Source organism: Cicer arietinum, chromosome 4 (assembly GCF_000331145.2).
Source record: "Cicer arietinum cultivar CDC Frontier isolate Library 1 chromosome 4, Cicar.CDCFrontier_v2.0, whole genome shotgun sequence".
NCBI lineage: Eukaryota > Viridiplantae > Streptophyta > Magnoliopsida > Fabales > Fabaceae > Cicer > Cicer arietinum.
The window spans coordinates 11,958,380-12,018,474 of NC_021163.2; the positions used below are offsets into that span (position 1 = coordinate 11,958,380).

The following is a 60,095-nucleotide window of genomic DNA, read 5'->3' on the forward strand; positions in this document are numbered from 1 at the left end:
TTATAAAATAATTTGATAATAATATAAATTATAAATTATTATCAAATTGTAAAATAATTTATAAATTATAAATTTATTATAAAAAATTTTATAATTTATAAAATAACTTATAAAATAATTTGATAATAATATAAATTATTATCAAATTATAAAATAATTTATAAATTATAATTTTATTATAAATAATTATAAAATAATTTTATAATTTATAAATTTATTATAAAATAATATTATTATTGAGAGGAGGATTGAGAAGGAAATTACATTGAGAACATGATTGAGAGGAGAGAAAAGATGAGAGGTCCACATCAGCTTTTTGGCTAGGTGGATGAAATAGAATGAGGTGGCATTCGGGAGTGAGGTGACATTCGGGGGTCTGTTTTAAATATATATAATAGATAATAGATATTTATGAGTGATTAGATGGTTTTTTTACATTGAATTTAATGACTAATAATATAAATTATTAACATTGGTAAATGAGTAATGATATTATAAAATAATTTATAAATTTATTAAAAAAATAACTTATAAAATAATTTGATAATAATATAAATTATAAATTATTATCAAATTATAAAATAATTTATAAATTATAAATTTATTATAAATAATTTTATAATTTTTAAAATAACTTATAAAATAATTTGATAATAATATATAAAATAATTTGATAATAATATAAATTATTATCAAATTATAAAATAATTTATAAATTATAATTTTATTATAAATAATTGTAAAATAATTTTATAATTTATAAATTTATTATAAAATAATATTATTATTGAGAGGAGGATTGAAGGAGATTAGACATTGAGAACATGATTGAGAGGGGAGAAAGGATGAGAGGTCCACATCAGCTTTTTGGCTGATGTGAGAAATATTTGTATAGGTGGATGAAATAAAATGAGGTGGCATTCGGGAGTGAGGTGACATTCGGGGGTCTGTTTTAAATATATATAATAAATAATGAATTCTTAAATTCCATTTTTGTATACGAGCATATGCTATATAATGTTCAATATCAATTCGAATACAATACTTAGTAATATAGGATGACCCAACTAGTTATACCATCAACAACTTTAACCATATTTTATCTAAATAACTATAAAATAAATTATTTATTTTCTACTCATAAATTGCTCAAATAAAATATATAAAATAAAATGTGAGAATTTAAAGATAATAATTTAGCAACTCAAATTATCAATAAAACTTATCTTCAAATATATAATGTTAATTAATATTGTATATATAAGATCAAAGTTACTTAAATAACATTCATAATGAAAATTTGAATATTAAATTATATCCAACAAAAATAGAATGATAGTTTAAAATAATTAGATTAGTACAAAGATATTGAGAAGAAGAAAATTATTATTGTAATATAACATTCAAGAGAATTCCTATCATTCATATCGTAGAGAATAATACGGGTAACCTGTTACGAAATTAACTAAATAAAAACAAAATATAGAACAAAATAGATGAAGAAAAAAAATAAAGAATATAATCATTATATTCAATCTTATTGAGTGTACTTTACAATGTCATGTTAGTCTTATCTATAAGACACAAAACTCTACAAGACATAAATTTTGTAACTTATAAGTACATAAGTACATGAATGACTACATTAACATAAGGAAAGTCACTAGCAATTAGTATAGCCTACAAACAAATAATAAATCATCCCCTAATAAATGTCATAGATATTAAGAAATGTAGAAGGGCAAAGGGAATGGACATCCACTAATATAAATATTCAAAACAAAATGTAAATAATTTGGTTGAATTTGTATACAAGTGTTTTAATTATTTTAGTTGATGTTTTGTTTTTTTATCATTCATTTTTTTTTAATTTTATTAAATTTAATTAAGGGAAGAATTAAAATCACATGACTAATATTAATTTAATTCATTTGTCAAGCTTTTAAGCATGATTTGATTGTGAGTAAAAAAGCATGATTTTGTTTTATTTTTTATTTTTTTTATAAAAAAATAAGATATTTTTAAAAAACAGGACCCAAAAAAGGACCCAAGTGTTCTTGTTTCCACCTACCAGTTTTAACTCCATATTGCTTCTTCATTTTCCTTATCAATTTTTGTAAGTGTGTTTGATTTCACAACAACTAAAATTAATTTTACATAAATTGATTTTAATTAAAAGAAATAAAAAACTTTAAAATTCATTAAACACTTATAAAATTATTTTAATTTATCTTCCCCAATAGCATTAACGAGGATATGTCAGATCCAAAAACAATAGAATTCGTCAAAGCAAATACCCGTCATTTTACTACTTGACCAATCAATTGTAGTTAACTCTTTCCTTATTTTTAGAATAAGAACTAAATGAAAAATAAATAAACATAACTAATGTAACCACTGTCTACAGTGGGTGCATCACTTTTATTTATGCAAGAGAGAGAGTCCCAAAACTAATACTTAACTCTTTCACATTATATCCAAGTATTATATCACTGTGACAACATAAAAATTTCTCTACATATACTTCAATGAAACAATTGATTGCTGCAGAGAAAGTTAACAAATAGTGAATGCTACTATGAAAATGCACTCTGCCACATAGAAAGGCTTTTAGTGCCTTAATTAGAGGGACATAGTGTCATTAATATTTGGTATACATGTGTCTGGACAAGAACCATATGTGCTATAGTTTCTACTTATGTGACTTCTATGTGGCTAAGAAATTGCAGCTAGAGAAGATTTCATAGGGATTATGGGTATGTAGAAGTTTCTTGTAATGGGTTGCTATATCTCATATACTCTTTATTTATATTCTTTTTATCTTTGTCATTAAGAAAACTATATCCTTAAATGAATTCATGGATATAAACCATGGATAAGTAAAATGATAGAAGTCTATGAAGGGCTAAACATTATTGAATCCTTCAAAAACCATTATTAGCAAACATATATACTTATAAAAGACCCAAAAATAAAAAACTATGCAACTTTGATAACAATTCAATATCACTTTATGGTTCAAAATTTCATATCAGTCAATATATATTATTATCACTAAAAAAAAGTTACATTTAGATGCTACAAGTCTTGAACTGAACATTATCAATAGCCAATTTATCACTTGGATAAGCACATTCGAATTTATCCTTCTGTGGCAACAAAGCACATGGTTGAGGTGTCACATCACTACTTGTAACACCAGAAACATCAGTGCAATTCCATGGAAGTTTCTTCTTATTTGCAGCCATTTCAATATTCGTATTAGAAATGCAAATTCCAGTATAAGGGTCATTACTAATGCCTTCAAGTTTACCAGCAAATGTCACATTCTTAGCAACAATATCACTGTAATTAATATTAGTAACATTAGGCAATGCTTTTGGATCAAAACCTTCATCAGCATGCTGACCATATGCACCTGTCATCCAAAACACATATTTCATAGTATTCAAGTTCATTCCTTTGACAAAAATGTCTCTCACAAATCCTCCTCTGCCTACTGCAGATTTGATTCTAACAGCTGATTCTGTTGAGATTGCTGTAATGTCTTCAGCTCTAACATCTTGAATTCCACCAGACATTTCACTTCCTAATGCAATTGTAGCACTGTCAGGGGATATACATGTTAGTCTTCTAATGATTACGTGTTGTGTTGGCATTCCAACTTTAATACCATACTCATCCCAACCACTTTTAATTGCAATACAATCATCACCAGAAACTATGAAATTGTCTTCAATCTTAACATTTGAGCATGAATCTGTTAACAAAGAAACAAAAAAAGTGGTTAGTAATTTAGTATGTGTATTTGATAATTTTTATTACTTAATACTGAATATATACATAATTATTTCACCGGTTAAGCTGGTGAAATTATTATGCTATAATGGATGAATAGATACATTACCTGGGTCAATTCCATCTGTGTTTGGGGAAGTAACTGGTGCAAGAATGGTAAGACCTTGTATAATTATGTTACTGAAAATAAAAAAATTAATTAGAAGAATGAAAGAATGCATTATTATGCATAAAGACTAATAATGGACTAAGGTTGAGCAAATTAAAAATAGTGTGTATTTTTCAAACCTGCTGTAAATTGGATGGACAAACCAAGATGGAGAATTGATCAAAGTGAGATTTGAGATTTGAATTTGATCAGAATACATGATTTCAATCATGTATGGTCTGGTGAGCTTCATTTTATCTTTTTTAAACTTGCTCCACCAATAAGATCCTTGTCCATCAATAGTCCCATTGTTACCTAATAATCAAGTTACAATATGTTAAATTCAAAAAAAAAAAAAAAAGTACTTTGTCATTTGTAATATAAACATAGGAATCTTTAATAATAGCATATAGATATTTCTTAATCAAATGATTACCAGTAATTATAACATCAGTGAGATGAGTTCCAAAAATGAGACTGCTAAACCTTCCACCAGGTGCATCTCTTCCTCTTCCATAAGATGGTAGAACTGGAAGTTGAGGCCATTCTGATTCATCCTGTATCATATAAATGATCCTTTAGTATATTATTAATTATTAAAACTTATCAAATATTAAAAATTTCAGTGCAAAAAAGGACTGAAACAAAAAAATGCTAAATAATACCTGAGATCCAAGAATGACAGCACCCTTTTGGAGAAAAAGAGTGAAATGACTTGTGAGATTGAAACTACCAGTAAGCCATTTTCCAGGTGGAACAATAAGTTGTGCACCACCATCATTTGCATATTGGCTAAGTTTGTTTATTGCATCATTAAATGCCTTTGTGTTAGAGGTTTTTCCATCACCAACAGCACCAAAATCTGTCAAAACTGCACTGTGTTTTCTACAATTGATAGCAAGATAATCTAAGTTTTCTATTTTAGAACTCACTAGTCTACTTTCTGCTATTGATCCCAATATCAGAACTAAAGAGATCAACCCAATAACCTGCACAAAAAATAACAATAGAGCGATGTTATTCGTCGAGAAAGAAAATAAACATCAACTTATATATTGCCTCTGATCAAAAAAAGAGGAAATAATAATATTGTATGTGTAAAGTTATTTTACACTGAAATTCAATCAAAACTTGTCAACCCATTAAACAATTATGTAATTTCATTTTTTGATATTTTATTTGATGGGTTAGCAAATTACGATTACACGTCAGAGGAAAAAATAACTTTATATTAACGACATGACATCATAGAAATCATTGTGAATGTGACAAAGAACATGTAAATAAACATTACACAAACAAAATTTTGGTTATAAAAATGATCAAAAGAGAAGGGTAAAAATAAGTGCAAACAACTAAGAACAAAGAAAATTACATAGGAATTTCCAAATCTTGGACTCATCATCGTGTTCTGTTTTTCTACTTTCAGTGTGTTGTGGAGAAGAGATGGGCATATAGTAGATATATATAGAGGATTATGACTGCTAATATGCATATTAAAATTGTGATTAATGGTTATTATTTTATGAATGTGATTCTTAATTTTTCTGAGTTAAATTTGATTGATTGACAAAAATAAATAAATTTAAGATTATTTAAAAAATAATAATGATAAGAAAGGGAAAAAAGTTATGGTCGATTGATAATTGTCCCACCAGTACCCCTCTCGATTTGAACTCAATATATTCAAAATAAATAATTGAAAGGACTTTTAAGTATATTAATAATTATTTAGATATCCATATGAAAAGATGAGAAAAGATTTAAAAATTAAATGTTAAGATTCTTAGTAAATTACGAAAGAAGAAAAAAAATTAAGATCAATTAAATATTATTGAAATTTTTCTAGTTTAAGTGGGTTAAATGGTGGTAAAAGGAAAACAAAATCAATATTTGAAAATATGTATGAAAATATATTTTACATGATCTTTTCTTTTTTGGAATATGGAGGGCCTAACCTAAAGAAAGAAAACTACATAAAAACTACATGTTTTTATATTTACGACATAAAAGAATGGTTGTCAAATCAAAAATTTCCAACGTTCAAAGAATATATCTTCTGCCGAAATATATATGAACATATTTATTATTATTTCTATTATTATATTATCGTTGTTATTATTATTCATCAAAATAATTATTTTTACAAGAAATTAATACTATATCGGCCTTTCCCCTTACTATACAGTAGTACTCGTACTTTATAGAGTTGCTATACCATAAAGAGTCAAAAATAAGTCTAAGAAAACAAGAGTTAAACTATTTTGACAAGTAAATATTTAAAAAAATTACTAAGAGTAAATTATTCAGTCCCCAATCAAGGTGGATTTTGGTTTTATAATTTGATAACTTTTTTAAATTAAAACTAGATTTAATTTTGGATTTTCAACTTTTAATTTCAAATTCTGAAATTTAATTATGAGTTTGATTTCAATTTTTTATTTTATTTGAATTAAATTACTCTCTTTATATTGTCTTATTTTTAATTATCTAAATATAAAAATATACTAACATATACAAATAATTAATAAATATTATTAAAATTATAATTATTTTAAATAATTTAAATCTTATAAACTGATAATTTATTTAATTATAATATTTTTATTAATAATGGTTGAAAGTAGTAATTGTGTAAATGATTAATGCACTGGTGATCAGTTATCTAAAATAGTTGTAAAAGTCAAAAAATATGGTCGGACATTTGAAGAGGGTGGTTCAAGTGTGATTGTAGACGGAGTGGTGGTCGAGTGCGGCAGCAATGGTTGAAGATAATGATAGTAATTGGAGATGGTGATGATTGTGGTGGTCGAGTGGTGGTGGACAATGATTAGAAAAGATAGTCCGTGGTTATAGTAGTGCTTACTAGTAGATATATGTAAATTTTAAAATAAAAATAATAAATGTTATTTATTTGTTTTGAGTCGGAGAAAAAAAAATTGTTTTAAAATTAAGTGAAAATATCAAATCAATTTCATTATACCATAAAACTAACAAGCACCGTGAACATGCCAAAAAGCCAATAAATTATGTTATATTTGATGAAATTACTGTCTTTTAGGTATGCTCCTTTTGTCTCACTAATAAAGATAATATTCTTGCGCTGCACGAATTTGTTTCAATTATGTATTAATAATAAGAGTTCTTCATCAAATAAATTATATTTATTTTAATGAAATGACAAATGTCATATATATCCAAAAAACTTATATAATAAAATACTCTAAATTTTAAATAAATTTTAAAGAAATATATTAAATATTTTTAGCATTTTGAGTAAATACTCTTTCACTAAAAAATTTCAATTTTTTTTACAATAATATGCATTTAACATTTTTTATAGTTTATATTTATAAAAAAAGAGGATATGTTAAATAGATAAATGAAATATTGTAACCGATCAATAAAATTTATTTTACAAAGAATCATAATCATTAAAAAAAATTATGTTGATGTAATTTATAAATAGCAAAAAAAAAAAACAAATTAAAACTTCAATATATCACTCATAATATTATTTTAAAATGGCAACTGAAGTTACAAAAATTAGTTTGCTATGTCAAATGACGTATTACAAACTAAATAAAAACATTTATTAAAAAAAATTAAATAACATCTTCATATATAATATACTATAAATTAGTTAGGGGTTTAAGAATTTGAATATGGTCAGAATTCATATATGAACTTTGTTATGCACACAATATTAGCATTGTCATCTTTAAAAATATATTTGTATTTATGTAATATTTTTAGCTAAACAAAATAAAAACAAAAATTTAAGAGGACAAGAACCTAACTCAGAAAGAAAAAAAAGCATAAAAGAATAAATTAAGCCAACTTCGAAACCCTTAAATAGCATTGTACAACTGAATTTTCCTTTTCATGTACATATTCTTTTAATTTTACCTTCAAAAACACTTAAGTAAAAGATTCTTTACTATAAAATCATTTTATTAATATTTAATAGTTGTCTTAATCTCCTTTTCATCAATATATTTCTCAACTTTTGTTTCTATAATATCTTTATCTTTTAAAAAAGTTTACAATATCTTCAAATTATAAACAATCCTAAAATATATAAAATCCTCCTTGACAATAGAGTTTGGATACGCTGTTAACTACAGTATCTCTTGGAGGTAATTTTTTTTTTCCATATAAAAAATGATTTGATGATGTTTAATATTATTTTCTTCTTACATTAGCTACATATCCCTACATTCGGTGGACCTTTTACGGAGCGGCCAGAGGCCACGACATCTTATTAAAATAATAGTGATAATTACAAAAATATCCCTCAAATCTTTGTGGTTTTGAGAAACTAACTTTTTCAATTTTTCCTATCGGTCTCCCTTTCTTTAAATAATAAAGATAGATTATTAAAATAATAATAATAATAATAATAATAATTACAAAAATATTCCTCAAACCTTTATAGTTTTGAGAAGCTAACGTTACCCTTTTCAATTTATCCTCTCCGTATCCCTCCCTCTCTCTCCCTTTTATCCTATCAGTTCTATGTTCATATTGCTATATTGCTCTTTGCAGCTTCGTCTCTTCACTGACTCTCCCTATCAAAGTAGTTTTTTGGTAAGTAATCAACTGAAATTTATTGTTATTCTAAATCTCACATTTAAAATTTATTTTCAAAATATTGGCATATATTTTAAAACAACCATGAAACAAAAGTTAACCAATTAAAAAAACTTCAATACACAAGACAAAGAAAATACAATTAACTTTATTATGTATATAATTCATATTTGAAACAAAAGCTCCCCGCACGTAACTTCATTATTGTTGTTGTATATTATTTTTCTTTTATAATATAAGTTGTTTGTCTTTAATTTGAGTTTGACATATTTGTATAATTTTTTTATATCATGTTTGATTCTTATTTATTTTATAGCATAATTTATTATTAACGTTATGTAATTTATGTAGTAAACTCTACTAAATGAAAACATATTTAGTTGTTTACTAAATGTGTAATTGAAAAATATCCCCTAAATAGAGACAAGCGTCCAAGACGATTTCAGGCATCTTGGTTCAAAATGTTCCCTTCATGGCTAGAGTACTCTCCGACTAATTGTCAATGCCGGAAAGAGTTGTCCTATTCTTAAACAAATTGGAGAAAGTCATTGTTTGTTTCACAATAATGCAATGAAAGCATGTCAAGACTTGTGCAATCAATCTATGTACACCATAAACGGCTTTAATGTGCAGAGTGTCGATCTCATCAGCAAAAATAGACTTAGCCTCAAAAGCTCTATTGATTCAATTCGTTGACTCACATTTCAAGCTTGTGCTTTTCGTGGCCACGACGAATCACTAGGATCAAAAAATAGAGGTAACTTTCTTGAAATGATCAAACTCTTAGCATCATACAATGATGAACTTGTAAAAGTAGTGCTAGAGAATGCTCCATATAACTCAAAGCATACCTCTCCTAAAATTCAAAAGGAAATTTTGCATATCATGTCTAGTAAAGTGAAAAGCTATATTCGAGAGAGATTGGGGATTCTAAATTTTGCATAATTGTTGATGAATCACGTGATGAATCTCTAAGGGGGCAAATGGCTATTATTTTGAGGTTTGTGGATAAAAATGGATTGATACAAGAACGTTTTTTTGGTCTTGTGCATGTTAAAGACACTATGACGATCACTCTTAAAAAAGCCATTTGTGATGTTCTTTCTCGGTATGGTCTTGATATTTTAAATATTCGTGGACAAGGGTACGATGGTGCTAGTAATATGAGAGGGAGTTGAATAGATTACAAGCATTATTTCTCAAAGATTGTCCTTATGCTTGTTATATACATTATTTTGCACATAGATTACAACTTGTTTTGGTTATTGCTTATAGAGAAGTTTTTCCTATTCATGATTTCTTTTCACACTTAACTTTTATTATCAATGTTGTGTGTTTCTCTAGTAAACGACATGATGAATTGCAAAGTGTCATATTATAGGAGATTTCAACTTTGTTAGAGATTGGTGAACTTGAAAGTGGTAGTGGACAAAATCAGATTTGCAATTTGAAACGAGTCGGCGATACTCATTGGAGCTAACATTTTTCTTCTGTTTGTAGTATGATAAATTTGTATAATCCAACTTGTGCAGTTCTTCAAGATATTAGAAGAAATCGAACAAATTATTCTACATGTAGTAATGCTAATGCTGTTCATAAGCTTATGAAATCATTTGAGTTTATATTGATTTTGCACACGATGAAAGAGATTATAGGAATTACATATCATCTTTGTCAAGCTTTACAACATAAATCTCAAGATATACTTAATGCAATGTAATTAGTCAACAATACAAAAATATTAATTCAAAAGTTGAGAGATGGTGATTGGGATGATTTATTGAAAAATGTGATATTATTTTGTGAGCAGCATGATATTGATTCCCCCGATTGTAATGCTATTTATATAGTGGGTCAACAATATAGAGTGAATCTCTTTTGTGTTACAATTGATCAACAATTGCAAGAATTGAATCATAGATTTTGTGCGTAAACAATGGAGCTTTTGAGTCTAAGCAATAGTTTGGTTCCTAAAGATATTTACAAAGCATTTGATATGGATAATATATGTACTCTTGTAAATAAATTTTATCCTGTGGATTTTAATTATCAAGATAAAATTAATTTGAGATTTCAATTGAAACACTTTTTTCTTGATGTTGTTAGTCATCCAGATTTAAATAACTTGTCAACTATGTCTGAATTATATGAAGCTCTAAAAAAAACAGGAAAGGCGGATACATATTATTTGATTGATCGATTAATTCGTCTTATTTTAATTCTTCTGGTTTCTACAGCTACTACAGAAAGATCATTTTCAGCAATGAAGATTATCAAGATAAGACTGCGTAGCAAGATGGAGGATGAATTTCTTGCTGACAATATGATGTTTTATATTGAAAAAGAAATAGCTGAAACCTTTAGTTCTAATTCAATTATCGATGATTTCAAGGCTTTAGGAGAACGAATGACAAAACTTTAATTCAATGTAAATGTCTCTTTTCATATAATATATTTGTATTGTGTATTGATGTTATGTTGAATCTTTGATAAAACTATATAACTTTTATGAATTTCAATTATAATCTTTTATGTTATCTAAGCTAGATCCGACCACCTCTTTAATTGCAATTTTAGAGGTTTTAGGAGATGAAGACTACGTAAAGAAGTATTTTATCGATATATTTTGGTCTGCTAATTTGAAGCTGTGGCTACGTTACAGGACTGCAGTAAATACTTTCATCTGTCTGTATGGAAACTCTTTGCCAAGGCAAATTCTTGGACCCGCCTGAGATTATATATAAGCTATTTTATAAGTTATTTATATAATAAAAGATAAAATTAAATTAAATTATTTTTATATAAATTATAAACTATTTTTATAAACTATTTTGGTAAACTTATAAAAGTAAATAGAAAATAATTTATAAATAAATTGTAAGTTCTAGATTACTCATTCTAAAAAGAAAAGAAAAATTGAATATTCTAGATTACTGAAATTGCATAAACAATACTGTAGAATGTTCCATACCTGAAAGGATGTAAACTTAAAAGGGATGGAGGGATGTTGAAAGGGATGGGGTGGGTGAAGTTTTAATTAAATATTCATAACAAAATATAAGTAATTTGGTTGAATTAGTATACAACTATTTTAATTATTTTGAGTTGATGTTTTGTTTTTTTATCATTCATTTTTTTTAATTGTATTTAATTTAATTAAGGGAACGATTAAAATCACATGACTAATATTAATCTAATTCATTTGTCAAACTTTCAAACAGATTGTGAGTAAAAAGAATGCATGGTTTTATTCCTTTTAGAAAATAAGTTAGTTTTTAAAAAGAAGAATCCAAATAAAGACCCAATTCTCCTTGTTTTCACGTTCCACTTTTGACTCAAAATCGTTTTTTCATTTCCCAAATCAATTTTTGTATGTATTTAGTTTTAAAGCGACTAAAATTAATTTTTAATAAATTAATTTTAATTAAAAAATAAAAAAAAATTAAAATTTATCGAACACTTACAAAATTAATAGTTTAGATTTGAGCCGAAATCTTTGTGTAAATTAATTATAATAAATTTATCATTCTTTTAAGATAAATAAAAAATAAATAAACTTAACTAATGTAACCACTGTCCTAAAATGAATTCATAGAATATATACCATGGATAAGCAAAATGACAATTAACATCCTTGTAAAAGAAACAAAAGTAAAAAATCCCAACCTTTGATAACAATTTTTTATCCTTATAAAAAAACATAAATGTCCATCACTATAAAATAAAATAAAATTACATTTAGAAGAGGTTACTACTTTTGAAGTTACAGGTCTTGAATTGAACATTATCAATAGCCAATTTATCACTTGGATAAGCACATTCAAATTTACCTTTCTGTGGCAACAAAGCACAAGGTTGAGGTGTCACATCACTACTTGTAACACCAGAAACATCAGTGCAATTCCATGGAAGTTTCTTCTTCTTTGCAGCCATTTCAATATTCGTATTAGAAATGCAAATTCCAGTATAAGGGTCATTACTAATTCCTTCAAGTTGAGCAGCATATGTCACTTTCTTAGCAATAATATTACTGTAATTAATATTAGTAACATTAGGCAATGCTTTTGGATCAAAACCTTCATCAGCGTGTGAACTATATGAACCTGTCATCCAAAACACATATTTCATAGTGTTCAAGTTCATTCCTTTGACAAAAATGTCTCTCACAAATCCTCCTCTGCCTACTGCTGATTTGATTCTAACAGCTGATTCTGTTGAGATTGCTGTAATGTCTTCAGCTCTAACATCTTGAATTCCACCAGACATTTCACTTCCTAATGCAATTGTAGCACTGTCAGGGGATATACATGTTAGTCTTCTAATGATTACGTGTTGTGTTGGCATTCCAACTTTTATACCATACTCATCCCAACCACTTTTTATTGCAATACAATCATCACCAGAAACTATGAAATTGTCTTCAATCTTAACATTTGAACATGAATCTGTTAACCAAAAAACAAAACAAAAAAGTGGTTAGTAATTTAGTCCTTGTATTTGATAGTTTTAATTACTTAATAATGGATATATACATAATAATTTCACTGGCTTTTTTAAACTGGTGATATTATTATGCATATAATGGATGAATAAATACATTACCTGGGTTAATTCCATCTGTGTTTGGAGAAGTAACTGGTGCAAGAATGGTAAGACCTTGTACAATTATGTTACTGAAAATAAAAAAATTAATTAGAAGAATAAAATAATGTATTATTATGCATAAGGAATAATAATAATGGACTAAGGTTGAGAAAATTGAAAATGGTGTATTTTTATCAAACCTGCTGTAAATTGGATGAACAAACCAAGATGGAGAATTGATCAAAGTGAGATTTGAGATTTGGATTTGATCAGAGTACATGATTTCAATCATGTATGGTCTGGTGAGCTTCATTTGCTTCTTTTTAAACTTGCCCCACCAATAAGATCCTTGTCCATCAATAGTCCCATTGTTACCTAATAATCAAATTACAATATGTCAAATTCCAAAAAAAAAATTTACTTTGTCATTTTTAATATAAACATAACAATCTTTAATAATAGCCTATAGATGTTAATTAATTAAATGATTACCAGTAATTATAACATCAGTGAGATGAGTTCCAAAAATGAGACTGCTAAACCTTCCACCAGGTGCATCTCTTCCTCTTCCATAAGATGGTAGAACTGGAAGTTGAGGCCATTCTGATTCATCCTGTATCATATAAATGATCCTTTAGTATAACCAGTAAGCCATTTTCCAGGTGGAACAATAAGTTGTGCACCACCATCATTTGCATATTGGCTAAGTTTGCTTATTGCAGCATTAAATGCCTTTGTGTTAGAGGTTTTTCCATCACCAACAGCACCAAAATCTGTTAGAACTGCACTGTGTTTTCTGCAATTAATAGCAGGGTAATCAAAGCTCTCTATTTTAGAACTCACTACTCTGCTTTCTGCTACTGACCCTAATATCAGAACTATAGAGATCACACTAATAACCTGCACAAAAATTAATAATAGAGCAATATTATTTGTTGTGAAAAGAAAATGAACACAAACTTATATATTATCAGGCATAAAAAAATTAAGAAATAATAATATTGTCTGCGCAAAATTATTTTACACTGACATTCAATCCAAATTTATTAACCTATCAAACAATTATGTTATTTCATTTTTCAATTTTTTATTTGATGGACTAGCAGATTATTATTAGACCTCAGATGAAAAAATAACTATAATGACAAACATATCAACATAGAAACCATTGTGAGTGTGACAAAAAACATGTAAATGAACATTACACAAACAAAATTTTGGTTATAAAACTGATCAAAACAAAGGGGTGAATATAAGTGTAGACATCTAAGAACAATGAAAATTACATAGGAATTTCCAAATCTTGGACTCAGCATCGTGTTCCTTTTAATTTGTTGTGGAGAAGAGATGGGTATACAGTAGATATATATAGAGGGAATTATGACTGCTAATATGCATATTAAAATGATTAACAATTATGAGTGATTAACGGTTATTATTTAGTCAAAGTTTATTATTTTATGGATGTGATTTTGAGTTGAGTTAAATTTGATTCATTGATTAAAATAAAAAAGTTTAAAATTATTTTTTTTTAAATGAGAAAGGAAAAAAATTTATGGTCAATTTATAAATGTCCTCCCATAGATTTGAATTTAATATCTTGAACATAAATATTTCAAAGGACTTTTAAGTATCTTAATAATTATTTAGATGTCATATGGAAAGATGAGAAAATATTTAAATATTAAATGTAAAGATTTTTAATAAATTGGGAAAGAAGAAAAAAAATTAAGACTAATTAAGAATGTTTGAAATTTTTCACATGTGTGTTTAATGGTGGTCAAAAAAAAAATCATCATTCAAAAATATATATATGAAAATATATTTACATAATTTTTTTTTTAAGGAGGGCCTAACCTAAAGAAAGAAAACTACATGATTTTATGAATTTTGCAAACTTACTTTATATAATAAATTGACTATTGTCAATCATTCATTGAATTGTTGTTATTGTATATATATGCATGACCAATCAATTATTATTCTATTCATTTTACCAACTTCTAATTTTAAAAGCGTTAAATTCTATTTTATATTGGAAATTCAAAACATAAAAAAGTGCTTTGCCATTTTTAATATAAACATAACAATCTTTAATAATAGTCTATAGATATTACTTAATTAAATGATTACCAGTAATTATAACATCAGTGAGATGAGTTCCAAAAATGAGACTGCTAAACCTTTCATTAGGTGCATATTTTCCTCCTCCATAAGATGGTAGAATTGGAAGTTTAGGCCATTCTGATTCAACCTATATCATAAAGTGTATTATTAATTATTTAAATGTATAAATGCTACAAAATTAAAGCTTATCAAATATTAAAAATTTCAGTGCAAAAAAGGACTGAAACAAAAAAATGCTAAATAATACCTGAGATCCAAGAATGACAGCACCCTTTTGGAGAAAAAGAGTGAAATGACTTGTGAGATTGAAACTACCAGTAAGCCATTTTCCAGGTGGAACAATAAGTTGTGCACCACCATCATTTGCATATTGGCTAAGTTTGTTTATTGCATCATTAAATGCCTTTGTGTTAGAGGTTTTTCCATCACCAACAGCACCAAAATCTGTCAAAACTGCACTGTGTTTTCTGCAATTGATAGCAGGATAATCAAAGTTCTCTATTTTAGAATTCACTACTCTGCTTTCTGCTATTGATCCTAATACTAGAACTAAAGAGATCACACTCATAACCTGCACAAAAATTAATAATAGAGCGGTGTTATTTGTCGCAAAAGAAAATGAGCACAAACTTAAATATTGTCACACATCAAACCGTTATAAAAAGAGAAAATTTTGTAAATGACTAGGAACATGTAAACAACTAAGAACATGTAAATGAATGTTACACAAACAAAATTTTGGTTATAAAATGATCAAAACAAAGAGGTAAAAATAAGTGTAAACAACTAAGAACAAAGAAGATTACATAGGAATTTCCAAATCTTGGACTCGGCATCGTGTTATGATGATACATTGCAATGTTTTTCGACTTTCAATTTGTTGTGGAAAAGAGAAGGGCATATATATATATATAAGATTATGAATGTTAATATGCATAATATGCATATTAAAGTCACTATTTGGTGTTTGCTAATGTCGATAAATTAGCTTATTATTAAATTAGTTTATAAGTTTGTTGGATTAAATGAGATGTGTTTGAAGAACAAATTTTTTTTTATCGATTTATAATTTATTTTAAGACTATTTCAAATAGCATTTTAGTTTATTATTTTTTATATTTTCTTCTATTTATAATTTTTTTTCTTTATTATTTTGTTTCAGTAATACAAAATAACAAGAGCACTCACCGACCACTTTCTCACTCACATGTTCATCTAACTTCCTTTACTTATATCTTCACCTCATAAAAATAGAAGTAGAGACTCAATTTCTTTAATTTATTGTTAAAATAATTTTAGAAAATGAACTTTCATATTATTCATGTTATAAGAAATATACCAAACACAAATTGATCAAGGTATATCTTGTCATATTTATTATTATTTCATCATCTTTTAATTTTTTATATCAAATTGTAAACAGTAAATGAATTGCATTGTTTTTACTATTACTATTTATACTTGTGAAGTTTGCTAAATTTTTAGAAAATTTTTCAAATTTATGTTTTTATCGCAATAAAAAAGATAAATGATGTACCCAAAAAAATAAATTGCATGATTTTAGTTTTTTTTTTTTCCAAAGCTTTGTATGTCTTTTGTTTCTACCACAAAATTTAGAAATGAGATAAATATAATTATGTTATTTCATATTGTAACAAGTTAAATTTATCAAATATTTTAATTTCAATTAATTAGTTTTTCAGCTATAATTCATCAGTTATCGCCTAATTTTTCAGCTATTAGACAACTTTTCAGCTATCAACTAACTTAAAACATAATTTTATCACGCGGAGCTAAAATCTTGATTAATAGTTATGATTTGGTCAACGGTTATTATTTTACAAATTTGATTCTTAGTTTTCCGAGTTAAATTTGATTCGTTGACAACAAAAAAATCAATTTAGAATTATTTTAAAAAAAGAAGAAAAAAAATTATAATCAATTTATAATTATTTGAACTCAATATTTTGAAAATAAATATTTCAAAGGACTTTTAAGTATCATAATAATTATTTAAATGCCCATATGAAAATATTTAAAAATTAAATGTCAAGATTTTTAGTAAATTACGAAAAAAGAAAAAATAATTAAAATTAATTAAGAATGTTTGAAAATTTTCATGTTTTAAGAGTCTGTTAAATGGTGGTCAAAGGAAAACAAAATCAACATTTAATAATATATATATATATATATATATATATATATATGAAAATATATTTTACATCAATTTTTTTTTTTTTGGAATAAGAAGGGCCTAACCTAAATAAAGAAAAATACATAAAAACTACATGTTTTTATATTTAAGGCATAAAATAATGGTTTTCAAATAAAAAAAAAAAAATCAACATTCAAAGATATATAAACATATTTTTTCCCATAAAATATATAAACATATTTATTATTAAAATTTAATTTATATATAATGTCAATATAAAAAAAATTTATGTTATTAATAAATTACCATTGTTAAATAATTAATTATATTTAATATTTATTATAATTATTTATAAAGTCAATATTAAAGTTAGTTGAATATGTAAAAAAATTACATTAATAATATATGAAAATTAAACTATTATTAGTATTATTACTATATTATCATTGTTACTATTATTTATCAAAATACATTTTTTAAGGAAATTAATACTGTAATGGGTCTTCCCCCTTACTTTTTTTTAACTAAAGCCTTCGTACTCGTACCAAAAAGACTCAAAATTAAGTCCAAGAAAAAAGAGTCAAACTGTTTTGACAGGTCATTGTTAAAAAAAAAATTAAAAAATATCTAATCTTAAATATAAAATAATTAAAGTTAAATCACAAAACTTAATATACTCAATCTAAAATTTTAAATTAAATATATTTATTTTTATTGATATAAATGTATTTTGGAAAGAAATATTTAAAACGAAAAAATTTGATATAAAATTTAAACTTTTTAAAATAAATTTGTGTTTTTAAAAAATTTAAAATTTCTTTTGAAATTCAAATTGAATTTAATCGGATAAGAATTATTATTTTTTGTGTTTGTATAAAATAAAAGTATAAATATAAAGTGTAGGATAATTTTTTTTTCATAAAGTTGTCTAAATTATACTTTTTTTTACGTCTTCGATTATCTTTGATTTGACTATTCCTATAAATAAAAAATAACTTTAATGTGATTGTTTTATTTTGTAGATGTTTTTGAAATAATTTTTATATTTAAATATTTTTAATTTTAATTTTTATATTATAAAAAAAATTAGTAATATTTATAAATAATATATTGAGAAATAAAATAATAGATTAAAATAATACTTATGTTTAAGAACAATTTTTTCTTATGTATCGATTTGTTTTGTGAGATATTTTCATATCATCCACAACTTTTTACTTATATGTTTTAAATGATCGTAAATGACCGGTGCAATACACAGTTTAATATTTACTGTTAAATTTTTTTTATTGTTAAAAAATATTATTTAAAAACATATTTATTATGTTAAAATCAAATATTAATAAATTAGTAAATTAATAAATAAAAAACATATTGATTATGTTAAAATCAAATATGAGTTGCAACACTTGATTTGAATAAACTTGTGACTTCTATGATTTATTTTGATATTTCTACACTTTTTGTTGAAAAATTAAAACTCAAAATTAAAATAAATTAGATTGAACTTGATTTGATTTGAAATAAAATTATTAAAAAATAAAATCAATTTAATATAATTTCAATTTACAAACCAATTTGTCAAAAATAAATAAAGACAAGATAAGTTTAATCTGATTTAATTAGCAACCAATCTATCAAATCAAATATGTAACTAACAAATAGGGGTGGAAATAGGTCAGGTCAGGCCAGACCAGGTTTTGAAAGGCCTGAGTCTCTGGTCTACGATTTATTTTTTAGGCCTAAGATTGGCATACGGCCTATCATAGGCTTTTTTTTCGGCATGGTCTGACCTTTCTAAAAGTCTGGTCTGGCCTCGAAGCCTATTTAAAAACCTATTTAAAATAATTTTTTAAAAATATGAAACAAACATCATTTAAACTCTAAAAAATAATTTTTTGTGTCAAATAATAGATTTTTTTTTTCTTAAACAAACACACTCATTATTACCTTTTAAACAAATATGGAAGACTACTGAGTTATTCTAATTGAACAACTACCAAATATAAAATGACTACCAAATATAGAATGCTTCCGAATATGAAACAACTACTGAATATGAAATACTTACTGAGTAATTGCTTAATTGATAGAATTTAAAATAGAAAATAATATTATTAATATAATAATAATAATAAATAATAAAATATATATAGGTCGGTATGTCAAACTTAATAGTTTTTTTTTAAGTTGTTTGATCTATTTAAATAAATAGACTTTAAAAATGACATAAGTCTAACCTTTTTATTAAATAGGTCAGATCAGACTAGACCATAAGTAAGTCAGACCATTGGCCCGTGAGTGACGACCTAACCTATTATTACCATCCCTCCTAACAAATGATTCATATCTCATGATTTAAGAAGTTTTAGTTAAATATAAATCAATCAAGAGATCTCTAGTTCAAGCTATAACCGAAAAAATCATTTATTTGACGGAACTCTAACTATTGTGTTTGTGGTGCATTTATATCAATTTTAATACAAAATTATTGCATTTAATTAAAGATTAAAATCAATGTTCGGTTTGATTTGTAATACTCCTTTAAAAAAATTGTCCCGATCCAAGTATTTGTAATTTTAATTATTTTAATTCTCAGTTTATTCAAATCATATAGTGATAAATATTGATATTAGAAAGTTACAACAAATTAATAAATTTTATGTAAAATATAACATTTTATATACTAAAAAAATATTACAGAATAATAATGATTATGTTTAAAACAAATAAAATAGTAAAATAAATAGACTAAATTAAATCAATAAATACTGTTGATTGAAAAAAAAAATAATAGATTAATTGCAATATTTTATAATAATAAAAAATTAATAAATATTAAAATTTATTTCAATTTTAAAAATCAATATATAAAATCCAAAATTTAATTGGAACTTTAAAAAAAAATATCTAAAGATATCCAATCAAGTTTAATTTTACACTATTTTTAATTTTTTAAAATTTATATTTTAATCGATTTAGATTTAAACACTACAAATTCGTTATGAGGAGGTTAAAAAAAAATATCCAATGTATTTATTGTTTTGACTAAATATCCAATCCAATGCATTAATAATTCTACCAAAAAAAAATCAATTACATAAATAGAAACATCTGATATTTTCCATATTAGCCACATAGTACGTCATCAATTAATAATTATAAAAAAAAAATCCGAACCGTCCCCATACCCATTCGCAAATCGCAAAAAATATGCCCGATCACTCGGGTAGGGCGAGCCCCACGGAAACCATTAGGTGGGTCCCACTTTGAACCAAATTGGGGCCACGTGCCCGTTCGACCCAAACAAAAGCAAAAAAAGTCAGATTTTTTAAATTTTTCTAGAACGTCCTTTTATCATTCAAGCCACACGTGTCCCAACACTATTCGAGAATGACACCGTTGTTGTTTGTTTTCCTCTCTCATGTTATCGGTTACTTCTTCTTCTATCTCATTTTTCTTTTCTCTCTCTCTTTCTCTCTCTCTCTCTCTCTCTCTCTTTCTCAGTTTTCACTTTCTTTTTCTACCCAACTACGTTTTCTCTAGATCCAACTACTTTCGTTACCAGCAATCACTTCTTTCGTTTATTTTGCTTTCAATCTTAGGTCATTAAACCACCACTCTCATAGGTTTTGCTCCCCCTTTCTCTCTCTATGCCATTCCCTCAGGTTTGATTTTATTTTTCCCTTCTTTTTTTTTTCCTTCTTCATTAATATGTGATGGATTTTTTTATTTTCGTGATTTGTTTTTGTGTTTCCTTTGATTGAATTTTGGATTTGGTTTTAATTCTGTATTGGAGTGATTGATTTTGGGAAATTCATAGTTTTTATATTTTTGGTCGATTAGATCTTGTGATTTTTGTATATTGGAGTGCATGGATTTTACTCGAATTGAGTTTATTGAATTTTTTACGAAAAATTCGGTGGATCTGGTTAGGGTTATGATATTTTTTGTTCATTTTAGGGTTTCTTTTGTTGCAATTAGGATTTGACGGATGGATTATGTTCTTTTGTGTATATTGTAAAAACATGAAATCAATCTCACTAAATATAATTAGATCAAGTTTGGTGTGTATTCTGTCCAGGCAATGATAATTCATCGTGTTTATACATTATAGAAGTAATTGAAGGGCTTGGTTTTCAAGTGATCGTCGTTCACTTTTTGCCCTTGTTGTTCGTTCCAGGATGGTTAATTTTTTAATTAATCCGTCAATACTTAGAAGTTAGTGCTAATGTACTATGATACTGTCTCAGATGTAATGTATGTTTTGGTTAAATCAGTGTTGATGTGATGTGGGCATCACTCTCTGTTTCTCATGTTGATCAATTATTAATTTGATTTATGAAGTTTTAACAATGATTAATTTCCAGGTTTATATGGCCTTTTCCCCTGTATTTCTCATTCAATAAAGGAAGAGTGTCTGCTTGTTTTTGAATAATTTATGTAGCCTAATACAAAATGTATAATGTGTCTTTTTGCCTTACACTTTCCGCTTATGAGGCATTGACACAGACATGACAATGACTAGTAGATACTGTAATAATTGAAGAAAACTGAAGTGATTGAATGTAATCACTTGTATCGGTGTCATAACGGTGTTAGACATGAAACTTGTTGGACACTGGACAAGCCTTCATTCCAAGGTGTTGGTGCTACATGGCTTTCCTCTCTGCCTTTACTTTTAATTCCTCAACCTTTCCTTAAAAAGTTACGTTGCACACTTGTTTTGAGAATTTGATGTATTGTTTTTGCATGTTATCAACATCATCCAGTCATGCTAGTGCCCATTATTTGTCACAATTTCTGTGTAACATTTGTAATCCTCAGTATCGTCTATTCTCCTGACTGTCTTTATATATATGGATACTTAAATATCATGAGTTGGATACTATAATGGAAGTTTGTGCATTTACATGATATCTACTTGTAAATGAATCATGCCTTTTTATGTTTGTGAGCACTTTCAGTTTTTGACGACTTTGCTGTATTTTTCCTTAAACTGCAGTTGGGAAGGGTGTACTGGAGTCGGAGTGTGATTTCTCGGTGCAGATTTATTAACAATACTGTAGACCTGTTGGCCTTTTCGGGATGGGCAAGTTCAAGGGTTGCGGGAAGTTAAGAAGAATGGGGCCAAGCGACGGATCTAAGAGTGCTTATGAATTTTCTTTGATGTTGTCTCCTGTCGTTTCTTTTTGGGACTGCATTGTTCGTAAAATGAGGTACTCCTACAGACCTGAGTGGGTGTAGTAGTCGGAACTTTTTCGTTAGTACTAGTCTTTATACTTCAACTAATTAGAATTCATTAGCTTAATAATAGTTTAGGGAAAAAAGGAAGAAAAAAAATTATAGATAAATGTATACAACTCTAAAGAAGATCTCTTGAAGAATAGGGGTTCAAAACAATCATTTTTAAGTATTTATGTCAGTAGTAAGTTCTATGGATAACATGGCGTGTAATAAAGGGCAACATGTGAGAAAAGCAAAGAAGAAACAGGTGAAAGATGAGTTGGATCGTCTGAAACAAGCTGAAAAGAAAAAGAGACGCTTGGAAAAAGCTCTAGCTACTTCTGCTGCCATCATATCTGAACTGGAAAAAAAGAAACAGAAAAAGAAAGAAGAACAACAACGACTTGATGAAGAGGGTGCTGCAATTGCGGAAGCTGTCGCTCTGCATGTTCTACTCGATGAAGACTCAGATGATTCATATAAGGTTGAGTGTAAGACCTGGGATTATAATCATAATCTTGATTTCTTCATGGATGGTAAAAGAGCTTGTTTTCCGAATCTAGATGGTGGCACATGGTCCGTCACTGCTGAAAATGGCAAGTGGTCTATCTCGTCCGGGCCTTACAAAAACAACATGCACGGACCGCTTTACGAAGAAGCAGAGTGGGATCCTACAAGATTCTCCGTTGATCTTATAGCAGCACAAGCAGTTAGATCACTCCATATTGCAGAGAATGCAGATGATGACAGGATTATCTTCTAACGGAATGCTTAATTGTCAGATTAATCATGGTGTCTTTGCTGGTGACTTCAGTCTTTTGTTATTTCATTGGAGGTCTGTCATCTGTATATAACAATATGATATTATATACCGTGATTCGGGAGTGATGTGCTTGTCAAACTCATTCTGCTTCAGCTGTGATTGAACATGTTGTGGTGGTGTCACTGTTTTGTTGTGATTTTCGTTACTTGTATGTGGGGCTGCTAATTTTCTATGTGGAGTGACTTTCATACTTCTGAGTATTGTAGAGATCTATACTTTTTTGAGCTGATTATTAATGGCAATAATATAATTGCAGACCTCGTGGTTGTTATACTTGCACTGTTGAATCGTGTATTCCATCTTATATATTGGTGGTTTAACGATCTTGTGATGATGTTAGTATTTAAACAGTTTTGGAACTTTTTTGTCATTTACTAACGTAGTTTGTCATTTCTTGGTAACTATAGCAGTACAAAAGTATGGATGGATAACACATACAATTTCAATTATAAACATGGTGCCTTTGAATGGCTTGACAAGCACCAATGCTAACGAGTAGGAATCCTTCTTTTATATAATCTTAACCCAATGGGAACCCTTCTTATATATGAAATGAACAAAACTAAAAAGAAAAGGAAGATCGATAACGAAAAGGAATATATTCATGGCCATTTGATTAAGATCATTTAATTTAGATTTGATTAAGATCTTGATTGAACGGCTAGATACAATCACAATACCACATACTTTTGTGGTAATATGATGATGGATGTTTTTTCAAGCAAATGTCTCTAATTTTTTTGCAAATGGAGTTCATGATGTCACGCTTCAAGACTTTCGAAATTATGGTGCTTAGCAAAGTAATCCGCATTAGCTAATAGCTTACGTCATTAAAGGCATCCTAAATTCTGAGTTTTGCTGTTTTTGTAATAAAGTGTGATTAGAGAATTTTCTTGCACTTGCTGGCATTTGCCATTTGTAAGCCATTTGTAAACCATTTGCTCACTTTTTCTTTGTCTACTATCTATTTTTTTAACTCATGTGTCTATCACTCTTCTTTAAATGAAGTATAAATAAATAAAAAAGAAATAGAGATTATCTTAAATCAAGAGATATACTGCACTAAGTATATCTTATAAAGTTTTTTTAAAACAATCAATGTTGATATATTTAATAATTTGTTAGTATTATATACTAATTTATATACTAAAGGTAGAGATCCAACCCTTGAGCTCATTGTCACTCCACCCCAACCACCAAGCACTTTACATTAATTATTATATAAATAATTATTATAAATTTTTATATAACAATTACTTTTTTGCTTAAAATGATATTGTAATATCTAATCATTTAGCTAAATTACCAATTGTTAAGATCAATTTGTTTACAACAAGTATTATCCAATGATATATACGTGCTCTGATACTGTTAAATGCAAACCACCAAATTCCATTACCATGGGATTTGACTCCAATCTGCTTAAAATCAAGTCAGATTATGAAAAAACATTACAACCACATTTTCTGTGAACAGTTACAAACAAGGTGCCGTTCAAAAAAAAATGAGATGAACAAGAAATCATAACTATACACTTTTTTATAAACAATGAATAACATGTAAAAAATTGAATTAAGTTTCTGACATAAATCTACATGCATACCTATGCTAATGCTAGTTTCTACTACTATATACTATCATTCAATTACCACGTGAAGATGTAAACTTTGTTATATATGTTGTTGAGGCACAACCTCACTATGATTCTCAGTTTCTGAACTACTAGAAGTAGATGGTTTCACACCATTAGTAACAAGATTTTTCAACCAAGCAACTTGAACTATGGGAGATTCTTCTCTATTTGAATCATCCATATCAGTTTTAACATTATTTGTAACACAAAAGAGGAATCGGTATGCTGCTTTGCTTGCTGATACCATTTCTGTTTTGGCTTGTCGAAACTGCAGTAGTAACCAATTTTTGATTATTATCAACATAACCAATAAGAAAAAGATTAAAATTTTGAAGTTTTTTTTAAAGAAAAAGAGAATCACCCTTGATGCTGTATTCCCAGCCACTTCCATAGCAATATCACCAACATTAGCAAACCTGTTAACCCAACCTGTCATGAAAGCTGTAAGTAAACTTAGGAAAAAATGAAGTAAAGTCGACTTTCACTAAAGTTCATTATTCAATCTTAAGTTACTGTTTACAAAGACAAAATAGCTAACAAAACATTACATAAATAGTTAGTATTTACCTGGTAGTTTTGGCACGCCTAGTCTTACACAAAATTCATCACAGAAGTGGTTGCAATTTTTGGAGAATCTATCATAAGAATTTCCAGGCCACTCTTTACTAAGTTCTCTTAATATTTGATTTACCTTGAAAATATTGTAGTTTGTTTTTCCTAGAGCAAGAGATCTTCGATATGTAAACATTGCATTCTTCCTTGAAGGGCAACTAAAAACTCCAGTACCTTCCTCACTGAATCCAAATGACCATTCATCATCTCCATAAACCTGTCACAAACAATCACCCTAATATGTCACCATATATATTTTGGGTGCAATTTAAAACCATTTACTAGTAGTATAACATTAAAATGGAGACTCAAGATTCACAGTTACAATTCTCAAACAACAAAAATACTAGCACATTACTATTTCTACACCTAAAGAGAACATAAAGAAAGAAAGAATAGACCTGAACAGCACTGTGGAATATACCACCTAGACCAATCCCATTCTTGAAGATCTTGTTGATGTGAACAATGGTGCTATTCGTCTTCTCCGACCCATTTGTCAAGTCGTACACATGAAGTGTCACTTTCGCCATCTTCAACAAAAATATCGTAACTTGGCTCAACCCCACTTCCTCTTTCTCTCTTTGAATCAGAGTGTGATTCTGCAAGAACCCTTCAACTCAATTTCTTTCTTTGCCATTTATCAAAGGGAAAAAATGTTTCTTGAATTTGTACGTGGAACTTGGGAGGGAACAAATTAAACTGTGACATCAAATGTGGCGCTGATCATTATTGTAATTCATTTTTTAATTCCCCGGCCAATTGTCTTTGTTATGAATAATGCAATTGATTGAAACAGTGTAGTAGTTCATGTACATTACTGTTATTATTATTTATTTTTATAGGATTACTGTTATTAATTTTTAGAGAGCACATTAAACTATGACTAATGTAACTAGCTCTAACATATCTATTGCTAATTGTCATAACTGAATTACCAACCAACTGTCAACTAATATTAACACTTTTTTTTATATAAATACCAACACATTTTAATAGAATATTTTAGAATACTGCAAAATGCACTTATTGTCATAGTTATAATGTGACATATCCTTCTCTTGTTGTAGCATTCCCTTCTCTATGCAACTTCATGTAGTGCACTTTTCCTTTAACTTAATCCAATGTATTTTCTTTTTCTTTGCTAGCGTTTTGGATATCTTCTTTTTGTTTCCATTATTTGCAGTAGGTGAGACTTGAGAGATCTTGCAACACCATCATAGTTTTTATTTTAATAAAGAAACAAACATTATATTGTTGTAAGCTGAAAAGTCTTAGTCTATGAACCAAAGTCACAATATTTAATTTGAGTGTTTGATAGAATATACAGTGATCACTGATAAGTATATCACAAATAATGTTTTAACAACCGAACCAAATTGAATAGTTTAACTTGAACCCGAATTGAATGGTTCAACTTGAACCGTAAAATATCACTGTCTACACTTAAATTATTTGATAATTTTTCCACGTTTTTGATTCGAACGATTTAAAATAGTTGAACTATGATTCGTGTATCTTATCGGTTTGATCGGTTCAATTTCCGATTCAGTTTTAAAACAATGGTCAAAAAGAGAGAAAAAAAGTTGAGAGCAGCTTTCATATAAGAAAGTGCTATTTTGAGTGGAGACTACACGCCTAATTCCATTCCATTGCCCCCACACAGTTTCTTTTTGGCTGGATGCCAACAAAATTCGATCATATATAACCTTAGGCGGCAAAAGGCATTCACATTTCGTTCATCTGGTCCCACTTGACACATAATGGACAGTGATTGCATATGCCCCCCCAACATTTCAGATCTTATGATTGAGCCATTGATTATAAGTTTATTACCTCACTCTTACCTCATTTATAAGTATTTTTAGCCCTTGTTATTATAGCTTTGACATATTATACAGTATCAATTAGATGAGTAAACAATGAGCACTTGTTCAGCAAGTCTCATTAAAGTTCTTAAACATAACCATTGAACATTTCTTTAATTGATGCGACAGTTTATCTACTGGAACACTGAGGATTGGAACTGAAATTAGAACTTTTAGCTGTAATTCTAATTCCAATTATATCATCCAAACAGACCTTAATCAAACCTAAAGCTCAACACAATTATCACTGAATCAACTCTAGAACATTTAGTGGCTGACAACAACAATATATCCAAATTTGAAGCATCTGTTTAATGTTAAACAACAACGATATTCAAACATTTTTTAAGAAACTATCAGTGAACTAGTATTACATAAGGAGCCTAAAGTAGCCTCTTTTGTAAGTAAATATTGGTAATGCAATTTCTTTAGAAGAAAACATGAATTATATGTATATAGATAGAAAAAAATATGAAAGCCTGGACAATGCTGTTATATTATACATCTTAATCCATGTGTTTTTTATTATTACATCAGAAATAATTTGCTATATGCACCTCTCTCTATCTGCCTTCTTTATTCATAAGCTGAGAAAAAACTTGGCTAGTACTAATATCTGAACCCTCATTATCATAATTTTTCTCTATTCTTCTGCTGGTAGAACTTTCATGAATAGTTCTTGTTGTTTCATTAACTTCTTCACTAGCACTACCATAATCATCATGCACACCCCTTTGTTGTTCACTTTCTTGAAGCTGAAGTGCATATTCCAAATTCCACAGCACATCACCCATACTTGGTCTATCAACACCATACTCAGCCAAACATTTCTCTGCCATTTCACCGAATTTCTTCAACGACCTCGGTTTAATGTCTCCAACAAGATGGGGATCAACAATATGCTCCAACATTCCCTTCTGCAGCCATTCAATAGCCCATTCTGCTAAATTCACCTGTTCCCTAGTCAGTTGTGGATCAACAGCAGGTCTACCACAAAGAACCTCAAAAAGCACAACACCAAATGAATACACATCTGATTTATCAGTAAGCTGTTGCCTCCGGTAATACTCAGGATCAAGATAACCAAAACTACCTTTCACACCAGTACTAACATGTGTTTCATTGATGCACGGTCCTGATCTTGAAAGACCGAAATCAGCAACCTTGGCAACATAATCTTCATCAAGTAATATGTTGGTTGATTTAATGTCGCGGTGGATGATTCCTTGAGCGAAACCAGTGTGAAGATAGTGTAGACCTCTAGCCGCACCAATGCATATCTCGAGCCGCTGCTTCCAAGATAAAGGTAGTTGTCGCGATGAGCCATATAAATGTTTTTTCAGTGGACCCTTTTCAACATACTCATAGACAAGTATCATTTCCGAATTTTCTTCACAGAAACCAACTAATGAAACAAGATGTCGATGGCGAATTTTGGATAAAACTGTTATTTCTGTGTGGAATTCTGGAAGGCCTTGTCTTGAACCTGGCGTACCGCCTCTTTTGACAGCGACCTTAACATTGTCTCTGAGTACCCCTTTGTATACCATACCAAATCCACCAGAACCAATAATCAAATTTCTATCAAAATTGTTTGTTGCTGATTGAATTTCAGCAAAAGGAATCTTCATACCCAAATATCCATAAGAACCAGGTTCAGATGTTCTACTAAGTGAACTCCCTCCAAACACATTCAAAGGTGTCCATCCAACACTTTCCACTGTCCTTTCTTTTGGTTTCTTCTTTCTGCATTTGATAGCAAGTAGAAAAACAGTTGCTACAAAAAATAAAACAACAATTCCTCCAACAATTGAACCAAACAACACCTCCAAATGTTTCCTCCTGTGCACAGTACTATCATCGACATTGTTGATCATCTTCATTATCTCAGCACCATTCAATATAGCATTAATCCTTATTGAACTGCTAAGGTCAGAAGGACCAACACTTAATTGAATAACACCCGAATCATCTGAATTAGCAACAAAATCCACATAGATAGGTGATGCAAGAGTGTGGATTGTAAGAGCTGATAAATCAAGATCCTTATATGCAATGTAACCATTGATATACACATCAAAGTAAAGCAAATTGAGAGCAGGACTAACAATATCACAGAAATGCAACCGAATTAAATGCGGAAAACCATCACGAGCCACGGGAAAATTCCATGTTATGTTGAACCTTGAAGCTAAACTTGAGTTATCCCTATTCATCTGCTGAGCAGTCATGTAAACGTTTTCGGGCGCAATTTCTGGAGTTGCACCTCCCTTCTGAAAATTAGGTGTATGAGTACTAATTGCATGTTTAGCTGCATCCTTAAAGACCAAATAATCTTCATCAGGAATCCAAGTCCTCCAAAGGGTATCATTAAAAGGAGTTATTTTCATACCTCCAACATTAATCCTATGAATAGTTTCTAAAACCTTAGATGAAATGTGTTTGTACTCTTCCACACCAGAAGGACCAACCAACCTAGTTCCATAATCTATAACAAAATCTACAGGAGCATTAAACACTTCCACAGCATTTACAAATCCAAAACCTGAATTAACAGGTCTAAACAAAATTTCAACCATGTTTGATTCTATCTTCAAAATAAACTCTTTGATCAGCACATGATCACTAATTGGCCTAAACTCTTTTATAATCAAAATTCCATTAACCAAGACACTAAATTTAGCAGATTTCATGTCAAAGCTTTGAGCTTTAAAGGGAAAGAAGTGAAAACGAACCAAATGGGTACCATTTTCCTTCATGTGGAACCTGTATCTCCCATTGCTGGTGAAAACTCTTGCTGTATGGTACAAAGTTGGAAAATTTGGAGATGGGTTTTTGTTTATAAGAGAAATGGAATCATCTGAAGAGAGAAAAATGGAACCTTGGTTGGTTGAATCACCCATGAAGACTCTATTGAAGAGTGAAGCATTGCTGTGTGATCCACAGTTAATTAAATAGTTATCTATAGGAACAAAGGAAACAGAACAAGGTAGAAAGAAGAGAAAGATTATTAAAGGGATAAGCTTTTGTGTCTCCATGAAAGAAAGGTTTGGTCTTTTGGGTTCTTGAAGAGTGTGAGAGGAAACTATTAAGAGAAGAGTGAAAAAGAAACACTGCAACAAATAGACAAGAGAGAAAGAGAGACAGTGACTTGAAACCCACTGAAGATTTGAGAAGAAGAAAGAAAGAAAGAAATAAAAATAAAAAATAGTACAAAAATGGATTTGATTACTGAAGTCAAAGGGACTACTCGTGCTTTTTCATTTGCTTTTCATGGTAATTTTTCTTTTGAAAAACTTTACATTTTTGTACATTTCACACAAATCCTACAATAGTTTTCTTTTCTCTGATATGACATAAATAACGGTAGGAATGAGACCAGACAGATATTGGTTTTCTTTCCTTAGAAAACTCCTTTTTTGTGTTGTTTTTTTTCCTGTGTAGTCTCCTATATGTTATATTACACAGGACGATATTTATTAATGATATATACATTTAATTCCATTTATAATTATTGTGTATATATACAGTGGTAATAATGACTTGATACAATGTATTTCAATTTGTAGAAAAAATTGGATAAATAGTTATATATCAAAGTTTTGACCAACCATATATTCCACTAATCTACTATTACTGGTAGATTACAGATCAGATACAGGTTGAGGTGTGCACAAATTACTTGAGCTGAGATAAGGTTATGGACCTTTGAATATTAAGCCACCAATTGGCAATTTATATAGTGTATATGTCTTTCAATCTCTATCTTGCCAAATAGTTGGATACTTATTATTATTGAGTTACAGTTAGAAAGGTGTATGAATCTTGGTGCATGCCAGCTTCACATAATGCAGGTTAATTTATTCTTTGGATCATTTATTTAATTTGTTGCACTATAGTATACTACTCTTTCTGCTTAGTACTTAGTGGAATTTATAATCTAGTTGCCACCTGTCACGTGGCATTTGCATACTCCAAAATTGTGTAAAAAAAAATATATATAATATGATACTATGATGAAAATAATATAATAATTTCTCATAAAGTAATATAAATGATTTTGGTTTGATAAATTTGAATTTTGAATGATTTTTTTTTCTTATGAATTGTATTTGATTGAGTTATTATATTAAGATCAAGAGAATTATTAAAAAAAATGTCATCAAATCTTTTTTAAATTTTTAAATAACTTTTAATCACTGTGCCACGTACCAACTATTTCACCTTAGCATTCACCAATCGCATGCTTAGACATAGGCTAATAATGCATTTTGTCGCTTCTTCCAAAGTAACCATTGTAACAAATTTACTGATTCTTTTTGCAAATGAATTGTTTCCAATGTGAACTTAAAATTACATCTTAAATTTGGAATTTTACTTACTGTTGCGGATATTCTGGCGTCTAATTGTAGACACTTGCGGAGTTATTTAATTGAAAAGTCACATGTTTTACCTTATGTAATAACAACAAAAAAGAAAGTCACATGTTCACTTTTAGCATTTATTTCCTGATTCAATCACCCTTCTAAACTCATATTTGCACTCTAAAGATTTTCACCACTAGAGAATCTAGATATCGATTTTTCAACCAAAACTTTTTTTATTGTTTGTTTTGTTTTTAAAGATAACTTAAGTTTAAACTTAAAGCTTGCTCAAATCTTGAAGAGATTTGGAAAAGTAACAGACTAGTCACGTTTACTTTATGCTAAAGACTATTGAAATACAAGAAGCAACAAAACATAAGGGAAATCATTTATCAGATCCAAAAGCATATTTAACCTTTTTTTTTTATAGTAAGTAACAATTTCATTTTTATAGTAAGTGACAATTTCATTCTTTCAATAGAAAAATTCAAGAGAATTACGGCTAGGTTAAAACTAAAGAGTTTGAATAATCTCCATCTATTGAAAAAAAATATTAATAGTAAGGAAAATTGCATTAACCTCGTCTAATTTAAAAAAATCACTTACCTCTTTTATATTCACTAATTTTTTTATCATACTTATATTTATTTATATTATTTACTATATGATACCGTTAGAATTTTCATTTTAATTTGTAGAAATGCAATTGTACATTTAGTATCAGCTGCAATTTAAAAAGTATGAAATGTGTATTCTAGTGTTTGTTTTATAAATGATTAAAATAGATGTAAGTGTGATGAAAAAAAATGTTATGCACAATTTTTTTAGTGAGTACAAGAAATATAAATGTATTTTAAAAAATACAGAGGATGTGAGTATCATTTAAAGAGATATTATGCAATTTCTCCTTAATAGTAAATTCTAATAATATGTGAGCATTAGTAAACATAGTGTAGCTAAGAGTCAAGTTAATGTGACTAAACCAACATCTAAAACCTAATCATAAGCTTCACATACACCCACAATCAATGACAACGAAAAGGAGAGAATCCACAATCTTTTTTATCTATCTAGTTACAAATCAATTTTTTTACTATTGCATCCTTGTTTTGACTTTAAGTGATCTCACTAATGTCAAGATTGAAAACATGTTTGGAAGGCAGATGAGACATGGAGGGGTTGCAACACCTTATTAACTAGAAACACCAAACTCTTTCATTCCAACAAACATACAACACCTTATCCACAATCTTTTTCAACGCTAATGAGGAAAGCGAAACATACTTTGGGGTAGGTGGCAAATGTGGCTTCAACGGTCCTTGCGCAATTTTTTTCCTTGAGGAGGTAGCTTTGGTGGAGGGCGCTTCGTTGAGGTAGACATTGAGATAGTTAGGAATGAGACAATGAGGTTATGGTGCACGACTATTTCCTAGGTTGTGATGTACCAAAATTTGAATTTTGATTAAGAAAAAATCTATATTTATTATCGACAAATGATGTTGCTCATACATGATTATCTACGGTAGAAGGAACATGTGAAAAATAAAATTAAAATAAATAAACTTTTGAATCATGAATTTTTTTTATTTTTCATAATTTCAAAATTTGTGAGTTGGATTTGAATACCCATAACTTATCAATGTCAAAGATAATTTTAAAGTTTGAACAACACTTAGAGAAATATTTAAATATTGTTCATAAATGAAATCTTTACATCAACAATTTGAAATTATGATCTCCCATGATTAATTACTTTTTTTACTAGCAATGTCAACTTTCATTGGTAATAGCCAAAAGAAGTTTTTAGAAGAGTAAACATCAAGAATGTAGTTTCAAATTAGAGATAAACCTTTAATTTGATATTTAAACGACTACTCTTTTATATATAATTATTGAACTATAAAATATAATAAATAACATCTAAATTATTTTTAATCTATCAAATTAATTTATGAATTAACTCTCCTTATCGTAAGAATTAAAAGATTAATTTGATGGACTAATAAAAGTTTAGAGATAAGAGTTTATAAATAGTAGATTTTCCTATTCGAGCTCTTGTACATAGACAAGTGGCTTTTTTTTTTGTTCTACCATAAAAAAAAAGGTTAAGTATTAAAGTATCATTCAATATTTATTAAATATCAAATTATCATTTGTTTTTAATTTTTAATTTAACCCAAGTGAGAAATTGGTGTTTTGAAGTGCCAACTTCTCAAGAATCTTAAAAAAAAAAAAATTAATAATAATGAAGGGAAATCGGTCCTCATCGTACCAACTTCTCAATGTCCTTTTCTTTTCTTTTTTTTAATTACAAAATTTGTTTTATTAACAAATATAGAGGGTTTGATGAATTAAAAACGGCATGTCATGACAGAGTGGGTAATTATAATTTATAAATGTAAGATAATGACATCTCGTTAACATATTTTATAATAAATATATATTTTATTATTCAATAATTATTATTTTAATTAAATAATTAATTCAAGTTTCATTAGTTATTAATTTAAATAATTATTATTTTAACTAAATAAATAAATATAATGTTAATTATTTTATAATAATTATTTAATTAAATTTTAATTTTTATAATTATTAAATAATTTAAATAAAATGGAGTTTATAAAAATAACAAAATTTAATTAAATATTATAATTAAAAATACAAATACAAAATGAACTAATTTTATTATAATGAACTAATTTCTATTGGGAATATCAGTACGATAAGAACATTTATTCTTATTATGTCCCTCATTCTAACACAAACCACATCTCTTGGGTAGACTGTGGACGGTGTTTTGGATCTCTTCTCATGACTAAATTGTGGTACAATTCTATTCCATTGTATTTTGGCCAATATGATTGAAGAACAGTTGCTTGGAACTCTAACGTAAAAGATATATTGCAATATATATTTGAAAGACACATACATCACGTAGTCACGGTAAATAAACGAACAAGTAGCAATGACATGTGAATATGGATAATGTAATGTTTGAAATTCATCACAATCACACAATCGTTTGTCGAGGTCTACCTTAAATGTCCCTAAATGACGACCGCTTGATGGACGAACCAACTCTAAAGATATTATGTGCTCAATTGTGAATAATAACTTCATGAGAGTTCAATATTGTTCGTTCCTTGTTAAGGTTTTGAATGATTGTATTTGAGTAAAACAAATCCGATGCCATAATTGTTTGGGCTTGTGTCTATCTTTCTTCAAATTTTGCAATCACTCTATAATATGTTGCTTGCACCAAAGAACTGATTGAAAGATTGTGTGTCCTCTTTAATACATTGTTCATGCACCCATCAAGGTTAGTTGTTGTCATGTGTTCCCAACGTTTCCGTTCATTGTCCCTCATTGCACTAGAGAGATATCATTTCCACTAGAGTAAAATACTTTTCATATTAACCCGATAAACTACGTATAATATACTTGTCAAACTTGTTAAATAATAGTTTTATATTCTTTTACTAGATAGATTGTCAATTATAGATCAAACATTGATCAGATGCAACATTATTAGATTAAAAATTTAATTCTTCAACAAAATTTATACTACTTATAATTGTGTCGCGTTACTAATATGTATTTTATTTTCTTTAGTTTATATTGATGCCTTATAAGGATGTTGAAAACGTAATACCACAATAAGTATATCAGAATTCAATGATATGGATTGTCAAAACCGTTTTCTCAATTGTAGAATGACATTAAATAGATAGAGTCAAACTCCACTTCCTTCACATCATTTCACGTCGTATTTGTCGATCACCACGATGTGAGGCCGGACACCGTATAAGAGATTAATGTAATAAAAATATTGTAATAAAATTTATCTTTTTTTTTCACTCATTTTGTATTTGTATTTTTAATTATAATATTTAATAAAATTTTGTTATTTTTATGAACTCCATTTTATTTAAATTTTTTAATAATTATAAAAAATAAAATTTAATTAGATAATTATTATAAAAATAATTAATATTGTATTTATTTATTTAATTAAAACAATAATTACTTAAATTAATAATTAATAAAACTTAAATTAATTATTTAATTAAAATAATAATTATTAAATAATAAAATATATATTTATAATTATGAAATATGTTAATGAGAAATAATGTGTAACATTATCTCGCATCTATTATATATATTTAAAATAGACTTTGTTGCCACTCATACTATCTCATTCACATATAAACATTTCTCACTTCATAAAGAGTTTCCTATACTCAGTTTTTAAATAATTTTTTCACAAGTTATATATCATCCACTATCTTATATTATATCTCTTATTTAAATATTATTTCATAACGTCTATTCAAATTTTTTTAAATTAATCCCACATTACTATTTCATAATGTTTGTCCAATATATTTCACATTACTACTCAATACATACATTTTTAGAATATATAATATTGAACTTAATAACATGAGAAGTTTCTTCAATTTCTTCTAAATTGAGAGTACATATGTCTCTCTTGTTTATCCATAAAATATATTTGGACTATTTATATGTGCCTTTTATTGTTGGGTATGTTTGCTAACAATAATGGTTTGACAATGATACTTCTCTTCTATAAATTACATTGATAAAATTGAATATATATTATTGATATAACTACTATATTAATAACCATTTGACAATTAGAACATAAAACTTCATATTAATTTTTAAAAAAATCTACTTAAATTAAATAAATTAAAATATATCTATGCAACACGTAGGTTAATATCTAATTTACAAATTATAACTTTGTACTGTTGAGCATGTCATATTTAATTCATCAAATCTCTTATATTTATACATATATAATTAAATAAAAAATAAAAAAAATTGATAAGATGGAGATCAATTTCCCTTCATTTAAAAAAATAATAATTAGAACTTAGTCCTTCAAACATTGATTTCTCACTTGAATTAAATTGAAAAATAAAAAAATGTGATAGTTTAGTATTTAATGAATATTAAATGGTACTTTGTTACATAGTTTTTTTTTATGGCAGAGCAAAAAAAAAAAAAAAACCTAGACAAGTCCGATTTCTGTTTAGTGTACACTCTACACCTACCTAGTCAACCTCGATGTTCTCTTTGTCACTCTCATTCATTTCTATTTTGGTTTCCGTGAGAGTGAGACGTGAGACGTCGACAGTGGTGTTATTTTCGTTGCCGTGATCAATGGCTTCCGCTATCGTTACTGTACTGAGACCATCTTCTTCCTCCAATTCATTTTCCCGCCAAAAAACAGTTATTCCGACACCAGCATTCAACTCCCGTTCATCGTCATCTTTCTCTACACAAATCAAATTAAAAACCCATCCCTTTGGAATCGATGTACGGCAGTCAGAGTCCAAACGCAGTTCAATTGCAACGGCGATCGGAGGGAAGTTGAATCTGAGCTTCCCACTGATTTCTCCCAACGACCAATGGGGAAACTGGACCGCTCTATTCGCCGCCGCAGCTTTTGGAATCTGGTCAGAGAAAACGGAAATTGGGAAGACGGTGAGCGGAGCTATAGTGAGTATTTTGGTGTGTCTTGCTGCTAGTAATTTGGGGATTCTTTCAGTTGAAGCTCCTGCTTATGGTTTGGTTTTGAAGTTTCTTCTACCTCTTGCTATTCCTTTGCTTCTCTTTAGGGCTGATCTCCGCCGTGTTATTAGCTCCACCGGCGCGCTTCTTTTTCCTTTCTTAATTGGTTCAGGTAACTCACAATTCGATGCTCTTTCGTTCTTTCTTTGCAATAGTGGAGAATATCGTTTTTTGATTGATGAACGGACTTTCTTTAGTTATTATACTTCTTGATTGTTATGCCATGTAATCTAGATTATATATTCCTATCATGGCGACTAAAGGAAAATCTTTTAACTTTTCAAATTCTTATTAATGCCAAATACACACATAAAATCCAATATCAATACGAATTTTAAATAAATGAATCCTCTTCAAGTGTATCTTTGACCGTGTGATAGAGTTAGGTAGTGTGTATCATTGGTTGGAATGTGGTAGACTCACATTTGAAAAGGGGATTCTTGTATTGAAAGTCTTTTTAATTGTATGATATGGTGAAAACTCACTTTTAAGGAGGAAGATTGTTGGAACTCGAGTGAGTATAGTTTTACATTGACTAAGAATGAACTTAATGAATAATATATACGAGAGGTGATTCATATATTCAAAGTCTCAAGGTTTTGACTAGTGATATGCTCTTGTCTCCCCAACAATTATCATTGTGGGACAACAAACTTATAAAAGTCAATTTTCGACATCAATAATGTGAGGGGAATTTCCAAATTATATTTAGAATTCTCTAATAGTTATATTAATGTAGCAAAATTAAATAACTTAATTACCACTTGATCAAGTGGTTGCAACGCTTGGATTTAATTCAAACTAATGCATTTGTTAAATTACCAAAGGTTACAATCTTTTTCAAAAGTTGTCTTCTTTCACCAATTGATATGAGTTTTTCTATAAATAGAGATACTTTGGAGACAGAAAGTACATGACCAAATTCATTAAATGAGTCAAATTTCTGTCAAAAATATTTACGAGTCATTTCTTCTTTTCTCTAGCGGACGAGACTAAATGAATGAACTTTATTATGTTAATGATCATTGATTATGCTTAATGTGAACGTGCAATTCACTTCAAGAATTCCAAAGTATCATGAAGAAGATTTGTAGGCTAATCCGTTTGCATCCAATATATATAGATTGGTGGAGGCGAATCGAACCTAAAGTTTAGTGTGACACGCTTTGAAATTTATTTGTACAACTTTCATCATCATCAAGTTCATCCTTTTCATATTCAAGATGTGCAGCATACCCCCAACAAAAGATCCAATAATCTTTAGGTTCAATTTTGGTTTTAATTTATTTTTGAACAATGTCTGCTTCATTAAAGAAAATGAACAATCACATATTTATGAATACGGTGAAAGGTTCGATTTTGATTTTTGCTTTTTTGATTAATTATACTAACTACAATTTGAAAGAGATGATTTATGTTTATAACAAAAGCATCAAATGATAAGAGAAATCTTCGAGAGATAAGTATCATTATCCTTCCATATTTTATAGTGTCATAAATTCATACATATTTATAAATCTAACATTAAGTATAATAATATCAAAAGAAGTTCTATATGTTATGACTTTAGTGAAATTTGAATTTAGAGATTTTTTTTTAGTGCAATTTGATTTTCGGTTAAAATAAGTGCAAGTTTTACCATTGCTTGGGCATGAAAAATATGTGTCTGGACTTCAAAATTATTCGATATATGTGAAGTGTTCATTCATCAAAAATTATATTGATAGAACACTTGTTGGCATCAAATATTTGTTTGGATCTTTCTAGCATAGGAAATCATGTTAGTTGGCATCAAATATTTGTTTGGATCTTTCTAGCATAGGAAATCATGTTAGAAGGTAATACTCACTAATAAGTAAAATAGTAATACCATTGGTTAAATAGAGTGGGATTGTCATAAGCATTTTGGAAAGTTTTAATACCAATTTTAATTTCTATATATGTTTTCTGTTATTTCCAAAAACTCATCTCTATTTGCTTCAAGACATGAAAATGTGGACCAATTTTAAAACTCATGTTCAGATGTCTTTGTGTATATATTTAACCCAATGTTTTGATGTCTTTTGGTTTTAAACTTGTACCATCGTAATTACCTATCATTCCTCATTGCTAACAATTTTCTGCCATGGTAAAAGGTACATAATTATTTTATATGGATATAAGATGTGTTTGATATTTTAAATTTATGGATAGTATCTCAAAAGTAATATTTTATTATATTAAATTTAACATGTGATATTAGATTCATATATGCATGATAAGTATGAATATATGTTTGGTTTATGATGCATACTTAGCATATACTCTTAATTTATTTTGATATGAAACTAGTGGATATATAAATTATTATAAATATCAAGTGGGTGTTTTAATAATATTGTTGTTTCATGCTACAAGTTTTTATATTTAAAATTGATGATATCATATTACATGGACATAATAGTATGAAAGTAATTGTTTATTCATTATCTTGATATTTACAATAATTTGGGTATATATTTGGACTTATCGTAAGTTGACAAATGTTAATGGAGGAAAGTAATAGAAAATCTTAATAATTTTTATTTATTGTTTAGTTTGTATTGTGATACTTATTTGGATTTACCATAGAACATATTTAAATATGAAATTTAAATTAACAAATAGAATCTACGATGCATGCATTAGTTATAATATAACTATGAAGAAACTGTTTCTTTAATAGAAATGAAATGAATTCTTATTTGTTAAGGAGTAGATGACTTATATGTTTTGACTCATTTTATGATATTTGATAATGAGAAATTTTTATGATCATGCTTTGTTAACTTGTGACAATATATATTTAATGCATTCAATGTATTTATCTTAGACATAGATATATTGAAAAGGGAATTAGAATTTTAAATTGAGATGCTTATTAAATATAGTAAAAGGTAAAATAATATAAAAGTTTGTGTATTTGATAATTGAAATGCGTATTAAATACAATGTGAATAGATTAAATGACAAAAGTGTCATGGTTTGGTGATAGTTGGTCAATACTATCAAGAATATAAATGGTAATCGGATACTTGATGTAAGTCATGACTTGTTCTAGACTTGATATAACATATATTGTTGGAAGATTATGTCGGTATATAAGCAATTCAAGCAAAGAGCATTGTTATGCTATGAATAAAGTATTAAAATATTTGAAAGGAACAATTAACTATAGTTTAATCTATAGTAGATATCCTTCAGTTTTGGAAGAGATTCCAGTTGGCTAAATCATGTTGAGAATCATGCTTCTACAAGTGGATTGATCTTCAACCTTGGTGGATGTGCAGTTTCTTGGGGTTCAAAGAAACAAACTCGCAGACACCACCATGGCTACAAAATTTATTTTTCTAACTGCAGTTAGTAAAGAGGCTGAATGACTAAGAAATTTGTTGTATGAAATACCAATTTGGTCAAGGTCAATGACACTAGTATCCATACATGGCTATATTATATAAGTAGCATCAAATCTTGAATTCAATTATGAAAGTACACTATTCGAGTGATTGAAGTACTTGACAATAGATACATCCAGAGGGTAAAAATACTTGGACTATAAAATAAAAGTGGTAGGATGAGGTCTCTTTTTAATGGACATATGGCATATATTTGCTAGAATGTATAATTATGAGTGCATTTCTGATATAGTCCACCTATATTGAGAATAAAGTGGGCTGCTTCATAGAGTTCAAGGGATTGACTCTTAAATTCTCATGAAAAGAGGATATGAGAGATAGGGCCTTGTCAAATGTGTCGTCTTTATAATTTGATCAATGGTACCGAGATTTCATGTGTGAGTTATGCACACTTGTTCTAATGAATGTTTTGTTCAAAGCTTGTCTATCAATCTATTCAGGGATGAGTGAAAACATAAGTTACTAAGTAATGGTTCTATCAAGGTAAGATCAATGTGATTTATGGAATAACGAATTTAGATATATTTTGAAAATGACAGGGGATTCTTAGGGGAATTTCCAAAATATATTTGGAATTCTCTGTTAGCTGTATTAACGTAGCAAAATTAAATAACTTAATATACCACTTGATATGAGTTTCTCTATAAATAGAGATACTTTGGAGACATAAAGTAGAAGACCAAATTCGTTAAATGAGTCAAATTTCTATTAAAAATATTTCTGAGTCATTTCTTTTTTTCTCTAGTGCACGAGAGTAAATGAAGAAACTTTATTCTGTAAACTATTGATATGTTTGATGTGAATATGCAATTCACTTCAAGGATTTCATAGTATCCTGAAGGGGATTCGCCGGTCAATCGGTTTACATCCAATATATATAGATTGGTGGGGCGAATCGAATCTAAAACTTAGTGTAATATGACTAAGAAATTTGTTGTATGAAATACCAATTTGGTCAAGGTCAATGACACTAGTATCCATACATGGCTATATTATATAAGTAGCATCAAATCTTGAATTCAATTATGAAAGTACACTATTCGAGTGATTGAAGTACTTGACAATAGATACATCCAGAGGGTAAAAATACTTGGACTATAAAATAAAAGTGGTAGGATGAGGTCTCTTTTTAATGGACATATGGCATATATTTGCTAGAATGTATAATTATGAGTGCATTTCTGATATAGTCCACCTATATTGAGAATAAAGTGGGCTGCTTCATAGAGTTCAAGGGATTGACTCTTAAATTCTCATGAAAAGAGGATATGAGAGATAGGGCCTTGTCAAATGTGTCGTCTTTATAATTTGATCAATGGTACCGAGATTTCATGTGTGAGTTATGCACACTTGTTCTAATGAATGTTTTGTTCAAAGCTTGTCTATCAATCTATTCAGGGATGAGTGAAAACATAAGTTACTAAGTAATGGTTCTATCAAGGTAAGATCAATGTGATTTATGGAATAACGAATTTAGATATATTTTGAAAATGACAGGGGATTCTTAGGGGAATTTCCAAAATATATTTGGAATTCTCTGTTAGCTGTATTAACGTAGCAAAATTAAATAACTTAATATACCACTTGATATGAGTTTCTCTATAAATAGAGATACTTTGGAGACATAAAGTAGAAGACCAAATTCGTTAAATGAGTCAAATTTCTATTAAAAATATTTCTGAGTCATTTCTTTTTTTCTCTAGTGCACGAGAGTAAATGAAGAAACTTTATTCTGTAAACTATTGATATGTTTGATGTGAATATGCAATTCACTTCAAGGATTTCATAGTATCCTGAAGGGGATTCGCCGGTCAATCGGTTTACATCCAATATATATAGATTGGTGGGGCGAATCGAATCTAAAACTTAGTGTAATACACACGCTTTGAAATTTATTTGTGCAACCTTCATCATCATCAAGTTCATTCTCTTCTTATTTAAGATTTGAAACATACCCCCAACAAAAAAATCAAATAAATAACACAATGTAACTAATGTTATTGTTTATGAAAGGATCACTAAATTTATCAAGTAAAGACCTTCTCTTTTTGTTCCTATTTTACTTTATTCTTTTTTTAAATCTCATATGAATTCATCTTTAGATGCAGTTGCAATTTGTCTAAATGTTATTATTGTCTTTGTTTTTCAGATTCTAGTGACCCATTGAACCTGATTTTTTAATCTGCATTATCATAACAGTTGCAACTACAATTGGGACAGTAGTAGCATACCTACTTGTTCCAATGCGATCGCTTGGTCAGGATAGTTGGAAGATAGCAGCTGCTCTCATGGGTAGACATATTGGTGGAGGTAACTCTTATTTTATTTTTCTAAAGATCATCAATTAATATTGCTAAAAACATTTGTATCTTCAACCTATACATAGCTTAACTTAGATATTTTTGTTTTCCTTATTATGCAGCTGTCAATTATGTTGCTGTATCTGACGCTCTTGGTGTTTCCCCTTCAACTTTGGCTGCTGGCTTAGCTGCAGATAATATTATTTGTGCAGTGTATTTTTCAACATTGTTTTTATTGGCCTCTAAAGTACCTCCAGAAGCCTCAACATCAGAAAATGGTGGCTCAAATTCTATTTTGATTATAATATCACAATATGATTAGTTTGCATCATAGAACTCACCTGACTCTTGAAATTTTTTGTTGTCAGATGATGCAATGTCTACCATGTCTCAGTCCGGTGACAAACTTCCAATGCTACAAATGGTTACCTCTCTTGCTGTGTCCTTTGCCATGTGCAAGGCTGCAAATATTCTTACAGCGTATTTTGGAATCCAAGGGGGTAATCTGCCAGTGGTAACAGCAATTGCTGTAATATTTGCAACTGTTTTTCCCAAACCATTTGCTTCTCTTGCACCCTCTGGTGAAGCCATGGCCGTGATTCTCATACAGGTTGGTTGTTATTCATCATAAGCAGGCTTTTTCACTTACTAAAATAATGGTCAAAAGATCTGGAAAAGAAAATAATTTATTGGGCAGTTCCAAGAAAAAACACACTAATAATATCAATATTCAATGCCAATATCAAATAAACTGACTTGTTAATGGTTTATGCCACTTGTGATGAATAGGTATTCTTTGGGGTGATAGGTGCAAGTGGGAGCATAAGGAGTGTGATGAACACAGCACCAAGTATTTTTCTATTTTCTTTTGTTCAGATATCTATTCATCTTGCTGTCATACTTGGATTGGGAAGACTTTTTCGCATTGACTTGAAGTTGTTGCTCATAGCATCAAATGCTAATGTTGGAGGCCCAACAACAGCATGTGGAATGGCAACTGCAAAAGGGTGGAACTCCCTCGTTGTGCCTGGAATTCTTGCTGGTATATTTGGAATCGCCATTGCTACTTTTCTCGGCATTGGATTTGGTGTAACAGTCTTGAAACACATGTAAAAATCACATGTTCTTTATATGCAAACAATCTATGTACTCTAAAGATCGGTTCCCGTTCTAGCTTTAGACAAGTTTGAAACGAAGAGTACAAATTTGAGAATAATATTAGACTAGATTGCCTTGAAACCAGTTTTTTTGAAGGGGATACTTATTAACTACAAAAATTCATCAACTAACCGCTACTAGCTGCAGCACAAAATATCAAAGGTTCTGAAAGCCAAATTGAATTTTTATCTGCTATAAGGATTAATTCTCAGATTAATAGTGGAATCATATCAAATTAGAATTCTGTATCTCCTCCTCTTCATTGTGTATAATTTAATAGTTGACATTCTTATAGTATTTTGTTTGCTGACTCTCAGTTTAAGTGTTTTCATCGTTGTGGATTATCATGACATACATTCACATTATTACATCCATCTACAACAAGTACAATACCTAGCCTTATGTCAATTGTAATATCATTACCCAGCTAATTATATAAGGTCAACGGGAATAAATTCTCTCATTTGTAATTTGCACGAGAGGGTTACGTGTAATTTGTACTTTTATTTATGAATTTCATTATTTTTATTCTACGAGACGGATAGCAGATGATTATTATTTGTGTTTGGGATATCCATTGTCATCACTAGACACACGAGCTGACAACATAATAGTTAAAAAGTGTATAAGATTGTTAGTTTCATGTTATTCTGGTGGATAAAATACTGTAATTGTTATTTTGATATAATTTGCCTCTTAAATGAATTATACTTGGGACTTTTTTGGAATTGATGTGGATAAACTATAATTAACTTTTGTGACTGACCAAAGACAGAATATATTTAATAACAAAAGAAGAGAAGACAAAAACCCTTTTATCCAAAAAAAGGCATCATAGGACCCTCCCAACTTTGTCCACAAAATGGGAACGCAAGTTTTTTGTAAAGACAACCTAGGCTTCTATTCTATATTGTATGGAAACAAGTTCTCTTTTTTTATGTTTAGTGCAGAAAAACAACACAAGTGGGTGCTTAAAAATATGTGACAACTGACAATTGAATTGGAAGGAACCCTAAGGTCAATTTGAAATGTATTCTCACCAATTTCCCTTCTTAAATAGGCGTCAAGTTTCAGGCTAAAATAATAAAAGACCGGTTTCTTCATATATGGATGTACCATTATACCCTTGTGTTATCTTTTTGTTTAAATATCAAATTATTGTTCAATGTTGTGGTTTGTGTGTGTAAGTGTGTATATATATACAGGCATGACAGCAAAAGAGAAGAAGTGAACGTCATGGATTTAGAGACAAGTACACTAAAGATTTTTCAAAAAGTGATATGGTGTTTCATAGTGTTGATCAGTCTTGGGTATATGATGGTTTGGCTTATGATGCCTACAAACACTTTCTTTATGCATTGGTTACCTGATATTCAAGCTAAGGCAGATCCAATATACTTTGGCAAACAAGGTTTGTTACTAAAAATCAAAATGGTAGACTGGAGTGTCTTTATTAAGAGATTTTTTTTTTCTTCTCTAATTTTAGTCACTATATGTCTTTCAGTTGATGATATTGATAGGACTATATGTCTTTGAGTTGAGGATATTGATAGGAATAACTTTATTGGTGTAAATGTGGTTTTTTTCAAAAAGGTGTAAAAATTTCATTATTCATATCTATATTATGCATGCTGATACTATTGCACAGGAACAACCATACTCGTTTACACATTTCCTATTATATTTATGGCAACTTTGGCTAGTTTATACCATCACATGATGCAAAAAGGTTCTAATCATGACATTGAAAGGTACATCATTCATGAGCTTCTTTATTTCATCACCTATTTTTTTCTAATATTAATAATTAATGCATAACCAACTAAATGTATGGCTGATTTATTCCTCTTACAACTCTTAGCAGCAAGATGGGATTTTTAAGAAAGGCATCATGGAGAAAACCATTGTTTGTAAATGGTCATCTTGGGATCATCTCCAGAACAGAGTTTTCTTTCATAATCATGTTTGTTGTACTGTTAATTTGGTCCTTGTGTTCCTACTTGCATGGCATGTTTGCAAAAGTGGCCCTACAAGCAGCTAATGAGAGAGTGCAAATGTAAGAAAATACTAACTTCACACACTTTTCAACATAAATTCATACCTTCTAAATAGGAACAGTGAAAATGAAAGTGAAATGCAAAATCTAAAACATCATTTTTAATGCATTATAATATTATTACCGGTAAGGCAGCAACGGATTAGTTTTTGTCACACAGGTGGGAAACCAAGCTGGAAAATTCAGCACTTGCTCTAGGCCTTGTTGGGAATATTTGTTTAGCTTTTATGTTTTTTCCAGTCTCAAGAGGGTCTTCAATTTTGAGGTTCATTGGCCTTACTTCAGAGGCAAGTATCAAGTATCATATATGGCTAGGACATATTGCAATGACCTTCTTCACAGCTCATGGACTTTGTTATGTAACTTTTTGGGACAAGACTCATCAAATCTCAGAGGTAGTAATCGGTGTTTGAAATTCGAATTACCATTTCGTATTCCTTACTGCTACGATCCAATGAGATTGTCTTTGTCGTCTTGATTCGTAAAAACAATGCATTTGAATTTTGTAATCAACTTGTTCAAAGTCAATTTCCTTTTTTATTTTTTATGTTGGTCATTTTGCAATCATAAATTATTAGGCCAATTTCAAACTATGCTAGTCTGATAAGGAAACATCACAAATTCACAATCAACAAACTTTCATTGCAGATATTTACATGGAACAAAGTTGGAATCTCAAATGTGGCCGGAGTGGTAGCTCTGCTCGCTGGATTAGCCATGTGGGCTGCAACCTTCCCTGTTATAAGGCGGAAGTTTTTCGAACTTTTTTTCTACATTCATCACTTGTACATTGTTTTTGTAGTCTTCTATGTGCTACATGTGGGATTTTCCTATTCTTGCATAATGCTTCCAGGACTTTACCTTTTCTTGATCGACCGATATCTAAGATTCCTACAGTCCCAACAGAAAATTCGGTTGGTTTCTGCTCGTGTTTTGCCTTGTGAAGCTGTTGAGCTGAATTTCTCCAAAAACCCAGGTGAAGATTGTCATTATATAAATTGGGAGCACTCCATCCAATCTAGTCAATTATGGGCCGTTGAATTGAACTGCAACTCAGATACAACGGCTAAGATTTGGCTGGATAGACTGGACGGAGCTGGTATTGTTTTTGGCCTAATTTGAAGTAACAGTTCTTTCGTCTCATTTTGCAAGGACAGGGCTATGCTATGCTCCTACAAGTATAATTTTCATAAATGTTCCTAGTATTTCCAAGTTGCAGTGGCACCCTTTTACAATCACTTCCTGTAGTAATACTGATTATGATACCTTAAGCATAGTCATCAAAAGTTCAGGAAACTGGTCCCATACTTTGTACCAAAAGCTATCAACTTCGTCTTCTCCGGCCCACCTTGATGTCTCCGTTGAAGGGCCCTATGGACCGGCTTCAACATTTTTCTCAAGGTACTGGAAACTTTTGAAAAGAACCTTTTTTTTTCTTAATATGTGTGCTGCATATCAATATAATATCTCATAAGAATTAACGCATGTGCTGGTACAAAAATTCATGCAGGCATGAAATGCTAGTGATGGTGAGTGGAGGAAGTGGCATTACTCCTTTCATCTCGATAATCCGTTCACTACTCTCTAAGGCCAACACTGAAGGGTGCAAAGCTCCCAGAGTTCTTCTTATATGTTCCTTCAAGAAGTCCATTGATCTTACCTTGATAGACCTCCTCCTCCCTATCTCAGGCACCGCCCTCGACACATCGTGCTTGCAGCTTCAGATAGAAGCCTATGTAACAAGAGAGAAACAGACAGAAATGAATGACAGAAAGCTTCTTCAAACATTATGGTTCAAATCAAATGCATTAGATGAACCAATTTCTAAAGTCTTTGGACAAAACAATTGGCTCTATCTTGGAATTATCATCACAACTTCCTTTATATTATTCCTTCTAATTATCGCCATCTTAACTAGATATTACATATATCCCATTGACCATAATTCTGACCTGATATACCCTTATTTCTCAAGGTCCATACTAAGCATGTTTTTCATATGTGTATCTATAGTTATTGCAGCTACATCTGTCTTTCTCTGGAACAAAAAACAGAACAAGGATTTGAGGCAGATTAAAAACACGTCGACTCCAATAACTTCACCAGCCTCAGTATACTACGAAACTGAAAGAGAAGTAGAGAGCTTGCCCCTCCAATCCTTTACCCAACTAGCTAAAATTCATTATGGTGAAAGGCCTGATATGAAGAGTAAGATAATTTGATTAACTTGTCCCCATTTTTTTAAATTAGTTAGTCACAGATACTATATTATATACTGTACAAAAAAAGCTTTGTTGTTTTATATAGTTCTCTGCTAAATGATATCAAACAAAAAAATTAGTGCTATATTAGGCAATGCTTATTGAAAGATAAGCTACTGAAATGAGATTGTCAGAATAAGTTTCCAGATATATTTTGTCTGTCACAGAACGCAAGTTGTTATGTTCATTGTTAAAACCGTAAAAATGTATTTTCATTTTCTGCAGAAATACTTTCTAACTGTGATGGATCATCAAGCATTGGAGTTCTTGTCAGTGGCCCAAGGAAAATGAGACATGAAGTAGCATCAATTTGTAAATCTTGTTCAACAGATGACTTACATTTTGAGTCCATTAGCTTCAGCTGGTGAACTATAAAGGCTCCATGTATTATTTTGTTACAAGTACCCTTCTAATCTAAGTATGACATTCAGGATCACTATGATTACCAAAATGACTAACTGTTTGTACATGTTATTGCAAAATTGGTTACTTTTTACGATGTAATAGGAAGATGAACTTAATTATATGTTTTGTTTCATTGTTCGTCATATCGAATACCTTAATTGGCTTTGCCTTTCCAAGTTTTCCATTTGAAAGTATCTTCAACTATCCCAACAACCACACAAAACCATATATATAACATTAATGGAGTTAATTGAACTGCCATATCCCTTGTATTTAAAAAGAATTTATAAGCACTACTCATTGACATAATTGAGCAGAATAAACCAACAACCTTCTCAACAATCTTGTCAATCTAAGATAGCTAAACCAAACATTAAGGTCGTGTACTTCACAAAGATCCAGCAATAATTGGCCATCCCAAGAGTAGCACAAGATACTATGAAGAAAAAGATGAGCACCATTCATTGACATAATTGGGAAGAACAACCAGCCTTCTCAACAATATTAACAATCTAAGATAATAGCTAAACAAACATACAGGTCATCTAAGAGTAGCACAAGATAGCTAAACCAAACATTAAGGTCGTGTACTTTCACAAAGATCCAGCAATAGTTGGCCATCCCAAGAGTAGCACAAGATACTATGAAGAAAAAGATGAGCACCATTCATTGACATAATTGGGAAGAACAACCAGCCTTCTCAACAATATTAACAATCTAAGATAATAGCTAAACAAACATACAGGTCATCTAAGAGTAGCACAAGATAGCTAAACCAAACATTAAGGTCGTACTTCACAAAGATCCAGCAATAGTTGGCCATCCCAAGAGTAGCACAAGATACTATGAAGAAAAAGATGAGCACCATTCATTGACATAATTGGGAATAACAACCAGCCTTCTCAACAATATTAACAATCTAAGATAATAGCTAAACAAACATAAAGGTCATCTACAAAAGAATAAAGCAATAATTGCCATCACAAGAGTGGCACAAAATAGCTATTGTATGAGTTATTTATATTGTTGTGGGAGAAAATCAGTTTCTAGACAATTTGGGCGTATCTATCAAATTGAAATTGACAGCCAAGTCATTCCACATTGTATAACTTGAAAATTTTGGACTCATGCAGTGTGCTGGGGAACCATGCTCTGCAGATAGAGACTGCACATCAGACAACTCTTCAGGGACCTCCTCCAATTCCATGAAAGCACTCTCAGGCTGAAAGGCATGGACAAACAGTTAAAAAATCGAATTGGGATAAACAGCTCAGGATAAACATGAGGAATTACAAACAAACCTTCAGTTTTCTTATTGCAGACGGTTCGATGGAAATTTTCATGTGATCGTCCGAATCTGATCAAATTATGAATCAAATAACAAGTAAACAAAGTAACAATCCAAAAAAACACAATAGAAAATCTAGAATTAGTAAATACTCCTACTAATTACCATCCTCGAGTCCAACAGTCTTGAAAAAGTGATGCATATCAACTGTTTCAATCTGTGATTTTATACATTCACGATGATTGTGCAACATTTGCTCTTCGGCAATTGCAACTGGATCAAGATATTTCCCTGTCAAAATACTAGTCTTCAGGTTGTTCTTATTTTTTACATCAGAAACTGAGTTTGAAATATCAAAAAGTGCTCTCCTGCTGCCAGTATTTGGCTTCTTAGAAGCTTTACTGCCAGTTCTTTTGTCAGTTTCAAGATTTTTTTCCTTTGAAGCAATTTCAAGGTTGTTCTTAGACCTGAGCGATTTTGATGTCTGGCTAACAGAGGGTTTAAGTGTGCTTAATGGACCATTGATGGCTTTCTTTCCATCTACTGCTATATTTATGGGCTTCACTGCATTGGATAGATCACCAAGTGGTTTTCTTCCCCCAACCTTAGATTTCCTCTGTCCTGTAAAATCTGTCTTTCCAGACATAGTTCCTGCTTCTGCACCAGTATTAAGAATTAGCCCAGTCATTCTACACGCATAAACAATTAAACAATGGTGAAATGTGTTTAAACAAAATGAAGCAGATTACCATTAACATGGTCAATGACATTTTGGTCTTGAAACAAGCGAACAGTTCTGGCTGCCATTTGGGTCAGAGTAGCAAATTTCAAATGCTGCAAATAATATAAAACGGGTTAAGCCATGTTAGAAGCCTTTCACATAATAATCCTATCATAATATCACCATCATTTATTTATTTTAAGAGTTCAATACACACATACACACACAGTGTAAAACAGTTTTACCCTGTCATCTAATAAAAATCTACCACTATTCTAAATCCTAATTGTAGAAGAAAAATATTGATGACCCTTAAATCATCATTTGCCAACTTTTCACTAATTCCTTCATCCTAATAAATTGAACAAAAAAATAATAATCTAAGTTACTCCATATTATTTCACACCAATGTCCATGAACAGGAAGGAGAAGTTTATCCGTCTGATTCTTGGGAAAGAATAATAAGCATGCAAATGCTTAATTTTCCATCCAAAAAGAATAAGAAACACAAGATCTAGATTTCCAACCCAGAAAGAAACCCAAGATATCAATTTTCCACCCCCAAAAAATCTTAATTTTCAAACCCAAAAAAATCTATGATTTCAATTTTCCTGAATCCAACTTGACTAAAAACACAAAAATCACCTTTCTTTGACCTTGATTAAAAAGAGACGCACACAAATTCAACACATGTACACGATCAATTTGTATCCTCTGAGTCTCAAACGATATAATCGATTGTTCATTAACACAACAGTAAAATAAGAAAACATTCATGCAATCAAGATTTCCCTGCAAATCATCAATAAATAAACAATTGAATTGAAAAGAACTCTGAAGATAAACGAAAACTTACAACTACTAGTACTATCGAACTGAAAGAACAGTTTCTCTCGCTTTGGTAACTTGAAAATTCACGCGTTTCTTCTTCACTAATTTCTCTAAGTTTCTTTTCCTCTTAGTTTTGTTTGATGATTTTATTTATTTATTTGAAGCGAGTTTTGGCAGAGGAACACCTTTTATGCACTGATTGGATTTCAACGGTAACTTAGGCAATTTTACATTCGTATCCCTCCTAAATAATCCAAATGACATTTCTGACCTATTGTAGGCAGTTTCTTACCGTTGCAAAAAACGGTTTGGGGGATTTTGGAAATTATTTTTTGTTGCAAACACTTTAGTAGACCCTAGTATTTTTATTTTTATTTTTAAATAAATGAAAAAATAGGATATATGTTATCAGTTTAAATTAGCTTTACATTAGTGATAATTTAAAATTTTGGAAGAAAAATTGAATTTTTGGTTAAATTAAAATGGTACGAAGATTCTAAGCAAACAATAACTAAATTCTCAATTTAATATGATTGTTGATTTAATTAATTGTAAAGACTATAACTAGAATAAGGACTTTATTTATTAAAAAAAAGTATATGTTTGAGACAAATCAGATCATCAATATTTTGATTCTAATGAGTAATTTGAAAGATAGACTGTGATCATAATAAAAGGTAAAATGTGAGGTCTATAATCAAAGTGAACATTGGAAGGAAACTAATCAAATTCATGGGTCTAGGGCTTATGTTTCTAAAGCTATTTGGAAGATGTTGTAAAAAATTAAGATTCCTCCTAAGAATCTACATGTTATTTAGAAAATTATTCATCAAATTTTATCACTTTTGTGTAACCAGATAAATAAAGGTATCTAATGTCCTATATTTTGTCCTAGATGTGTAGTTAAGATATAAACAATTAATCAGTTTTAAAGAGTGTAGGTAGTGTTGCATATATAGTTCAACTTTCCTTTGGAGATTAAGTTTGACATCATTCAACTAGATTTTGTTTCGTGGTTAGAGGAAGCTTTTATTGAAAACTTATCTTCATGCTTTAAAAATAATAGCTATTATCATCTACAACATTTGGTGGACAAGAAATGTCAATTACTTAAAGAATAAAGAGATAATTGTGGAATTATCTTTGTATCAAATTTTGAAGGGTTTGCCCGAGTATAAAGTGTAGTTGATTTGTTCATCTAATCCTTATTTCCATTTAGATAATAGCAGTAATCTCTCTTATCAACTATTATTTTCTCTCTTTGGGCTTCATCGATAATAGTAGTGTTGGTGCAACTCAAAGCAACCATAATCGTCGATGATTTAGATATGTGATTTGTCATTTTAAGTGTGCTTATATTGGTGTTGCAAGGTGGTCAATGGATTGTGCCTCGGATATTGGCTAGGTTTGATTTTTATGATAGTGGTACTTGCTAATTACATAGGCTTCCTAATTATAGAGTGTTGGATTGTGACCCCATCTTTTAGATCTTTTTATTGTAATCATTTTAACAAGATAGGAAATAGAGTTGTTCATTTTACTAAATTTGCTACTTTGAACCTTGATGAGTTGTGGATAGAAGATCATCCTCTTTTTTGTTTTTTTATCCTTGCTTGTTTTTTATTTAGGCTTTTCTAAGCCTTAGTTCCATTTTGATATATTTTAGGTATTTAAAAAAAAATTGATATGGACTTGGGTCCTTTGAGGACTACTTGTGTTTCTGACCATTGAAAATGGACTTACGTGTCAATTTTGTAATTTCTCATTAGATGTTAGTATTAAATTATTTCATATCAAAAATTACAAAGTAAAGGTCTCTTAGGTATTGTTTAATCTGTTAAAACATTTTTATGCTTTTATTTTTAAAAATATATGTTCATTTTAATTTAATCAGAAACTTTTGAAGTAAACAATTGTCATATATATAATATCAAATGTTAGTAAATGAAGAGAAATTTATAGAGAAATTTTTTTTTGACATTCTCATTATTTATAGAAATGTATATAATTATTCGCTTTCAAAAGTCTTTTAGTTTTTTATATAAGTAAAATTAACGCAAATTTTTAAAAAAATAAAAATTAAATATATTTCACTAAGTAAACGGATCCTCAAGATCCAATTATTCTATAAAAGTATTTTATATTTTTTGATGTAATATTAAAGGATTTATTCAAATTTGTCTCAAATTAATATCATCATATATAGCAATATTCTTCAACAACAAAAAATATAACAATAAATTATATTAAATATCCATTCATTATTTTTCTCTTCATCTATATAAAAACTCTAAAAACACTTATTTTGATATGAAGAGTATAAATAAAACCTACCATATTTTGATTATATGCAAAAGTAACAAATTTAACACTTATTAAGAAATTAATTAAGTAGAATTAATTTTTTAAATCACATAAAAAATACTATAATGGATTACCAAAAGTATTTTTTTTATAAAGAAAAAAAGTGCTATGAAAATAAAAGAGTTCTTGACAACTATATATTAATTAAAAATATTACAAAAATAATATCATTAAATAGAATGAAAATAGTAATATTTATTATATTTAATAGGGCAAATATTGTGCCTAAAAAAATCAGAAATATTGATACTAGTATTTTGTTTATAAAATATTGGATACTTGATGGAGAACTATTTTAACTGAAAGAATATTACTATCATCTCTACCAAACAGCGACCAAACTCTTTAGCACGTCGAAGTTATGAGGATGATAAAAGCACATAAATGAATTATCATATCCATAAATGCTACAACATGTCAACATAAATTTTCTTGGAATCCAAACACTTTTTATTAAACTTGTTTGGTGGAACTAAACTAAAGAGAAGAAGGGGAATTTTGTTCCATACATTTTTCCAATACTATTCTTTTTTTCCTTTCAATTTTCTCTAGATAACATTAAAATATACCAGTAACAATGTGACATACAATATTCATAGACGTTTTAAAATTTAAAATAAAAAAAAATTAAAAAAAAAAAGTGAGTGAAGTTAACGCCAAGCAGATGCGACGGTGAGAGTTCTTCCCATCCACCCAAAGCTAACTCCACCGTTTTCTTCATTCACAGTGACTCGGCTTCCTGGAGCCAGCCGAGCTTTGATCGACTCAGCCACTTTCTGACTCACTGGGTTCAATTTAAACCCAGCCATACTCATGCGTGCACGCCACTTCCCAAACACCTCACACCGTTCGACGCGATCTCTACCTTCACAAGCAACCGCGTTACCCAGCTTCCGACTCAAACCCTCTTCAATCTTGACTCGCTCCGTGTTGTCACGCGCCATCGTGGACTCAATTGAATCAAACAGCGCGCCGTAATAAGAACACGACTCAGCCACACGTGCAACAAACGGCGCGGTATTGGTATTAATTTCTTGCTCCAGAACCGTTACAACACCTGGCGCAAGTGCCTTCACGCGCCTAAGAAGTTCGTCGCGTGGATTCTCCGTTGACACGCTCTCATCTGGCATTCTGAAAAGCTTGAACGCAAAATTCACAGCAAGAAACGCATCCGAGTCACAACCCAACGAGTCACGAGTTAACTCAGCAAGTTTCAAACTCACCACTTTGAATTCAAATCCGATTCTCAGTCTCTCCGCTTGTCGACCCAAAAACTCTCCCACCGTCTTCAACCTCTCGTCATCGCCGGTTTCCGCCACCGCCGTGATCTTCAACGTCGCCGGAGTTCCATTAAGACGCACGTAAAGTTCGTGGAGAAGACTCGCGTATTGTTTTCCATTACCCATATCGAAATCCACCACACAAATCTTCTTCATATCGTTGTTAACGCTCTCTTTTTTTTCTTCAAATGCGGCTTCGAGGATTCCGAGGTTGGCAGCCATGAAAGAAACCTTAAAGCAGAGGGAGTGATCGAAGAGAAGCTGAGTTGACTCAGCGTGTTCCTTGCTGAACAGTTCCACCACCTGTGGTGGATTTTCAACGTGGTTAATTCTCGATTTCAGCGCTGAAACCATGCAATCTGTTAATCTACGATCCGAATTTGAAATCGGGTTCGGATTCTGAACCAAACGAGCGAGGATCTCCGATGCAGTTTCCATTTTCCCTTCGGAAATCGCAGAAGCAGCTTCCATTAACGATTGCTTCGAACAACTAGAAGAAGGAGAAAGAACAGAGGAAGAAGATGAGTTCAACGAAGTGGTTGAAGAAGTTGGTGAAGATGAAACGGGTTTCTGGGTCGGGTTAATCAAATTCTGAATTGTTTCAGACCATTCGTTGTTGGTAATTACAGACACTGCGTCTTCTCCTTCTTCATAATCATTGTCTTCAAGAAGCTGTTTTTCCAACTCCACTAAGCGATGATCCATCATCTTTTTATCTGAGTCATGGCTAATTGTCGTTACCCTGTTCTGAATCTGCGAAAAATTGGAACTTTGAAACGGAAAATTCGTGTTTTGGGTGAAGGAATTATTGATGGGTAATGGGTTTGTGGTACGAAGAGGAAAACCTAAACGCGGTGAAGAAAAAGCGTTAGAGTTGATGAATTCAGGTGGTGAATTTGAGAAATCCATTGGAGAAAGTGGGGACATAGGAGAAGCCTGTTGGAAATTTCTAGGTTTCACAGAACGAAGTAAAAGGTTTGAAAGAACAGTGTTTGTGTTGTTGTTGTTGTTGTTGTTAGGATTGTTGAAATTGAAATTGTGAAGGTTAAGATTGTTGATGTTTTGGGTTTGATATTCAGCGAGGGTTCGTTTTCCAATGAGGGTTGATGTTTGGCGATGTGGGATTTGAGAAGAAGGGTCTAGAAAAATTGTTGGAAGCTGTTGTTGTTGGGTTCTGTAGAAAGGGTTAAGGTTGTGTGCAGTGGCTGGAGTTGAAATTGAAATATTATTGTTGTTGATGTTGTTGATGTTGTTGTTGTTCATGTTGGATTGAAGTGTGATGGATCTGCCGGAAAAACCAGCTGCACCGCCGTATAAATCTGAGGCTCCGCCACCGCCGGTGTACCCCGGTAACGACATAAGAAAATAAGGAGAAAATAAAAAACTAAGAAGGTTTGGTTATTTGGACAAACGCATGAGACAAGGAGAAAGATAGGTTGGTTTGGTTTACTTATGGGGTTGAAATGCTGAAAAATAATGAGTGTGGTGAATATAACGGAGAAAGGTTTTAAATTTGATTAAGAAAGCGAGTAAAGGAGTTTTCTATTCTTTTGTTTATTTTTTCATTTTTTGGATTTTTTTAACGGTACGGATAACGTGAATGTTTCTTTCGCGTTTGAGTTTGTTAAGAGCCGTTAGATTATTTCGGATTCGGGGATCTTTGCACTCAATCGGACGGCGATTAAGCGAATAATATCCAAAACGTATCTGTAATGACCAACTTCGTTTTTGATTGATGACAATTGACGACCATCCTCGGTTGAGCTAACGTCAATGCTCACGCGCGTGTATTACAAGTATTTATGGTATTAATCTTGTCATCATTTTTTTTTTAAATAAACAAATCTTATTAATAGGGTAAAAATGTTAAGTCACTGTAGTATAAAAACGGACTCAGACTTGGAGTGAAGAGGTATCCTAGAATATCAAAACATTTTAACTATAATATTGACACCTACAAAAATATTTCATCTTGTTATCAACATTATATAGTCAATATTTTATATTTGGTCAGATTTAAATATTTTGGATGTTGTATTTTAATCATAAAAATTCAATCATTTTCTAAAAAATTATATAAATACTTTTAGACTCTAATAATTTTAAAATAAATTTTAAATTAATAAAAAATTGAACGTGTGTTTTCGATCTTGTTTTACACTATCATAACCAATTATATATACTTATATTGATGGTACTACAAGAAGGTAATGTGAATGACTAAGAATTTTAATTATAAAATTGTATTATCTTTCATTAATAAAAAGAGAAGTTATATGACAGACTAAAAAATAGAGAGAAGTTACGTTTGGATATTTTATTTTTCTCAATACTCTTTTTAACAGTTAATTTTTTTTTCCTTTTTACTTTTCTTATCATTTCATCGATTTATCAAATCATATTCTTTATTTTTCTAATATCTCAAATTATAGTTTGGTTGTTTGGATGTTTAAATATAATTTTGTTTATTAAAAAAATAATATACATATTATAAAGAATAATAATTTTAAAGTAATTGAGATAATAAAATAGAAATGATGTTATTTATCAATATCAAAGGAAAATAATTAATCACCCATATTGAATAAATCTAACAATTATCTAAGTAACAAATTTTTACATCAATTAATTATTTAACTTGGGCTTAGTAACATATCAAACAAAACAATAGTCAACATAATATTTAATATATATAAATTGTCACTATAATTTAATACTTGTGTTATTTATCTGACAAAATTGTGTCAAAATTACATTAGTAATAGTATTAGCAAAACTTGATTCAAATCTCTTAAATTATGGAAAGAGTTATTCCATTAAAGATAGTCAACTAAATTATTTATCGTAAATTAGTCATGGATAAAATTGGTAGATTGTCTTGTAGAAATACAAATACAATATATAATTATGTGATTTTTACTATCCTTTTTGTACCTTTTATAATTTATATAAAATTTCAAATATATAAACAAAAAATTAAAAGAAGACTTTACATGACAACATAATTTTGTTGTCTGAGAAAATTGTTAAAACTTAATTTTATTTGAAAATAAATATAGAAAGACTTTGGGTGTTTAATTCTACTTTAATTAATTAATTATAGTTAAAAGTGAGTTAAATGTAGTTAAAAATGTAAAAATCTCATTTAAATTCAAAAATTATAAATTTTAACTTTAAATTATAATAATTCTAGAGTCATAATCAAATATGTTCAACAATATTAAAAGATACTAAAATCAATTTTACAACTCTAAAATTAATTTTAACCTATTCAAAATTGAAACCAAACATACACTTAACTTATCATTAGCTAACAAATAGGATTAAAACTTGAAAGTTAAGAGAATTTAACTCCTTTATCCTTCCATGTATTCTCTTGCGGAGATTCTTTTGGGGGAAATTTTTATTGGGATTTAATTGATGTACTTTTTACGTTTAAAAATTTTGTTGTACAAAAAACTAAAAATGTTAGCTAAGAACAAATTGTTTGTGACAATTTGAGTTCTAAATATGCCTGAAATAAATTTTGATTATATTTTATTTACTTCGTGACTGAATTATAGATTATTAAGACATAATTTTCCTAAGAATCAAATTAAAACTATAAAAAAAAAAAGTTAACAATTTTAAATAACAATCGAGGGTGAATCATTTATAAATAGTGATCTACCATTTTTCATGGGAATTGGGCATCAAAGTGTTCAGTTTGATAGAGGTGTTAAATTGGACTACTCGGCCTATATCGAACTAAGAGTTTTGTACCAGACACCCCCCCAATTTGACCTGCCACCCCCCAGTTATGATTAAAAGACTATTTTACCCTCTATCACATATATAAAAACCAAAAAAAAATTTTACCCACACTTTTCACCAAATCATTCGAAAATTTCAAATATCCGATCCAGATTCTACCCAACCTTCGAAGATCTCAAAGATTCGAAACGCAAAAGTAAGTTTCTTTTCGAAAATTTGCAATTTTTTGAAACTTTCGAAATGCATTTGTAAGATTCGAAACAGAAGAAAGTTTCGAAAGTTTCCTTGAATTTGAAACCTTCGAAATGCATTCCTCGAACATTTTGAAATCTTCGAAACAAGAAACTTTCGAAAGTTTCTTGAATTTGAAATCTTCGAAATGCAAGGCCAGGGAAACTTTCGAAATGTTCTGGGAAAGTTTCGAAACCTAATTTCGAAAGTTTGGATCTGGGAAAGTTTCGAAACACACTTTCGAAGGTTTGGATCTGGGAAAGGTTCGAAACATACTTTTATATATTATTTATAATTTTTTGAAACTAAATGGGACATATTATTTATATATTATTACATTTATATATTATTAATATATTATTTATATATTGTTACATTGATTTTTTATTGTTTATAATTTTTTTTAATATTTATATATTTATATGTTGCAGTGCCTAGGATGAGAGGTGCTTTCGGCCAAATTATTCGCAATATT

General features: G+C 29.5%; 9 protein-coding genes and 3 pseudogenes across 11 annotated transcripts; 5 read left to right on the forward strand and 7 right to left on the reverse strand.

Annotated features, from left to right (window-relative positions):
• Nucleotides 1-3,010: 3,010 nt before the first annotated feature.
• Nucleotides 3,011-5,351, reverse strand: LOC101498841 (probable polygalacturonase). Its single transcript, XM_004496773.4, has 6 exons — nucleotides 5,322-5,351; nucleotides 4,612-4,935; nucleotides 4,383-4,503; nucleotides 4,087-4,261; nucleotides 3,908-3,978; nucleotides 3,011-3,760 (listed from the first exon to the last, which is right to left on the reverse strand). The coding sequence occupies exons 1-6, from the start codon at nucleotides 5,349-5,351 to the stop codon at nucleotides 3,072-3,074; spliced, it is 1,410 nt and encodes a 469-aa protein (XP_004496830.1). The 3' UTR covers nucleotides 3,011-3,071.
• A 1,369-nt stretch (nucleotides 5,352-6,720) lies between these two features.
• On the forward strand, nucleotides 6,721-9,855 carry LOC101499160 (uncharacterized; annotated as a pseudogene).
• A 61-nt stretch (nucleotides 9,856-9,916) lies between these two features.
• LOC140919922 (uncharacterized) lies at nucleotides 9,917-10,961 on the forward strand (annotated as a pseudogene).
• Nucleotides 10,962-12,230: 1,269 nt separating this feature from the next.
• LOC101499480 (probable polygalacturonase) lies at nucleotides 12,231-14,469 on the reverse strand (annotated as a pseudogene).
• A 767-nt stretch (nucleotides 14,470-15,236) lies between these two features.
• Nucleotides 15,237-16,086, reverse strand: LOC113786134 (probable polygalacturonase). The gene is made up of 3 exons (XM_027333175.1): nucleotides 16,057-16,086; nucleotides 15,498-15,821; nucleotides 15,237-15,377 (listed from the first exon to the last, which is right to left on the reverse strand). Exons 1-3 carry the CDS (start codon nucleotides 16,084-16,086, stop codon nucleotides 15,237-15,239), a joined length of 495 nt encoding a protein of 164 aa, XP_027188976.1.
• Nucleotides 16,087-20,852: 4,766 nt separating this feature from the next.
• On the forward strand, nucleotides 20,853-23,727 carry LOC101512822 (uncharacterized). Its single transcript, XM_012714729.3, has 2 exons — nucleotides 20,853-21,073; nucleotides 22,411-23,727. The coding sequence occupies exon 2, from the start codon at nucleotides 22,825-22,827 to the stop codon at nucleotides 23,392-23,394; it is 570 nt and encodes a 189-aa protein (XP_012570183.1). The 5' UTR covers nucleotides 20,853-21,073; nucleotides 22,411-22,824; the 3' UTR covers nucleotides 23,395-23,727.
• A 1,120-nt stretch (nucleotides 23,728-24,847) lies between these two features.
• Nucleotides 24,848-26,963, reverse strand: LOC101513151 (uncharacterized). The gene is made up of 4 exons (XM_004496472.4): nucleotides 26,101-26,963; nucleotides 25,655-25,916; nucleotides 25,449-25,516; nucleotides 24,848-25,355 (listed from the first exon to the last, which is right to left on the reverse strand). Exons 1-4 carry the CDS (start codon nucleotides 26,230-26,232, stop codon nucleotides 25,125-25,127), a joined length of 693 nt encoding a protein of 230 aa, XP_004496529.1. The 5' UTR covers nucleotides 26,233-26,963; the 3' UTR covers nucleotides 24,848-25,124.
• A 1,060-nt stretch (nucleotides 26,964-28,023) lies between these two features.
• On the reverse strand, nucleotides 28,024-31,010 carry LOC101499781 (probable receptor-like protein kinase At5g24010). The gene has a single exon (XM_004496775.4). The coding sequence runs from the start codon at nucleotides 30,603-30,605 to the stop codon at nucleotides 28,131-28,133; it is 2,475 nt and encodes an 824-aa protein (XP_004496832.4). The 5' UTR covers nucleotides 30,606-31,010; the 3' UTR covers nucleotides 28,024-28,130.
• A 5,991-nt stretch (nucleotides 31,011-37,001) lies between these two features.
• Nucleotides 37,002-44,511, forward strand: LOC101513474 (uncharacterized). The gene is made up of 5 exons (XM_004496473.4): nucleotides 37,002-37,650; nucleotides 43,172-43,282; nucleotides 43,395-43,550; nucleotides 43,641-43,882; nucleotides 44,062-44,511. The coding sequence occupies exons 1-5, from the start codon at nucleotides 37,128-37,130 to the stop codon at nucleotides 44,383-44,385; spliced, it is 1,356 nt and encodes a 451-aa protein (XP_004496530.1). The 5' UTR covers nucleotides 37,002-37,127; the 3' UTR covers nucleotides 44,386-44,511.
• Nucleotides 44,512-45,105: 594 nt separating this feature from the next.
• On the forward strand, nucleotides 45,106-49,334 carry LOC101513785 (ferric reduction oxidase 2-like). Of its 3 annotated transcripts, XM_073367584.1 has the most exons (9): nucleotides 45,106-45,447; nucleotides 45,636-45,841; nucleotides 46,079-46,181; nucleotides 46,292-46,486; nucleotides 46,647-46,881; nucleotides 47,135-47,462; nucleotides 47,644-47,887; nucleotides 47,997-48,694; nucleotides 48,973-49,334. In XM_073367584.1, the coding sequence occupies exons 2-9, from the start codon at nucleotides 45,667-45,669 to the stop codon at nucleotides 49,113-49,115; spliced, it is 2,121 nt and encodes a 706-aa protein (XP_073223685.1). In that variant the 5' UTR covers nucleotides 45,106-45,447; nucleotides 45,636-45,666; the 3' UTR covers nucleotides 49,116-49,334. The 3 variants fall into 3 exon arrangements, with proteins under 3 accessions (XP_073223685.1, XP_004496531.2, XP_027189067.1); XM_004496474.4 differs by having other exon boundaries at nucleotides 45,106-45,841; XM_027333266.2 differs by having other exon boundaries at nucleotides 45,106-45,841; nucleotides 46,295-46,486.
• A 462-nt stretch (nucleotides 49,335-49,796) lies between these two features.
• On the reverse strand, nucleotides 49,797-52,171 carry LOC101514128 (uncharacterized). The gene is made up of 5 exons (XM_004496475.4): nucleotides 52,018-52,171; nucleotides 51,190-51,274; nucleotides 50,606-51,097; nucleotides 50,454-50,509; nucleotides 49,797-50,374 (listed from the first exon to the last, which is right to left on the reverse strand). Exons 2-5 carry the CDS (start codon nucleotides 51,245-51,247, stop codon nucleotides 50,192-50,194), a joined length of 789 nt encoding a protein of 262 aa, XP_004496532.1. The 5' UTR covers nucleotides 51,248-51,274; nucleotides 52,018-52,171; the 3' UTR covers nucleotides 49,797-50,191.
• A 2,553-nt stretch (nucleotides 52,172-54,724) lies between these two features.
• Nucleotides 54,725-57,123, reverse strand: LOC101514454 (scarecrow-like protein 8). The gene has a single exon (XM_004496476.4). It carries the CDS (start codon nucleotides 56,993-56,995, stop codon nucleotides 55,007-55,009), a length of 1,989 nt encoding a protein of 662 aa, XP_004496533.1. The 5' UTR covers nucleotides 56,996-57,123; the 3' UTR covers nucleotides 54,725-55,006.
• Between the last annotated feature and the right edge of the window lie 2,972 nt (nucleotides 57,124-60,095).

Excerpts from the sequence above, each read along its gene's own strand:
- LOC101498841 (XM_004496773.4), bottom strand. The coding sequence starts at position 5,351 with ATGATGAGTCCAAGATTTGGAAATTCCTAT. Across the intron at positions 4,936-5,321 it reads CAAGATTTGGAAATTCCTAT|GTTATTGGGTTGATCTCTTT; the intron begins GTAATTTTCTTT and ends TTTTTTGTGCAG. Across the intron at positions 3,979-4,086 it reads GTCCATCCAATTTACAGCAG|TAACATAATTATACAAGGTC; the intron begins GTTTGAAAAATA and ends TTTTATTTTCAG.
- LOC113786134 (XM_027333175.1), bottom strand. The coding sequence starts at position 16,086 with ATGCCGAGTCCAAGATTTGGAAATTCCTAT. Across the intron at positions 15,822-16,056 it reads CAAGATTTGGAAATTCCTAT|GTTATGAGTGTGATCTCTTT; the intron begins GTAATCTTCTTT and ends ATTTTTGTGCAG. Across the intron at positions 15,378-15,497 it reads CTGTCATTCTTGGATCTCAG|GTTGAATCAGAATGGCCTAA; the intron begins GTATTATTTAGC and ends TTTATGATATAG.
- LOC101512822 (XM_012714729.3), top strand. The coding sequence starts at position 22,825 with ATGTCAGTAGTAAGTTCTATGGATAACATGGCGTGTAATAAAGGGCAA.
- LOC101513151 (XM_004496472.4), bottom strand. The coding sequence starts at position 26,232 with ATGGCGAAAGTGACACTTCATGTGTACGACTTGACAAATGGGTCGGAG. Across the intron at positions 25,917-26,100 it reads TATTCCACAGTGCTGTTCAG|GTTTATGGAGATGATGAATG; the intron begins GTCTATTCTTTC and ends TGTTTGTGACAG. Across the intron at positions 25,356-25,448 it reads CTGGGAATACAGCATCAAGG|TTTCGACAAGCCAAAACAGA; the intron begins GTGATTCTCTTT and ends TTACTACTGCAG.
- LOC101499781 (XM_004496775.4), bottom strand. The coding sequence starts at position 30,605 with ATGGAGACACAAAAGCTTATCCCTTTAATAATCTTTCTCTTCTTTCTA.
- LOC101513474 (XM_004496473.4), top strand. The coding sequence starts at position 37,128 with ATGGCTTCCGCTATCGTTACTGTACTGAGACCATCTTCTTCCTCCAAT. Across the intron at positions 43,283-43,394 it reads GGGTAGACATATTGGTGGAG|CTGTCAATTATGTTGCTGTA; the intron begins GTAACTCTTATT and ends CTTATTATGCAG. Across the intron at positions 43,883-44,061 it reads TGGCCGTGATTCTCATACAG|GTATTCTTTGGGGTGATAGG; the intron begins GTTGGTTGTTAT and ends TGTGATGAATAG.
- LOC101513785 (XM_004496474.4), top strand. The coding sequence starts at position 45,541 with ATGTACCATTATACCCTTGTGTTATCTTTTTGTTTAAATATCAAATTA. Across the intron at positions 46,182-46,291 it reads TCTAATCATGACATTGAAAG|CAGCAAGATGGGATTTTTAA; the intron begins GTACATCATTCA and ends TACAACTCTTAG. Across the intron at positions 47,888-47,996 it reads GCTTCAACATTTTTCTCAAG|GCATGAAATGCTAGTGATGG; the intron begins GTACTGGAAACT and ends AAATTCATGCAG.
- LOC101514128 (XM_004496475.4), bottom strand. The coding sequence starts at position 51,247 with ATGGCAGCCAGAACTGTTCGCTTGTTTCAAGACCAAAATGTCATTGAC. Across the intron at positions 51,098-51,189 it reads TGTCATTGACCATGTTAATG|AAGCAGGAACTATGTCTGGA; the intron begins GTAATCTGCTTC and ends ATACTGGTGCAG. Across the intron at positions 50,510-50,605 it reads GACTGTTGGACTCGAGGATG|ATTCGGACGATCACATGAAA; the intron begins GTAATTAGTAGG and ends TAATTTGATCAG.
- LOC101514454 (XM_004496476.4), bottom strand. The coding sequence starts at position 56,995 with ATGTCGTTACCGGGGTACACCGGCGGTGGCGGAGCCTCAGATTTATAC.